The 72089-nt window shown below is 43.0% G+C and overlaps 2 protein-coding genes across 2 annotated transcripts in view; both read right to left on the minus strand.

Moving 5' to 3' along the window:
- Positions 1 to 11977: 11977 nt before the first annotated feature.
- On the minus strand, positions 11978 to 31414 carry WNT16 (Wnt family member 16). The gene is made up of 4 exons (XM_044276977.1): positions 31088 to 31414; positions 26372 to 26658; positions 22292 to 22578; positions 11978 to 14904 (listed from the first exon to the last, which is right to left on the minus strand). The coding sequence occupies exons 1-4, from the start codon at positions 31177 to 31179 to the stop codon at positions 14440 to 14442; spliced, it is 1131 nt and encodes a 376-aa protein (XP_044132912.1). The 5' UTR covers positions 31180 to 31414; the 3' UTR covers positions 11978 to 14439.
- Positions 31415 to 49557: 18143 nt separating this feature from the next.
- The window catches only part of CPED1 (cadherin like and PC-esterase domain containing 1), a 475576-nt gene continuing 453044 nt past the window's right edge, over positions 49558 to 72089 (minus strand). The window contains exons 24-25 of the mRNA XM_044277190.1: positions 67109 to 67255; positions 49558 to 50343 (exon numbers count right to left, since the gene is read on the minus strand). Of these exons, the coding sequence (XP_044133125.1) occupies positions 50164 to 50343; positions 67109 to 67255 (327 nt within the window). The 3' untranslated portion in view covers positions 49558 to 50163. The remainder of the gene's footprint in view (positions 50344 to 67108; positions 67256 to 72089) is intronic.

Raw genomic sequence — 72089 nt, forward strand, 5'->3', positions numbered from 1 at the left:
TTAAGGGGGCGGGTTATTGTGGAAATCACTATTAAAGAGATGGGGTACTGTGGAGGTCACTTTTTACGGTTTTCACCTTAGGGGCTAGGTCATGTGATATTTTTACAGAGCGGGTTCTTACGGACGTGGCAATACCTAATACAGGTTATGTATACTTTTTTTTATTTAACACAATAAAAGCATTTTAGAAAAAAATGAATAAAAATATTTTAGTGTCTCCATAGTCTGAGAGCCATATTTTTTTGTGCAATGGTCTCATGTAGGGGCTCATTTTCTGCGGAATGAAGTGACGGTTTGATTGGCAAACATACAACATTTTTTATCACTTTTATTACCTTTTTTGGAAAGTGAGGGCAAAATTTCAATTTCATCATAGTTTTTCTTTTTTTTATGGCGTTCACCGTGCGGGGAAAGTAACAAGACCCTTTCATAAATCAGGTTGTTACGGATGCGGTGATATCAAACATGTGTAGTGTATTACAATTATTTTTATTCAGTAATAAATGTGTGGCTATAAGAAGAAATTCGTTTTTCTTATTTTTACTTTTTCCCCCCTTTTTTTACTTTTTTGACCCAGATCCACTTGGTTCTTGAAGATCCAGTGGGTCTGATGCCTCTTTAATACACTACAGTACACTATACACTCACCTAAAGAATTATTAGGAACACCTGTTCTATTTCTCATTCATGCGATTATCTAGTCAACCAATCACATGGCAGTTGCTTCAATGCATGTAGGATTGTGGTCCTGGTCAAGACAATCTCCTGAACTCCAAGCTGAATGTCAGAATGGGAAAGAAAGGTGATTTAAGCAATTTTGAGCGTGGCATGGTTGTTGGTGCCAGACGGGCCGGTCTGAGTATTTCACAATCTGCTCAGTTACTGGGATTTTCACGCACAACCATTTCTAGGGTTTACAAAGAATGCTGTGAAAAGGGAAAAAACATCCAGTATGCGGCAGTCCTGTGGGCGAAAATGCCTTGTTGATGCTAGAGGTCAGAGGAGAATGGGCCGACTGATTCAAGCTGATAGAAGAGCAACGTTGACTGAAATATCCACTCGTTACAACCGAGGTATGCAGCAAAGCATTTGTGAAGCCACAACACGCACAACCTTGAGGCGGATGGGCTACAACAGCAGAAGACCCCACCGGGTACCACTCATCTCCACTACAAATAGGAAAAAAAAGGCTACAATTTGCACGAGCTCACCAAAATTGGACTGTTGAAGACTGGAAAAATGTTGTCTGGTCTGATGGGTCTCGATTTCTGTTGAGACATTCAAATGGTAGAGTCCAAATTTGGCATAAACAGAATGAGAACATGTATCCATCATGCCTTGTTACCACTGTGCAGGCTGGTGGTGGTGGTGTAATGGTGTGGGGGATGTTTTCTGGGCACACTTTAGGCCCCTTAGTGCCAATTGGCCATCGTTTAAATGCCACGGGCTACCTGAGCATTGTTTCTGACCATGTCCATCCCTTCATGACCACCATGTACCCATCCTCTGATGGCTACTTCCAGCAGGATAATGCACCATGTCACAAAGCTCAAATCATTTCAAATTTGTTTCTTGAACATGACAATGAGTTCACTGTACTAAAATGGCCCCCACAGTCACCAGATCTCAACCCAATAGAGCATCTTTGGGACAGGGGCGGACTGGGCCGGGGGGCAGGGGGGCAATTGCCCCCCGGGCCTCCCTGGCTTGCTGTCCCGGCCGGCCGGCCGGCCGGGCCGGAATAAACATCCGCTTTATGCCAGGGAGACGGGGAGCAGGGGAGCAGGGGAGCAGTGGAGGCGTGTTGCGGCAGCCTATCGGACAGGCCGCCGGACCGGCGCAGGCGGCGCGATGACGTCATCGGCGCGATGACGTCATCGCGCCACCTGCGCCGGTCCTGCGGCCTAACTGAGCCGCTGCCGTAAAGTGATTGCAGTATGCAGTGTGTGCTGGCGCCTGGCTGGAGGCGGGACCGGAGTAGTCCAGAGAAGCAGGGAGGTAAGTATGTCTGACTGACATTTTTTTTATTTTTATTTATTTCTGTCCCTATCTGGCTACTACTGGGCTGGCACTTTATGAGGGGGGTGGGGGGCCGGGGGGCACAATCTGGCTAGTGGTGGCTACTCCTGGCACATTATAGGGGGGCCCCCCCTAATCTGGCTACTACTGCCAGTAGTAGCCAGATTAGGGGGGGGCCCCCCTATAATGTGCCAGGAGTAGCCACCACTAGCCAGATTGTGCCCCCCTGCCCCCCACCCCCCTCATATAGTGCCAGCCCAGTAGTCTACTGGGCTGGCACTTTATGAGGGGGGTGGGGGGCAGGGGGGCACGGGGGCACAATCTGGCTAGTGGTGGCTACTCCTGGCACATTATAGGGGGGCCCCCCCTAATCTGGCTACTACTGGGCTGGCACTTTATGAGGGGGGGCAGGGGGGCACAATCTGGCTAGTGGCTACTCCTGGCACATTATAGGGGGGCCCCCCCTAATCTGGCTACTACTGGGCTGGCACTTTATGAGGGGGGTGGGGGGCAGGGGGGCACGGGGGCACAATCTGGCTAGTGGTGGCTACTCCTGGCACATTATAGGGGGGCCCCCCCTAATCTGGCTACTGGGCTGGCACTTTATGAGGGGGGTGGGGGGGGCAGGGGGGCACAATCTGGCTACTCCTGGCAAATTATAGAGGGGCCCCTATCTGGCTACTCCTGGCACATTAGTGGGGGGGCCCTATCTGGCTACTGGCACATTAGTGGGCGGCCTATGGCTACTGGCAGATTATAGGGGGGGCCTATGGCTACTGGCACATTATGGGGGACCTATGGCTACTGGCACATTATGGGGGACCTATGGCTACTGGCACATTATAGGGGGGGCTATGGCTACTGGCACATTATAGGGGGGGCTATGGCTACTGGCAGATTATAGGGGGGCTATGGCTACTGGCAGATTATAGGGGGGCTATGGCTACTGGCACATTATGGGGGACCTATGGCTACTGGCAGATTACAGGGGGGGCTATGGCTACTGGCAGATTATAGGGGGGGGCTATGGCTACTGGCAGATTATAGGGGGGGCTATGGCTACTGGCAGATTATAGGGGGGGCTATGGCTACTGGCACATTATGGGGGACCTATGGCTACTGGCAGATTACAGGGGGGGCTATGGCTACTGGCAGATTACAGGGGGGGCTATGGCTACTGGCAGATTATAGGGGGGGCTATGGCTACTGGCAGATTATAGGGGGGGCTATGGCTACTGGCAGATTATAGGGGGGGCTATGGCTACTGGCAGATTATAGGGGGGCTATGGCTACTGGCAGATTATAGGGGACCTATGGCTACTGGCACATTATGGGGGGGCATATGGCTACTGGCACATTATAGGGGGGCCCTATGTGGCTACTGGCACATTATAGGGGGGCCCTATGTGGCTACTGGCACATTATAGGGGGGCCCTATCTGGCTACTGGCACATTATAGGGGGCACTATGGGGACATTAGCTCAACTGGGGATATTACAAGGGGGTATTTTGTGCACTGTCTATTATAAGGAGAATTATTTCTACTGGGGGGGTGGGGCATTATGGTGGGCTTTATTACTCCCCCATGGTATGACCCCCTCGTAGCAGCACCAGCCTCTCCCTGCTCTGCTATCCCTCTGCCCCTTCTCCAAATCCTTATTATGAAATCTTTCTCATTAGGATAAAACACAACATCAGCTCCGCCGAGCCCCCGGCCAAAGCGTGGAAGTGGCGTCCGAGATCCCCAAGGGTCAAGTAACTGTAAGTTTTCAAATGAAATATGTTTATGTTATACACATATAGCCTACACTGTGCCACACAATATACAGTTTCTCCTGCAAAAGTCATCAAGTGTCATGGGGGGGGACACAGAGCAGCGCCCAGCGGGGAGGAGAGAATACACGGATGCAACACTGTATCAGCCAGAAAATGACACTTTCGGCATTATACCAAAAATGCAATTTTCGGCTGATGTGTTTCGGCGGCCGATATATCGGAGCATGCCTAGTTTATTTTGTTTTACTGTGTTCTAATTTACATGGCTGACGAAAGTGGGGGGGGGGGGCGGGGGGCGGGCTCAGTGGGCCTCTGGGTGTTACTTGCCCCCTGGGCCAAAAGTTGCCAGTCAGCCCCTGCTTTGGGATGTGGTGGAACGGGAGCTTCGTGCTCTGGATGTGCATCCCTCAAATCTCCATCAACTGCAAGATGCTATCCTATCAATATGGGCCAACATTTCTAAAGAATGCTATCAGCACCTTGTTGAATCAATGCCACGTAGAATTAAGGCAGTTCTGAAGGCAAAAGGAGGTCCAACACCGTATTAGTATGGTGTTCCTAATAATTCTTTAGGTGAGTGTATAGTGTACTGTAGTGTATTGTGACTTCACACTAAGGGTACTTTTACACTTGCAGCAGAGGATTCCGGCAGGCAGTTCAGTCGCCGTAACTGCCTGCTAGATCCGGCAATCCGGACGCAAACGGATGCATTTGTGAGACGGATCCAGATCCGTCTGACGAATGCATTGCAATACCGGATCCGTCTTTCCGGTTGTCATCCGGAAAAAACTGATCCGGTATTTTTTTTTTTCACATTTTTAAAGGTCTGCGCATGCCGGGACACTTAGTATCGGATCCGGCATTAAAACATTTCAATGGAAATTAATGCCGGTGTTCTGTCAGAAAACCTTACCTCGTGAGATTCCCTCCGTGCAAGCGCAGTACCACGGCATGGGTAAGGTAAAATTACAGTGAGCGTTGACTCATGGACGCGCTCAAGGAAACCGCTCTCAGGGGTAAGGAGATCTAACAGTCTTTTTTCTTGTTAAATCTCCTTACTTTCACACTGCACACGCGGATCTGTGTAGTGAGGGTAAAGAGATTTTACAATCCACGCGTGCGCAGTGTGAGGGTAAGGAGGTTTAACAAGACAAAAGACCGTCAGATTTCCTCACCACTGAGTGTGCGCGCACGGTTGGGCGAACACGCGGTGTCCATGCGCGCATCCACGAGTCAACGCTCACTGTAAATTTACCTTACCTATGCCCTGGTACTGCGCTTGCGTGGAGGCGCACACCCTTGGCACACCCCCGGAAGTCATGTGGGTAAGGGAATCTGACGAGGTAAGGTTTTCTGACAGAACACCGGATCCGGCATTCCGGCAAGTGTTCAGGATTTTTGGCAGGGACAGAACTGATGCATACTAAACGGAATGCTCTCCATTCAGAATGCATTAGGATAAAACTGATCCTTTTTTTCTGGTATTGAGCCCCTGTGACGAAACTCAATACCGGAAAAGAAAAACGCTATTGTGAAAGTACCCTTAGCCTGATCAGGCTGCTGACTTTAACAGAGGCCTGAACCAGCTTAGCTATACAATGCCAAGCCAGAAGCCTGTGAAGGCGTTCTGTTGCCATGGTAACCATCGGACGCTGCCACAACAGAGCAGCGGCTGATGGGGGAGGGGGCTCCCTCCCTGTTAACCCCTTCCATACAGCGGTCCATAGGCATGGAAGGGGTTAAACGTCTGACATCGGTGCCAGCACTGATGTCGTGCGTTTGAAGCAGAGTGTCAGCTGTGTGCTGACACTCTGCGAAACCGCTCTGGCCATCCTGAAAATGGGGGAAGTGGGGGGCGGGGATCACGAGCGGTGGTTTGCGCGCCCGCTCAGCCATCCATAAAATGAGGAGGGGGCACATCAGGGGGTACATTAAGGGCTGCAGGGGGGGGGGGGGGGGTATTATATGTACACTTTAGAAGGTTCTGATCCTGGGATCAGAACCTGTCAGCCGGCATTAGGATTGTCTGATTGGCTAGTCTGTACAGACTAGCCAATATGAGCGATTGCTGGCCCGAACCGCCCTCATGTAACAGCCAGGGTCTCAGCGCTGTCACCATGTCTTTAGAGTTTAATGCCATGTCAAATAGCACTAGGGTTAAGGGAGCAGGGTACAGTGGAGGTTACTGTCATAATAGCCTACATATGGCCTACATAACGGATCCATCCCGAGAGGACTTCTGCATAACGGAAACGGGACGGACCCGTTTTGCAGCCCATAGACTTCTATTATAACGGAATGAATAACGGAATGCCTCTAAAGGCATTCCATCATAGAATTGCGTTATGGTCCGTGGTAACGGAATCCATAAATCAATTCTGCTTTTACCACCAAACAAAGCGTGAATGAATTTCAAAATATGAAATTCGCTCATCTCTAACTGTTATAGTGGATAGTGTTGACACACACAAACATTAAATAAAATGTTTATTATAGTCTATTATATTTCTCTGTCATTGATAGCTATTCATTGCAGCTGCCACAAAGCAACACACTGCTGAGCTATCTATGCTGACAAAAAAACTAAATACATGAGCGGTCGGCTTTCATAATAAGACTACTTTCACACTAGCGTTTTTGCTGGATCCCACAGGGTTCACAAAAACGCTTCAGTTACTGATAATACAACCATCTGCATCCGTTATGAACGGATCCGGTTGTATTATCTGTAACATTGCCAAGACAGATCCGTCATGAACTCCTATGAAAGTTAATGGGGGACGGATCAGTTTTCTATTGTGGCAGATTGTGTCAGAGAAAACGTATCCTTCCCCATTGACTTGCATTGGGGGTCATGCCGGATCCGTCTTGCTCCGCATCCCAGGATGAAAAGCAAACTCCAACATGTTGCGGTTTGCTTTCTGGTATGGGAAGGCAACTAAACGTAATGGAATGCATTATGGAGCGTTCCGTTCTGTTCAGTTCAGTTCAGTTTTGTCCCCATTGACAATGAATGGGGAGAAAACTGAACTGACTTTTTTTCCGGTATTGAGCCCCTATGACTATCTCACTACCGGAACACTAAAACGCTAGTGTGAAAGTAGCCTAACCCCTACCTGTTGTACACGTCCTACATTTGTAGCAAAGTCATATGCATTAGTTCATGTTTGAAGGTTTGCAGAACCACAGATTACATAGAGGAAGGTATAAAATATGCAAAAAGAGTGACTAAAAGAAAAATCATGATATAGAGTAATAAGAATTTATTTTAGAACCTGCACTAGCATACATGATATATTTGCTCCATGCTTTATGTTTGGAGAAATGATGTTATCTTTCTCACACACAGCAGGGGGCAGTATGGGATAAAATAACGCTCTAGTAACTAAGAGCTGACTTTCCGAATGTCACAAGGGGAAATATTTTCATGCTCCTTTTAAACGTGTATCACTTACCTATGTTTGAGAGATGTTAAGTCCCAAAATATTTCTACCATGGCAATACTTGACTTGTAAAAACAAATGCAAACAAAAGGTGGCAGATGATAAAAATTATCCAACTGTATTTTTTATGGAATTTTAACTTACGTACGGCCTGGAAAACACAACCAGTGTCTGGAACTGCATAGGTATAATGTGCTCTTAAGTATGTCCTAAAAACCTTCCCGGTTAAAGGTCAGAACCGATAGGTGATGCAGTCATGTGAAGTCAGGGTCTGCATGGATATGATGTCACAAGAATGATGAACAGTTATAAAGGATAATTGAGGTTCACCTCCTGAGAATGCTCATAATAAAGGTTTTCACACCTGATGAACATTCACATATTATAGCTGCGGCACTCACTTGAGCATAGATGCATAGTTAATACAGTTAAAAAAGGTATAAGTCCATCAAGTTCAACAAAGGATAGGTGGGGATGCATGTAGTATGTTATTCAAGTAGCTTTCTTCCTGGCATTCTCCTCGTCCCTGGCTGCCCAGCATCAATGTGACCTCTTGTTGATGTCATGCAATGTATAGACACACCACCAATTCACTAAGAACTGGAGTGGCTTATAGTTTGGAGTAGGACCTCATGGTCATTCTTACCAGAAGAGCAACAAACAGCGGGTTTGTGTGGGTCTTTAAAATGAGACTACACCTAGTTGCTGTCCTCTCTGGAAGAAGCTTCTTAAGATATACTACAGGGAAGCCCACAAACAAGTAGCCTCCAGCGATAGTACAGTATGCGAAGATGAACAAGCAAGGGAATTTTTCTTTTAATTGCCCCAAAAAAGATCACAAAAGAGCTGAAAGTGGTCCCTGTCCACGTCTCTGCATCTTTGAGTATGTTGGATTATGTTGGCTGATACGGTTTGTGATGTTGCGGATAGGGTTTGTGATTTTTTCCTTGAGTTCATCCAGGGGATGTGGATTGTTAGCGTACGCTTTCTGGTTTAAATTTCCCTACAAATGAAAATGCATGTGGACAAGTTTGGGGAACGTGGTGGCCATAACCCCTTGTTCACAGTTTGCTCCTCCGTAAAAAGTTCATGAACTCGTGCCAGTGAGTTCCCTAAGGTGTGGCATGTTGTCCCATCTTATTGGAAAAAGCAGGACATTTTTTCTTCTGGGGTTAGCTGGTTGTAAAACTGTTCAAAGATGTCCAGGTAAATTGCAGTATTCACAGTTGATTTGAAGAAAATTGGGCCTACTATTCGTGTTCCTGACACTGCACAGCAATTTCCTGGTCGTGAAATGGTGTTTCGGAAGTCAAATGAGGATTTTCGGCAGGCCAGTACCTCGTATGCTGGGAATTTACGTGACCTGATAAATGAAACCAAGCTTTGTCTGTCATGAAGTACAGCAATGGGTCAGCAATGAAAGTCACCAACAAGTCCAGTAATTTCCGCGTTTAGCTTTGTCAGACTCTTTTGGTTCCACGTTATTTGGTGCGGTTTCAGGTTCAGAGATTTGAGCACTCGCTGACATGTTGTTTATTATACAAGAAATAGCTGAGACAGTCTGAGTTGATTTTTGGAGGCTACTTGCCAACCTATACTCTGCATAGGTCATTAGTATGTGATCGGTGGGGGTCCGACACCTGGAACTCCCACCCATCAGCTGTTTGAGAAGGCACCGGCCTTCTCCTTGCTCACTTATGGTTTCATGGGCATCATCAAAGGATTGGAGCAAAATACTACAAAATTTTCATAACTTTTCACGAAGATTACATATATTACATGTTTTAAATTACATCTATATGTTAAAATAATGACTTTAGGCTTATTCACAACAATTAGTAAGGATTTTTTATTTTTCTGTAGCTTCAGGCATGGATTTAGTAAGCCATACCTCTGCACTCAGGCTGGAATTGTATGCAGTTTTTGTGGCAGTTCTTTGGCACACCTGGGGATAGGTACCTGGAGGGGGTGGGCAGGGAGGCCGCGTTAATTTTTCCGCACGGTCCCACAAGCGAACGTGGATCTGGCGGCAAGGGACCTGAACAAGGGAATGCTGGTATACAAGTTATCCACGTACAAGTGGTAACCGTTATCCAGCAGTGGGTAAATAAAGTCCCACACGAGTTTCCCGCGAACACCCAGAGTGGGGGGACATTCTGGGGGTTGAATACGGGAATCTCGCCCCTCGTACACACGAAATTTGTAAGTGTACCCTGAGGTACTCTCACAAATTTTGTATAGCTTCACGCTATACCTCGCCTGCTTTGTGGGAATATATTGGTGGAAACTGAGTCTCCCCTTGAACGCAGCGAGAGACTCATCAACCGCGACCTCCCTTCCAGGTACGTAGGCCTCCATGAATTTGGCCCCAAAGTGATCGATGACCGGCCGTATCTTATACAGACGGTCATAGGCAGGATCACCTCGGGGGGGACATGCTGCATTATCGGAATAATGCAGACATTTCCGGATGGCCTCAAATCGGGGACTTGTCATGACCATACTGTACAGTGGGGTCTGGTATAGGACGTCCCCACTCCAGTATTGCCTGACACTGGGTTTTTGGACTAGACCCATATGCAGCACGAGGCCCCAAAATGTCCTCATCTCGGCTGCACTGACCGGCGTCCAGCCACCGGGTCTAGCCAAAAATGAGCCTGGGTTTTGAGCGACAAACTGTTGGGCGTACAGATTCGTCTTCTCCACCATCAGATTCACCAGTGGGTTACTGAAAAAAAAAAAACCTAAAATAGTCAATTTCAGTAAACCCCACTGTGGGAATCTGGATTCCAGGATTGCCAGCAAAATCCGGAATCTCAGGCTCAAAGTCCACTGGGGGACACCAACTAAGTTCAAGTGGCAGGGGGGGTCTGGGGTCTGAAAGATGGAACAAAGAAAGTTTAGGGTAAAATCTCATTATTATTTTTTTTTTCTTAACTAACTTTTCCCTTCTTTCCCTCCCTAATGGTGCCTCTCCCTCACTGACCCTAACCTACCTGGATGGCGATGGGTGCAGGAGGGTGATGGATGGCGATTAGGGGGACACAGGAGCTGGTGCTGGACGATGCTGCCGGGTGCTCGTGCAGAACAGGAAGAGGAGGGGAGAGAGGAGCGCAGGAAGTTTGAATCTCGCGCCTCTCTCCCCTGCACCAATCAGCACACTGGACAGCGGCGTTCAGCATCAGGGCCAGCACCGCCTCTTCAAATCTTCGTACTGCGATTGGTGGTGTATAATCACGCCACCAATAGCAGTCTTTTTCCGATTCATCGGGTCACCGGAGACCCGAATGGACCGGAAAAGCAGAAAACCGCAGGTCTGAACTGACCTGCGGCTTTATGCGATCGCCGATACGGGGGGTCAAATGACCCCCCCCCTGCGTTGTTACGGGATGCCAGCTGAATGATTTCAGCCGGCATCCCATTCCGATTAACTCCTGCGGCGCCGGAATCGCGAATTATAGCCAGGACGTACCGATACGTCATGGGTCCTTAAGGACTCGGGAAACATGCCGTACCGGTACGTCATGCGTCCCTAAGGGGTTAAAACAAGGCTGCCATGCTATACAGCCTGAGTTGCAGCAGGTTTTAACAAGATCACTATACAGCCTGAGTAACAGCAGATTAAATCAGTCCCCCTTCAGACAGTTATGGTCTCTTTACTGGTTGGCCTCCTCGATAATGTGGCCCCGTAGATTCAAAAGTAAACATGCAAATTGGGGGAAGTAATGCCCTGGGCCTCTACTGAACTATCATAAGCTAATAAAAGATGTCATTCTTCTGTAGGGCAGAACGTCTCCTAAAGAAGTGAAATAATGTGAGCACATATGACTTTACAATACAGTGCTTCAGTTCTACTGGGTCTGATTTGTGAATAGACACACAGGCTCACAATTACCTAACCTGCCTGCAGCTAACATCTAGATAAAAAGTGAGCATTTGGTGCAACTACCTTGGGTTTCTATACTATTTTCCGGCTTGCATCAAGGGAGTGGGGCTCAAAATGTGCCATCTTGCGTCAAAACTGCACCACAATTCTGGCATAAAATTATTTGTCAAAGTAAATCAACCAATAGTTGGTATAGAGCTAGAGAGGTGTCTATCCCTGCACTAAATTTATCATCCAGTCTGAGCCACGTTGATAAACCTGTCTAAGCTTACACCATCTATAGGATTAGCCAACTTTGTGCCATAGGGAGACATTTATCGCAATTCATAGTCACAAATTAGTATTACCAAAGTCATGGTTTGTGACAAGTTTGCAGGTTTTTAGCTTTCTCCTACACCCATGCCTGTTTTCGAAAAGGAGGACGGGCCATGGGTGGGAGGTGGTCTACTGCGGCTGGGACTTCCATGATCTGACTCAGAATGTTTAGAAGAAAAATACTCTAGGTCCTGGCCGGAATAGATCAATCCTGATGATACGGTACGTTGCGGAACAAAGACACTACGGAGTGCTTCTGTGGGTTTTCTGTCCGTGCACTACTTTTTTGTGGTGAGGACTGTCAGATGTGCAGTACGGGCCTGGCAGCCATACCTTTGTTTGCATGAGCGCTTCTTAATAATTGTGGTGTATCTCATGCATGTACAAGACACATTACACAACGCTGGTCTTAATAAATCTCCCCCATATTCCCTTAGAATACTGAATAAAAAATGAAAATAACACAACTTTTTTTTCACAAAAACATTTAATGGAAATGTAAAAAAAATACACATCAACTATAGAATCAGTTATAATAAAAGTTATATGTTTTTTGCAATATATAAAAACCTATGTAATGATGATTATCCTTGTTTTAGTGCTTTTTTGGACGAACGGGGTTGAAAGGGCACATTTTTGATGCTCTTAATTTCAAAACATAGATATAGCTACCTTATAAGCATTCCGACTCCTAGCCAGTGCGAGAACTGTATAATTTAAATATTTACAAAATGTACACGTTTAAGTAGTATAAAAACCCTAATATATACCCTATAGGATGTATATTCACATGTTGACTGTACAAAATATTATTTATTAAAATAGAACATTTAATTTATATATACAAAATGGCTTGTATTGTTTATTGGATTTGTTATTTGTTTTAAAAATTGTAATATTCTTTTCAGTCAATATTGTACTTCATTTTGTGAAGAATCAATGTGGAAAACTAGGGACAGTTCTACAATAAGTTACATCATGCAAGTGGGTGCATGACGTTATGTTATGTTTTCAATTATTTTTTATACTGGACAGTGGATAAGAAGTCCAGTGCCAGCAACATAGGAGATGGTACAGTGGTGTTAGCTATAAGGGTTTCAGCCATTGCAGATGTAACTGGGCTCTGAAGTCAGGGGCTCCCCTCACCACACTAATGTTGATTCTGCAGAGCACTCCTGAATCCCTGTGCCTGATCATAGAGAGAACTGTGCAGGAGAAGTCATAGCTGCACAGTTTTCTCTATCACCTCCCTGCACTTATCTCTATGATCAGTCTAAGAAGGAAATAGAAAGTAATAGCCAGGTCAATGCTTGAGTCTGGAGAGGCAAATAACCACTGCATCCCAGGAATGTAGCATTAACCTTTTCTCTGCCCGCCACCAGGAATATTAACATTAACTTTAAACCTCTAATCATTACATTTACCCTTTCACTGCCCTAGACCAACAGGGAAACTGGAATTAATCCTTTTACTGCTCTACACCACCAGCTATACTGACATTAACCCCTTCACTGTCCTAGACACCAATGGTCCCTACAGCACTGCCTTCAACCACCAAGTATCTTTACTTTAATTTTTGTATTTCCCAAGACCAACAGGGATGCTGAAAGTACTCCGTCACTGTTCTAGGACACCAAGTATACCTAGACCACTAGGGATATCGATTTTTTTTTTCACTGCATTAGATATGCATGCTACTATTTGCCTGGAAACTATATGGGCCTTTATAGCTGGATACTTCATATTTAAGTACTAAGGCACTATATGTTACTGGTTACTGAATATGATGTGGTTCTCTATTGTCCAGCTTAGAGGGAGCAGTTCCCAGGCCCCTCAATGCCCTGATCACAAATCTTGCCAGTGATGGTAAATGTGGGGTCCATGAGCCTTTAGCTTCGCCCCTGTGGGGGATGTGCAGCAACCAATAGGTTTATCTATGCAGAAATGGGGACCTATAGACACTGCTGCTTATTGTGTTCCAGCTTACTGTATCATAATGTGTTGGAGCACATGAACACTGCATTGGTGCACGGAAAGAAACTATTATTTGTAGTATTTTTATGTTGTCATTTTATGGCACCGTTATTTATAGTTAATACTATTGCAAACAAAAGGTGCAGCACATTGACTGAATGAAGGCTTTTATATTCCCAGTGCCTAGGGAAGCATGTCCTGTAAATCTGGCCCTGTGTATACTAAAAGTAATCTAATATACACCCGTGCCCATGTACAGTCGGCATCCTTGCTGCTCAGGTACCAACAGCAAAGCCCCTGCGCTTGTGACGCTACTTGGGGCAATGGCGCTGTCTTGAGACTGACAGGGACAGATGAGATGTCTGGTCCTGTCAATCGAGGGAGAGAGGAAAGCCTCTTGAGCAGCAGGGCCAGCCCCTCACCGCTCAAGCAAACTTATTTGTATAAATCGATTCATACGTCTCTATTTGGGAGGATTTCCCAATGTATACCTCTGACGGAAGACTCCCATGTTTGTATAGAGTAAAGCTAAAATGTCATATACCAGCCCAATGGTGTCCATTGAGTGAATGGATACATTTGATAAGTGGGCTGGGAGCTTTCCCGTGGCATATACTCAACATATGCATCCATGCACTGTGGGCATAGCACTCATGCCAAGTTATGGCTCATTTTAAACTAATAATATGAATAGAAATCTTTAATTATCTGGAATATAATGGGCCCTATTTAGGAAACTAATACTTACCAGATCTCCACACCATGTCTGTGCTAGTTTTCCTAAAAGAATCTGATAGTCTCTTCCAGCTCTCTACAGTAAATACTGGTTTCTGTAGTATTTAAGATATCTGAGTTTTAATTAGCCATCTTCAGATCTCCTAGTTAATGGTGTCATACATATCTTGCAACCCACTCCCTATCAAACCAACCTAGAACCAGTATCATTTGTTTGGCATAGATGACCATACAGATAATAATTAATTTATTCTAACTATATTAGGTCATTATATTTTTTCATTTTACTCCTCACTTACAAGTATGAACATCCGTCATACTTTCACAGCGCCTGCAGCGTACATAGCAGCACCACACAAATTTGCACTCGCATCTCTCCACATGTCTGACTACATGTGTGTTATACCCCCTCCCGCAGCACAGTAGATTACAGCTGTCTGGTCCCTCAGAGGTACGGTTGCATTCTCGACCATGGGTCCCAGATATTCCAAGTTTTTGATCTTCTACACAATAATTAGGGGATCTGTTGGTGTAAACTAGGTCCTCTTTCCTGATGGGTATTTTCCGATGATTCTTCTCTTTCCTGCGGACCTTCCGTTTCATCTTATCTGATATCTGGATGCTGTTTTCATATTTGTCCTTTATGTAACTTCCAATCTTTTCAAATGAAGACATAGATTTCCAACATGTTTTCACAGCACAGGAACCGGAGACTCCATGACAGCGACAGTCGACTGTCATCAGCTTAGCCACTGCCTAATGAAACAGATCCACAAGCATCAGAAGCAAATTCAAGTTCTATGAAGTCAGAACAATACATTTTTAAATCCTTAATCATTAGTGTTGACTACAGGAGAGGCAACTGTATGATGTATCGTTTGGTGGGGGTCCCTGCTATTAGCTGTTAACTTCTATCCAATAAATAGGGGATAGCTTGTAAACGAAATACCCCTTTTAGTAATTAAGGGAATGGGGTGACTCTCTGTACCAAGCCAGGTTACCAAACGTAGTCAGTTTGGAAAATAAGACGGTTTAGGGGAAATCTAATTGCAATGTACATATACATGAATAGGCATTAGAGATCCTTCATGATCTTCATGATGGTCTTTTTATTCCTAGGCCTGCACCCATGACAAGGAGTATCCTCTACATCTAGAAGAGAAATGGTCACCATCCTCAGACAAGGATTCTTTACTGTCAGAAAAATGAGATGCCTTACTTGAATGTTAAAATATTGCAGATCACCACGCAACAACAAAAATAAACTTTTCGTCTGCTACTGGGCAAAAACCATTTGTCCTATACTAAATTGAGTGTGCGGATTACAAATCCGAAGTCAGAATTGTTGTAACGCATCACGAAATTTAGCATTGCATAAGTATGCCTAAATAAATTAAGCACTTGGAAAGCGTTGAATAATTTTTAACAGAACTAGTTTTACTCCAGCAATTTCCTGATCTACATCATGCGTAGTAAACAGTGTATGAAAATGTAAGGGAATAACAACATTTCTAAAAGTCTAGTTTTTCAGTTTAAAAGTCTTACTTGAGCAAGGCCCAGTACTGTTAAAAGTGCTTCAGGCATCTGGTTTTGCGTTTGTGAATGGTCATATTTTCCCATTTGAAAAACCAGCAGTAGTTCCCCATCATATTGGGATTCCAGCGACCTTGATACCTGTTCTCCATTGTAGAAATATCTTTATGGAACCGCTCTCCATGTTCGTCACTTACATGTCCCACATTGGGTGGGAAAAAGTCAAGATGGGAATGTAACATATGCACTTTCAATGACATTCGGCAGCCAAGATGTTCATATGCTGTAGGCATGTTGTCTACTAATTCAGCATAGTTTGCTACTAGCACAAATGCATTCTTGCGCTAATCATAAGTAGTGTATTTGCCACATATGCATCAGGAATTGTCTGGATCATTAACACATTTGTGTTTATCCATCTTAAAGGGAACCTGTCACCAGTTTTATGGTGTCCTAACTAAGGGCAACATAAATAATGACTGATTCTCTTAGCAAAATGCTGGGTCACTATCTTTAATTGACCCAGTCAATCTGCCAACATCTTGTATTGAAAAGCTCCATCTGATAATGATGAGTCATGAATATTCATGAGCTCCTAACTCTCCCTGCCCACCTGCTGCTGAGTGACAGTTTGTTTCCATAGGAATCAGCAGCAGGTGGGCAGGGGAGTGGCTATATCTCTGAATTAAATATACGCTGGACTCAATGACATCACGCTGGACTCCAATCAGCTCATTAGCATGCGGCATCTTTGTGTGTATATTATGAGGTAACCATCTGTCACACCAGTAAGTGAATACATCTAAGGCACTTTTTAGTAGTTAATGATTGTATATAATTAGTTAGATTATAATCAAATATCCACATGACAGGTTCCCTTTAAGTTTAAAAACTGATAGCACTATAACAGATCACTTTATCAAAATCTGTCCAGCTTGCCTTATATACTTACTGCTGACATCAGCCTGATTGCTTCCGGACAGATCTGGACATGTCCATTGGAATATCTCCAATATAATGCATTAACCCCTTCTACCCTAGGCTAGTTTTTACCTTCCTGCCCAGGGCATTTTTTGCAAATCTGACGTGTCACTTTATGGGGTAATAACTTTGGAACGCTTTTATTTATCCAAGCCATTCTGAGATTGTTTTCTCGTGACACATTGTACTTCATGAGAGTCATAAATTTGAGTCAATATATTTCACCTTTATCTATGAAAAAATCCCAAATTTACCAAAAATTTCTATTTCTCTTCTTTTAAAACAGAAAGTGATACCTCATAAAATATTTATTACTTAACATTTCCCATAAGAGCAGGTTGTTACAGACGCAGCGATACCTAATATGTATACTTTTTTTATTTATTTCACTTTATTTCACACAATAATTGCATTTCTTAAACCAAAAAAATGATGTTTAAGTGTCTCCATGTTCTGAGAGCTATAGTTTTTGTTTTGTTTTTTGGGCTATTATGTAGGAGCTTTTTTTTTGCGGGATGAGGTGACGGTTTTATTGGTACCATTTTGGGGGGCATAAGCCTTTTTGACCGCTTGGTGTTGCACTTTTTGTGATGTAAGGTGACAAAAATGGCTTTTTTTAAACACTTTTTTTATTTTTTTACAGTGTTTATCGGACGGGAAAAATTATGTGATATATTTATACAGATGCGGCGATACCTAATATGTGTGTATTTTATTTTTATTTCTATTTCTATTTTTGTATATAAAATCAGGGGAAAGGGGTGTTTTTTTTTTCTTTGTTTTTTTACTTGAAATGTTATTTTTTTAATTAAAAACTCTTTTTTTTTTTTTTGCTTTTTTTTAACTTTATTTTGTCCCACTCTGGGACTTTACTTTTGGGGGTCTGATCCCCTCTGCAATGCATTACAATACATCTGTATTGTAATGCATTGCCTGTTAGTGTATTACACTGATTCATACACTAACAGGTTGCCTAGGAGACCCAGCCTGAGGCTGGATCTCCTGGGCACCCGTAGAAGACAGTTCCTGATGCCGTTCAGAGGCTGCCCAATGCCTTGCACGGCCTTCTATGGGTGCGCAGCTTCAGGCTGGGTCTCCTAGGCACCTGTTAGTGTATATCACCCATCGGGTTCCCACCACAGCAGCGCGGGGACCCGATGGGCTCCCTCAGCCACCGCAAATCCCTTCTATGACGCGGTCAGCGCTGATCGCGGCATAGAAGGGATTAATCCGCCGGCATCGGCTCGTATAGCGATGCCAGCAGATACAGCATGGGCCCAGCTACCAGGGGCTGCCGGGCCCCTGCAGTGATCAGAAGAGCACCGCTCTGGTGCCCGCCAGATCACCATGACGTATTAGTACATCAAAATACAGGAACACACCTGCCGTCATGAAGTACTATTACGTCATATGTCGGGAAAGGGTTAATATAACTGAATAGGCTTTGCATGTATAACTTAAAATCTAGACGTGTCAGGCAAATTCCGAGTTTATATTTGGAATCAGCATGCTCATTTTAGTATAAATCACGTGTTTTTATCTCAGTAGCAAAATCATTGTTGCGCGGTGTATGGGTGGAATTCATCATGAGGGTAATAATTGAAGTCAGTTTTCCTTGAATCTGCGTTGGCATACTTTGCATCAAATTTATCAAATGACACACATTTCTTAATTTTGGTGCATTTTTAAACCAAACACTTCTGTCTAAAAATGCTACTTCATTTTTCTGCATCAACCCCTACTTGAGTGGCTATTGGACTTTTTTTTGCTACTTAAAAAAAAAAAAAAAAGCCCTAGTCATAAATTTGGAATGAAACTCATTAACATAGCTAACCATGGACACTTTTCCAAACTGGAGTTAGTGGTGGAAAATGGAAAAAGTTGGAAGGAATTTTTCTCCCTTAATATGGGGCAATTGGCATCTGCTTTATAGTGTTTTTTTTTTTTTTTAACCTTTCTCTGGTTCATCACTGTAGGATTTTACAGTGGTGCTTGAAAGTTTGTGAACCCTTCAGAATTTTCAATATTTCTGCATAAAAATCAGATTTTAGTACAATTAGATAAAGATAATCAAATCAAGCAAATTAGTCAAAAATATTAACCTTGGTTATTTATTTATTGAGGAAAATGATCCAATATCATATGTCTGAAAGTGGCAAAAGGATTAGCAGATAATTTGAAGGTTACAGTTAGGTGTTTTCAATCAATGGCATGATCAATCGGGAGTTGTTGATGCTCGTCAGGTTGGAAAGGTTACCTTCTCTCAAGAGTCTAGACTCTGTCAATCCAGGGCCAGTTTGTGTTCAAATGGAAGAAATTCAAGATCATTATTACCTAAGATAACCACTTTCACACATTAGCTATTGTTAATATTCATCATAAGTCTACCATCAGGAGAACACTGAACAAAACTCTCTGATATCCAAAAAGAACATTGTTGCCCATCTCCAGTTTGCTAAAGATCTCCTAGAGAAGCCAGAAGGCTATTGAGCAATAATTGCTGGACGGATGAGACCAAAATAGAACTTTTTGGTATAAATGAGAGGTTTTATATTTGTAGAAAGAAAAAAAAAAACTTCATTCCAGCATAAAAAGCTCCTTCCACCTGTGAAACACAATGGTAGTAGTATCATGGTTTAGCCCTGTTTTGCTTCATCAGGGCCAGGATGGCTTGCCATCATTGATGGAACAACCATCATGTCAAATTTGTGGTCAGAAAATCATGGATCCACAAAATATAGATGCAAACCATGTTGCATCCGCATTTTTGGGGGACTTATTGATTTCTATAGGTCTGTGGTTCACATTTTGCAGACAAGTATAGGACATGTACCTTTTTTGTGGAAGGGACATATGAAAGTGGAAAGCACACTAATCATCCATGTGCTTTCCATATCCATATGTCCATTTCGAAAAAAAAACTGACAACATCCCCAAAATGGGGACTACAGACCAACTGAAAACAATGGGTTTGCAAATAAAATGCGGATGACACACAGACTCTGTATTTTGCGGATCTGCGATTTGTGGACCGAAAAACATATGGTGTGTGCATTGGGCCTAATTCAGCAACTTCCAAAGGAAAATGTTAGAACAGATCTGTCTGTGACTGAATCTTGAGGGAACGTGGTTATGCAGAAAGACAGTGACCCTAAGCACATAAGTTGTTCTACCAAAGAATGGTAAAGAAGAACTAAAGTTAAAGTTTTGGAATGCCAAGTGAAAGTCCTGACCTTAATCCAACAGAAGTTAAAGCTATTTTGTATGGAAGAATAGACTAAAATTGCTCCAAGCCAATGCACAGGACTAATCAACAATTATTGGAAATGTTTAGTTGCAGTTATTTCTGCACAAGGGGGGGGGGGGGGGGGGTCACACAAGATACGGAAAGCAAAGGTTCACATACTTTTCCCACTCACAGACTTCTGATATTGGATCATTTTCCTCAATAAGTAAATGACCAAGTCTAGTATTTTTGACTCATCTACTTTTAGGTCTTGTGTAACAATCTGATTTAGTTTTAGGTTAAATTTATACAGAAATACTGAAAATTCTGAAGGGTTCACAAACTTTCGAGCACCACTGTAGGTTGGACTTGATGCATCCATGTCTTTTTTCAACCTTGCCAACTTTAGGAGACATTTATTATGGCTGGTGTTTTACACATCAGCCGTAATAGTTATCTGTCAGACCAATTTTGCACCATTATCTTCAGACTTCTCTAGACTTCCTAGAAAGCAAGACCTGTCCACAAATAAAATAATGTCTGTACCTGTCTTAATGGGATCCGGTCACCTTGATTTCATATATTACACTAACTGCATTGCAGTACACTTTTGCATCATGTAAAACATATCTTGCTTTCTCTTTTATAGTGCTTGCATCCCGCAGTAAGGGTATGACCCCACAGTGTGGATGACTGCATGGGACCAAACCACGGCCACCAATGGCTGGAACAATTGTTGCAAACTAGTCCAGCCATTGGTTGCTGCTTGTGATCTGGTCTCATGCGGCCAGCCACACCATAGGGTCACTCCCTAAAAGAGCTTTGATTGATATGGCAGATAGCAAGTGCTCATCAAAGTGCCCAACAGCTAGCCCTAACCAATCTCAGCTCCTTCCCATCTCCTGCCAACATCACTGTACTCCACATCCAAATCTTATACGGGCACAGACTTTTGTCTAACCAGCATTTGCAGATTATAATGCATACTTTTTAACCTGCGCACTACAGGACCACCAGAAGATGAGGACAGTATGTATTGTAATTTTTAGGTAGGGTGGTAGTCTGTACCTGTGTGAGATTTGGTTGCAGACAACAGGAGCTGGGATATGTTAGGAGTGGTGGGCCTTGGCTCTTTGAAAAATTGAAAATGTTCACCGGGCACTTGGTGCCTCATGTACAGATCAATCACAGTTTTTTATCTGCAGGATGCAGACACCTACAAAGGAATGAAAGGTATTTTTACACATAGTGTTCATTGGTATTAGTTTAATATAGGAAACTGAGGTGACAGACTCCCTTTAAAGGCTATGTACACCAGTATTTTTATGATTGCATTTTACTCATTTTGGGGTAAAAATAATTTTTTCCCATTGGTCTTTATTAAAAGTATTGAGCCGTTCTATCACAAAAGGTTAACAGTTTGTGATCATCTAATAATCCTTATCTCTAATTTACTGAGAGGTCATTAATACTTATTTAAGCCACTTTATTATCAGTAAGATAATAACCGAGCTATAATAAGTATTTATAAGGTCAGTGTCACGCTTCGGTGTGGGAGGGAAACACCACATTGAGCATAGGAGGGAAGGGGGGAACAGGGAATCAGGCCTGAGAACTAGGGAAGGAAGATGAACACCTCCTAGTGAGAACCCTAAATAAAATCCTGACTGACTACCAGTATGGTAGGTGAGTTCATACGCAGGAATACCTAGAGTCCTATCAAGCCCTATAGGACCCTGGTACTAATGGCAGGGACGAGACTACCTGTTCCTCCAAAAGTAAGGACGAACAGGAGTCTCCTTCAGGCCTAATACAATCAATAGGGAAATGCAACACACAGAACCAAAACAAAATACAAAAGGGAAGGGAATAACTTAACTTCAAAGGAGCAATGGAAACACCAGGAACTCAGCCGAGATCCAACTATCCAAAGGTCCAAACAGAAGCTATAAACCACACATCAATGTGGGAGAAACAACTATAAATAGAGAAGGTTAAATGACCCTAATAGCCACACCCGGGGAAAGAAGGTGGGACAAGAACCAGAAACAACACAGACGTCATTTGATCCAAACAGAAAACATGTCAGATCAAACTACGTGTTGCCAGTCTCGCCGATCTCCTACCACCTGTCGCGGGAATGTCTGTGACAGTCAGAGAGCAGAGATAAGAAGGTTCCATATTTGTAATAAAGACCAATTTAAAAATGATTTTAGCTCAAAATGAATACAATACAATAATAAAACAAATTGCCCCAAAGGTGTACATAGCCGTTAAGGATCAATAGTTTTGTTAGTTTATTTTAATGCTCTGCATACAATGATTTAAAAATTTTCCTGAACATCCCACTCAACATCTTGCTTTTATAGTCTAATCTTCACATGAGTGATTCATTCTACTCACCAGCCTCCCAGCTTCATTATTATGTAAGTGCATTGCACTAAGAATATCTGACTCTTTTCCAGTTATGTTTCTGAAAGGGGCATCAAGGAATTTCCTGCTGAACCACATTCCGTACTGAAGATTATCTGAGCAGCCTCCCCAGTGCCATCCTTCACTGGCTGAGCCACCATTCTGAAGGCTTGTATCACATGAACATTCGGTCATATTACCAGCACTGCAGGACCTGGTTATGGAGTGTAGAAGACCTGCTGCTGTCACTGCGGAGATGAATGCTGTTTCTTTGGTCCCTGAAATAGAAAAGTAGGCAATAAATGAACTACTGCTCTCAGCACAACATAAATGCATAAAAGTATGTGGCAGACCTGTGTGGGACTTAAAGGGGTTATCCCATGATTATTGTAGAAAGAAGAAAAAGACATCATAAATAGTGTTGGGCACGAATAATTACATCACGAATATTAATCGTGAATATCGGCACTTTGAGAATTCGCAAATATTTAGAATATAGTGACATATATTCGTAATTTCGAATATTCAAGATTTTTTTTTCATCAGTACCCTCCCTTCTTGCTTGTGGGCCAATGAGAAGGCTGCAATGTCTTTGTCAGAGCTTAGCAACATCCCTAGCAACCAATAGGAAAGTTGCCTCCCCCTTACTATATAGGAACCTCCCCACCAGCCATTTTCTACAGTTTTTTAAAGCTCTGAGAGAGACAGCAGTGTCATTGCTGAGCTCTGTGCTTTCCACACTACATTAGATAGATAGTTAGATAGCTTATATATATAATACAGATAGTTAGTGGGAGATAGTCAGTGTAGGTTATATCCTGATACATTGTAGCTGTTGCAGTGCAGTGTGTTAGGTAGTGTGATAGGTTCTGCTGTCCCACATACATGCTGACCTGCTAAAATATTGCGCCAAAATATTTGCATCATTAGTGCCGATTAGCGCAATCGTGAATATATTGGAGCACTCTAACTGCCTATAAAGACATTTTTAATGTTCTGCCAACGCCAGTCTCTGGAAACTTCTAGCAGCTTGGACAATGTAGCAAAAGTGTGCCACGCCTGTATTTCGCGCGCATTACGCAAACATTACATTGCTGATTTTTCTCAATCAAGAAAATTAACATGAATTCACGAATATATGACGAATATTCGCCCAAATATTTGTGAAATATCACAAATTCGAATATAGCCCCTGCCACTCATCACTAAAAGTACAACGCGGTTTCTTTCTAACAAAGCTAGAACCAGCCCTGTACCTCATACGGATCCAGAGATCTCCCCATTCATTGCTCCAATTGGTCTGCTAGATTTGGTTCATGCTAGCAGCTGAAAGGGTGTGTCCTCTGTCCTAGTGCATACGTTTAGTCCCTGGAGACCAATTATAAGCAGTTGTACATAGCATGTATGGTCCTCCATACCATCTGTCATTTGGGGACAGAAGCATAGAAGCATTTGAGATCTTTAGGTGAACTTGTGAATAATTTCTACAGACGTGACCGCTCTTTTTTTTTTTGGTATCAACCTACAAATGTTACTGTTCCATATAAAACTGCCAACCCAATGGTTGATGTAATGCCTACAGTCAGAGTTCATAATCTCTCCATTAGCATTTCTGATGTGGATATAAAATCCATCACGTTTAAAGCTAACAAGTCCAGAAAGTCTCATGCGAGATCTTGTGACTTCTCCATATGAATTATTTCATTTAGAAAGGTTCTCAGTCCTCCAGAGTCTTGAGTGTTTGCCTTTTGCTGCAATTAGATCACACTGCGGTTTCCTCAAGTGAAGCCGTATTTTTATTGGAAAATGTACTCTTTTTAACCACACGCAGGAATCTTTTAACAGTTCCCAGGGTAGCCACGGCAGATTAGTGTTGTTTTAACAAATATGAAAGAAAGTGGCTGCGAAATGATATGTCAAATCTTTTTAGACCTTTCCAGTTGATGCAGGGAACGATATCTCTATTCTGTCTACGTAGCTTCTTATGTATCTCTACTAAATTGAGAATAAGCTTTGTATTACTGCAAACTTTTTGAGTGACTATTGCGTGGCTGGATTTTTCTACAGTTTTTCTATTTTTTTTTTTTTCATTTTAATCGATAATTAAGAAAAATTACTTTTAAGTTTTATAGTGTGTGTAATTGGGGAATGAATTCAGCAAAATTGCCAATTGATGTACATGAGTATTATGCATCCCCAACACACTATAGCAGCAGGGATGGCCAACCTGAGGCTCTCCAGCTGTTGCAAAACTACAACTCCCAGCATGCCCACACTACCTACAGCGATCAGCCTACAGCAGGGCATGGTAGGAGTTGTAGTTTTACAACAGCTGGAGAGCCGCAGGTTGGCCATCCCTGCACTATAGGGTCTCTGTTTTTGCTCTTGCTTTCTCCATTCAGTTGTAAGATGTTTAAACCATGACCTGACCTGAGTATAGACTACATACAGTGCAAGGTGGCCTGCTTCCTTTGACACAACAATGGAGATTTCAGAAAACCATATGTGTCCCTTTACCAGTAGTGAGAACAGACCCATTACCAAATTTTAAAGGAAGTCTGTTGGCAGATTTGACACACATGCACTTTTAAAGGAGTTGTCCCACAAAAAAAAAAGCTAGAGTTTTCAAACAAGCACCTGAATACCTTTGTTATGGATGTATTGGGTTATTTAATAGGATGTATCTATATACTGCCAACTGCTGTTTGTTCTTTTCCTTGTCTCTCTATCCACCTTGCTGAGGTGGACACACATGTTCAGTTCCATCCTTCATCTGAAGCCAGCCATATCTTTTGTTATAGGGTGTGAAAGCTGTAGCAGGAAGGACACATTTCGTGATAAAGGACACACCGTGAGCAATTGGAACAATGACTGGGAAACTGTGGATCCATCTGAGGTACAAGGCTGGTTTTAGCTTTGTTAAAAAAAAAAAAAAGTCATGTACCATATGATGTATGCCTGATTTAAATTTTTTGCAATAATGATGGCAAACCCCTTTAACACCTAGTAAAGAGGTGGCGGGGAAACAAGTTCAAACATTTCGTATTTGCTATGATAAGCCAAGCATACAGTGCCTGGGAAAGAGATCCACTGGGTGCTCTGTCATATCTGAGGTGTCCTACGTTATCATCAGCAACCCCTCCTAAACCCCACCCTCTTCTCCTGATTGATGTCTCCCGATTCTTCAAACATCCTTACCTGGAGAGGTCAATAAATAATGGATGTGTTTGGGAGGGGTTCCCCAATAATCCAAGGCACTTCATCGAAGGTTCAACAACAATCGAGTAGTGGACTCTTCACTAATATATGATGCTTGACTGAATAAAACATTGCTTTATGGCTCATACACACGACTGTAAGCTGTCTGCGCCCGTGTTGCAGACCACAATTTGACTTGAATGGGTCCTCGATCCACAATATATGGCAAAAGATAGGACATGTCCTATCTTTTACAGTGCAGAGGTGCTTCTGTGGGCTTTTGATCCGTGCCTCCGCTCCGCACCGCTCTGTATCTTGCGGATTGCAGACCCATTTAAGTCAATGGGTTTGAATACAGGCATGGACGACCTACAGGACTCACTCGGCCATTACAATTTGCAGTCCGCAGCAGGGGCACGGACGGCCTATGGTTGTGTGAATGAGCCCTTATGATAGCAAATATTTGGATGTTGGAACTCATGTTAAAGAGGACCAGTCACATCCTCCTAGAACTAAAACTGGCCACATATCTTTCGCACAGGCATTTTTTTTTTTCTTGGCCCACAGTTGGTGCCATTAGTTTCAGCTCCAGATGCTAGTGACATGTCAGGTCCACCATTCTGTGTCACCTCACCTATGTGTGGGACAAGAAGAAAAAAGTGCTGGAACCCACGATGAGGTGGATGTTAAGGTATACAGCCATATCTAGTTTAGTCAAATCTACTGACCCTTTACTAGTCAGTGATTTGTAAAATGTTTCAACCCTACTTAGGTAACATATAATTGACTTTTAGACAAAAAAAGTGAAATGAACTGTGGACCATAAAATTTGTAGATGAAAATTTCAGGCAATGTAATGGTGCAGAAACTTACCACTGCTCAGTTCATAGCCAAAGATTGAATGAGCTGATGCTAATGAAGATGACAAGAATGAGAGTGAAAATGATGGGCTAGACGTGTACATAGCTGGTGAAATCGAGCAGTTCCACCTTTCATGTTTGAATTGGTTTCTGCACTCCTGAATTCCCAGCCTGGCTCCCTCACGAATGCTGGATAGCAAATATGGCTTCTTTTTACACATATCCTTTTGCCGTATATTTAAGGGAAGGTTGGAGCAACCTAACTTCTCTGGGACCCCAAAAGATGTGACACCAAGCCACCTGCAATTAGAAATGTTACACACTTACTTAGTTTCACACATATTTCATTTATTCCATGAAATGCATTTAAAATAAATTCTTCTCAGACAGCAGGGAAGGCAGATCTGGGTGTACTTGGGGCTCACTGCTGTTTTGTAGCACTGGGGCCATGAGTTGAATACACCCAGGTCAACATCTGCCTGAAGTTTTTACGTTCTCACCACGGTCACATTAATTTCTTATTTTTTCTCATCTCTAATAACAAACACTTGGATTTCTATAAATTTGGTCGCTGAAATAGACAAATTACATTGTGGACTTCATTGGGTACAGGACTGATACTGGTGGGTGCGGCACTGTGGCATATGTTGGCACATATCATTTGCTTACCTAGCTTTTATTTTAAGAACTATCTTTTATTATACTGAAATTGCCATAAACAACTGTTAATAAGTTTGATATTTGCACCAACTGACTAATTTTTCAGAGCTCCTTTTGAAAATGAAAGGTGGAATCTGATTGGTTGATGTGGGCAAATAAGTCAATTTCACATCACGTTTCATGCCTCCGTTTGACATATACGTTAGGAAAAAAAAAAGAATACAAAAACGCAGCACACCACGTTCTTGCATCTTGCACAGTCCGGTAAATAAAACATATACGTTTTCTATTTTTTACAATGGAACTCTATAGTGAACGGATGCCACTGTATGGCATCAGTCTGAGGCATCTGTTTAACTTATATGTTTTTTGTATATGTTAAAAGGATGGGAAAAATGTGATGTGAACCCAGCCTATGTCTCTGTACCATAGTAATAAAACCAAAGGAGAGGGAGTGGTAGTAGATAATCACAACGGCCTGCTTTAATATGTTTACAGCTCAAATAGGATCCCACTGCTGTTGGCAATAATTATCCATACCAGAAGTCATATAAATGTCAGCTATCAGGAACAGTCCTTCAAAACACTATGTCCTGCCTGTTACAATGAGATATTCCTACTCGTATCTGACTCTTCGAGTACCAATGTATAGTCACACTGAGCGCTGTATGCATGTACATCGTGGGCAGAACCTGTTGCACTGGGTACCTGTTGTCCAACTTTGCCCAGATATAATGGAGGAGCAGAGCAGGATCTCTATGGAGAGTGATTATCTCATGTAAGACAAGTCCTACAGTATGTAGACATCTCAAGTGCCTGCTCTCCAGTGGCAATGGTTCAACATCAACAGGTCGTTGAGTGCACAAAATGCCCAAATGTGCCTCACCTGGAGGATATTCCCTTACTCCATTGTTCCATGCTGAATGAAGATTTTATCCTAAGTAAATTATTTTCCAATAGCAATTGATTTATAAAAAGTCCTTTTCAATCACATGCTCCCTATTTCCTATCTACTGTGCTCTTTGTTGGGGTCTATGGCCTACTTCAGGGGTACAAGTAAGAGGGGGATAGGCTGATGGGACGTCTGCCCCCTGTACCAGATATCAGGGAGGGGGTGCCAACAAGCCACTCTGCATTGACCAGGGCAGAGTATAGACACAAAGTTAGGACAGGGAATATTTGTCCGCGTAAAGGAAAGCCTTATCCCTATTAAAATATTAAAATTCAATTACAAAACATTTGTTTTCCATTTTTTAAGGATAGATGGATGTTGGAGGTTAGATTATACTTAATTACTGTGATATTATTTGATTGAAATCTTGTCAAGTACCCAGCACCTTGGTGTGTGCATTTTACATGATATTATACACCTGAAACCAGCAGGGTGCCTAGAGTTTTAGCATTTTCTTCAAGTTGCAAAACTCCCCTATTTGTGGTATATCATTTCCAAAAGGTCCCTGTCCTCTTTATGGCACTGACCTAATGACACTGCATTCTTAGCACAGTCTCTCTGGATTTTAACAACTTGTCTTGTGCACTTTTCAGGCATAGCTACTGCATTTACCAGACCTGTCTGGGTTAAGTCTGCTTCAATCCATTTCTGTAAATCCAGCCTTGAATTCTAAACAATGGGGAAGCAGTATTTTGGATACTCTATATTTGCTTGAAAAGTTGGCATGGTTATGTTAATTAAGTGAATGCCAGTTCTATAAACTGCAATTTTTTTTTAAAGTCACTAAAAAGGTGCCATCATAGTCCAGTACAGAGTGGAATATAATAAATGGAGTAACATCTCTAGAGAGAAGTGTTCTTCATGAAGATCTGGCAAATGTATCAAAAACGTACAGTGGTTGATATTTTTGGCGCATGTTACAAAGGTACAGACTTTTTTTTTTATATCTATGTACTCTTGGTTTGTTTTGTACTATGTCACACGTATGAGACATTTTCAATGCTACTTCTGCAGTGAATGACTGGAACGGCCTGGACGAAAATTCTTGTTCCCCAAGAAAGCACAAGATAAAATAACCACCAAAAAGCATATATACTGCTATGTTTGCCTATGGTGTTCAGATTTGCCTTCATAGTCCATTAGCTTTCAGCATCAAAAGGCTGTAATGAAGTTACAGTATGATGAATGGAAAGAGGTCCTGTGAGTAGCGTCTGGAAGTCCACTCTGCCGCATGGCACTGAGAAACAAACTGGAACTTTCCAGCTTCTATAGAACCACAAATCATCAAACTCACTGAGATTTAAGGCTTAATAATTGCTGTACGCTTATGTAGATCAGCTATGACCTAGTATGACACTGAATTCTTCACATCATATTAGAAGACTAATTAAAATTTCATAAGAAATGGCAAAGAAAAAAAAGTCAATGATTTTTAGTAAACCAGTGGCCAAAAAATTGTAATCAATATTTTTCTAAATATCTTGAGAATGGGCAATTTCTACTAATACAAAGTGGGCATAGCTACCAAACACTGAATTTCTACTTTTTCTATTAAAATGACAAAAATGTGTGAAATAGCTAGAAAATTATTACATGACTACACAGCATGTAAGTGGTTACTTCTCATTTCTTCTGTTACAGATTTTCTGTGAGGAACAGATTGAATTTCATGAACCTTTTCACAGCAATTTTATAACACATTTAACATTATATCTAAATTCATTGAAACCTAGAGGCCATACACTTTACCTTAACCAAATGTATTAAAAATAATACATTTCTCTTTATTCTTCCAACACCTATTTTCCTTCTCTAGAAGTATCCAAGATCTCCAGAATTTCTCAAAGTCCAGAATTAATGGCTGAGCTCTACTTAACAAATATAGCCCTGAATTCTTCAGACCTTAGTGATAACATGCGGACAATTTACTAACGAGCAGTAAGAATGTGCCATGATATTTATGACTTATACCTTCCACTGACTACAAACTATGGGGGAAGAAAATCCACTGTGACCAACAAAGTGATGGGGATATGTATAGCCTTGCTTGGCACATCTTAAAAATTCAGCATCAAAAGGGAGAACAAAGGAACAAATGGAAACAGTCCACATGAGCTAACAAATGCTGAAAGAATCTAGAGGCTTAGCAAATACATAAAAGACATGATCCAGATAAGGTATCACACCATCACATAGTAATCTAGTTAATCCAGAATCAAAAGACATGCAACAAATGACTGGGAGACAGCTGGGCGGTGAAATTTATACCCCATTGGTACTGGTACAGTACATGACTGCAGTTTCTTTACTACTGTAGTACCACAGTAAGTGTCAAACATCATGCTATATATAGAGAGAGAAAAGGTTCATATATTATAACAATAGCTATATACAGCTTATTATATATTATATTATAACGTGTCTTGTAATTTGGAGTTTTATGTTAACATTTTCCTAAACTGTTGATATATGAAAAATAGAAGAAATTTACCCAGTACACAAAAAAGACAAAAAACAGAACAAATCTATGCAAAGGAATACAATATTTTAACATAAACATTAACATAAAATAGGTACATTGATATACCAGATATGAGGTTGTGTGAACACATCATATATTGCAGATGTATGTATGTATACAGATTTAGGAATAAAGCAGATTATCAGGCACCCGAACCCCAGAGGATCGGCTTGGTATTTCGACAGACTGAACTTGCCATGAATCTTGATTTCAATGTGTTTATCATATTTCAGAGCCGCCTGTAAACACATTTGAGAAGTGTCATTTTGTTTGCAGAATCCAGATGTGCATGGAAGAGAAGGTCCTTATTGTTTGGGAGTAGGAACTTGTGATTGGGAATGCTGTGTATTAGTTTATTCTGCTTAATAGCAGGAAAGCTGATGTGTAAACAGTGAGCTACAGTATGGAGGAGACCACAGCAAGGAGGACCTGGCAGCAGTAATTGTGTATTTAGCAGCATGGTGTATGCAGATGTGCAACACTTCATTCCAGGCACAACTCATAGAAAGAGAAGCAAAGGAGAGCATCAATGTGCAATAAGGAACATTACTGAACACAAGCATGGTAGAAATAGAGGAAAAGCAAAAAATACCTACATCCAGTTTCCTTGTGAGCATGGGAACATAGCCATGAATATAGTCAGGAGGACACATACATGACATAGTCCAACTGAAGTCGCCTTCTCCATCTCCTGCACATTTATTCCTCAAACTTCAGTATTAGTTGGCAAATTAATTCAGATATGTCTTCAGTGTATCTGACTCTTCTACGCAATCATTCCTGGATGTAATAATATCTGGATGTCAGATGTTCTTGGGATCTGATGCTCACATGAATGGAGACAAGGAGGACCAGTCCTTCTGCTTTAGGTGAGATCTTTCTCTTTCATTATATGTACTTTTGCCATTCCCCCAGTACAGTGTGTTTCGTTACAATGGAATTCCTGTTGTGATTGGCCAGAAGTCTAAGGAATAACAATGCATCCATAGGGATAACTCCTATTGGCCAGCAAGTCCAGGAGTTGTGGTGGGAGGGTGTATAGGTCCTACTGCAGAATGACAGCTTCACTAAACAGAGCTTTGTTCTGCTGCTCTGCAAACAGAGGTTACAAACTGAATGAACAATACACAAAGATTATACATCTCACTTTATCAGGATTCTGTGGATTCAGATCCTCTATCACAAGAAGGAATCCGTTCTTACAAGGTTTCTGTTAATCGGAATATTACAAGACAGTGATTAATGCCAAAGCAGAAGAAAATGTGTCTGCCCATAACCCCATTTATAAAAGAATGCAATGGTTCACATTCCTAATTAGAACAAGATCCACTTCTAAAGCTGATGAGATCAGAAATCTGCTGACATTAACAAAACAGAAGAAGAAGAAGAATTCTAGCAATACCATGATTACATGTGATAGCTGTAAATTGTGTCCTTGTCTACAATTTCTATACACATATGATTGGGGCCACCGTTGACTGGGAGACAGAATTCATATGACAAAAGAAATGTGAGATGACCATCAGTTTGCAAATCTGTTTCCCCTAGTCTTTCTACCAGGATGGAATCTGTATCTCTGTATAAATGCATCTGGGCGGGCAAAAAAATAAATAAATGACGTAAAAACTGGAGAATAAAAAAGAAAATTGTTTTTTAAAGAACAATGTGGAAATTTAGAAAGTGCCTGAGATTTCACCTTTACATTATTTAATCCATATGCAAAAGAGTTGTTAAAGAGTTTCTCTGGGAATGATTTAAAATGGCTGCAAGCAACAGGTCCCAGAATGTGAGCGGGGCTGGTTGCCAACACTGCAAAGTTCCCTAGGGCGGTTTGGGGCAGGGCCATAGTACACACTATACTTTCGCACTTGCATATATTACATAGTAATCAGTTTTCCTGTTGGGCTGCTCAGCCATGATGGCATATCATAGGTAGCTTCACATCATTACCATCTATTGTAGAGCAGTGTAGTAAGGCCCTGCTCCCTCAGCCCTGGAGGCAGCTCTGCAACTGGAGGCAACCAGTCTTGTTTACATTCTAGGACAGATTGCTGGTGGCCATTTTAAATAATTCCTGGAGAATCCCTTTAAGTTCAATGGAGGTGGTCCAAGCAACCTTTGTATCCATTCTCTTTCTTCTTCTTCCAGCCTCACCCTCTTTTTCCTGATTGACAGGGCCAGGTTCCTGCATTGTCATCTTACCTGGCCCTGTTGATCAAGGAGAAGGAGTAAATCCTGTATTAAATTGGCAGAGGGTTGGCCAGATCATCGCTAACAAGTATTCGTAGGAACACCCAGCGATGATCTGCCTATGTAAATGAGTTTGGCACAGAAACATCTTAGGTTCCTCACTTTTCTATAATCCCCCCCCTCGTGCCCCAACATTGTCATCCTGCTGCTACCCCCAATACCCCCAATACTGCACCTGCTGTGCTCCCCAATGCCCCCACATACTATACTGTAGAAGAAATAGTGCAATACAGATATTCCCCCAATAGTAAAATGCTCTTAGACTGCCCTTGTGCCCCTACAGTACCCACCAATATCAACTCCATTAGATGCAATGTCCTCCATATTATGCCCAATAATAAGTCCCCCAATAGTAATGCCCCCATAGGGCCCCTAGTAGAAATAAAGCATCCTATAGTACCCCCAGCAGTAACCAAGCCCCTCTATAAGGCACCCCTTTAGAATCCCTGGTAGTAATAAGGCTGAACTATAGGGTACCCTTATAGAGCCCATTGTAGTACGAAAGCCTATATAATGTCCCAAGTAGTTAGAATGCCCCTATAGTGGCCCCCATATTTATACGTCTCCCTGTAGTAGCCCCATAATTTATAAAGCCCCAATGCAGTGCCCCCTATAGTTATGACTCCCTATAGTGCACCCTGTATTATAATGCCCCCTATAGTAGTACCAGTACGTATAATGCACCCCCTGTAGTGCCCATACTTATAATGCCACCTTGAGTGCTCTGGCCTGTATTATAATGCCCCCATTTAGTGTCCCCTGTAGTGCTCCAGCCTGTATTATAATTTCCCCTGTAGTGGTCTGGCCTGTAATATAATGCCTCACCAATATAGTGCCCCCTGTAGTATAATGCCCACTCTCTGTAGTAATAGTATGTATAATGCTCTCACCCCCTGTAGTGCCCTCTGTATTACAATGCCCCCTGTAGTATATTGTCCCCCTGTAGTTCTAACATTTATTATGCTCTCATCCCTCATAGCAGAATGCCCCATGTAGCAGTAGCATATATAACCCCCCCCCCCCATAGTAAATATAATGCTCTCCCTCATGGTCTGTCGTCCTGTAGTATAATATCCCCATATATATAAAATGTTCTCCCTCCCCTGTATTCTCCCTGTAGTACTGTAGTATAATGCCCCCATACATATATATAATTCTCTCACGCCCTGCAGTATAATGCATCTGTATATATAATGTTTCACCCCATATTCCCCCTTTAGTATAATGTCCCCCTGTAGTGGTACAGATGTAGCAGAGTTAACACTCAAACTCTTAACTCAAATTTCTTACCTCAGCGTGATATTCCATAACAAAAGCCGTTGAAATACAACTGATGGTGCCGTCTTAACACAACTAATTAACATGTTTAGTTAAGCATGTGTGTTAACTCTACTACATCTGCGGAACAACACCCAGCTAGTTTATAGCCCCTCCCACCAGCTAAATACATAGACACTCCCCTATCACTGCCCCTAACACCAACCAGCTAGTTTATAGCTCCTCCCACTAGCTAATTACATAGATTTTTGCCCCTGTTGATGCTGTGACACGCCCATGGACATAACATCACTGGAAATAAGAAAAAGCTGCAAGGACATGGTCATGTGACCTCAGCCTAGAGTGGAATATATGAGCGATAAAAGTATAAGAAATACATTACAAAATTATAGCTACCTTCATAAATGATTAGTTTAAAGGATGCTGCAAAACGGAAAAGCCTTTAAAGGGGTTTTCTTATTTCCCCATTACTAAGGCAAGATGAGACTAAGCTCTAACCACCAGGTGGCCAGGAAACAGTGGAGTGGGCAGGTGCTCTGATGTCTCTGTAGCTCCTATTGTGGTGCATGAGAGCTACGGAAACAGCGTAGCACAGCAAGCTCCAGTATGTTGGTTCCCTAAGGCCCCTTTCACACGGGCGTTGCGCATTGGGACTGGATGCGTTCAGAGAAAATGGTGCGATTTTGACACTAAAACAAGTCAGTTTTCACTGCGGCATGTTTGGTACCCAGACCCGAACCCGAACTTCTTCACAGAAGTTCAAGTTTGGGTTCAAGGTTGTGTAGATTGTATTATTTCCAACATGGTTATAAGGGAAAACAATAGCATTCTGAATACAGAATGCATAGTAAAATAGGGCTGGAGGGGGTTAAATTTTTATTTTTTATTTAACTCACCTTAATCCACTTGTTCGCGCAGCCGGCATCTCTTCTGTCTTCTTCTTTGAGGAATAGGACCTTTGATGACGTCACTACGCTCATAACATGGTCCGTCACATGATCTTTTACCATGGTGATGGATCATGTGACGGACCATGTGATGAGCGTAGTGACGTCATTAAAGGTCCTATTCCTCAAAGAAGAAGACAGAAGAGATGCCGGCTGCGTGAACAAGTGGATTAAGGTGAGTTAAATTTATTTTTATTTTTTTAACCCCTCCAGCCCTATTGTACTATGCATTCTGTATTGAGAATGCTATTATTTTTCTTTATAACCATGTTATAAGGGGAAATAATACAATCTACACAACACCTAACCCAAACCTGAACTTCTGAGAAGAAGTTCGGGTCTGGGTACCACATTCAGTGTTTTATCATGCGCATGAAAAACACATTGTGCCCGCGCGATAAAAACTGAACAACTGAACGCAATCGCAGCCAAAACTGACTGCAATTGGGTACCTACTCGCGCGGGTTTGCCGCAACGCATCCGGACCTTATCCAGACACGCTCGTGTGAAAGAGGCCTTAGACTTCGCATTGATTTACGCTGTATGGTGAATGTGCTGCAGGGATAGATGGTTTTGCCAAACGTTACACCACCTATTGTTTAGGTTAGTTCCCTGACACCACAACCTCCGAAACTGTTCAAATAGTATGAATGCCACAGAAATAGGGTAGTGAGACTTCATGGGTGTGGGCACTAGCCCAAAGACATCCTAAACCTCGAAACAGCTGAAGCATCAGTTCCTTTTCCTGCAACCAGGCAGTGTAGATGATGATGGAGCCACCTGCACCACCAACTCCACTATCAGGACTCTTTCACATATACTTTATTATCCAGTGTCTTGAAGACTTGTAAAAAAAAAAAAACTTTATGCATTTCAAATGTTATGCATCATATTTTGTATGTGTTTTTCGTGTCATCTTTCTGTTTTGTAACATTTTGTTATGCATTTTCCCACCATTTTGTATGTCCTACAGAGAAGCCTGAGGGAAAAGTACCATACTTAGTGCAAGCTGAGTTTTGAAAGAAAAAAAAAATGGCACTGACACGAAAATTATAGCAAAAATGGCAAAAACAAAAGATTTACATATGTAGCAATATTTTGCTGTAGAATAAAGTAACATCTGACTGCAACAAATACATTAAACTGCTGTGTGTAAATTCAACCTAAGACCTTAGGGCTCATTCAGACGGCCGTATGCTATCCGCAAAAATGCGGATCCGTTTTTTTGCTGATTAGATGATGACCTATTCACTTCTATGGGGCCCTTTTCTATTCCAAGGTTCCGCAAAATAAATGAAACATGTCCTATACTTGTCCGTGAAAATCAGGACATGGCCCTATTGAAGTCTATGGGTCAGCAAAAATACTGAATGCTATCCGTTTTTTTGCGGATCCGTTTTTTTGCGGATCCGCAAAAAAACGGATAGCATTCAGTATTTTTGCGGACAGCATACGGCCGTCTGAATGAGCCCTTATTCACACGTCTGTGTCCATGAAGACATCGGTGATAAGATGGTCAGTGGTTCATCTGTGAAGATGTCTGTGAAGAATCTGTGGTTGGTCCTTGTGTCTGGTTTTTGCCCAATGCCTAGTAGGGCCAGGGGTGCACCACCAATGAGGCCTCAGGCAGCACCAGGTAGGGGCAAGAGGGGGGCAGCGGAAGGGCCATGGGCAATGAGCGCTTTCATTGTGGCAAAGTGGTTAGGTTAAGAAATAAGCATTGGGGGGGGAGTCGTTTCAGTTTTCGCCTCAGGCAGCAGAAAGGCTAGTTTCACCCCTGAGTAGGGTAGTGTGATTCCTGTAGGTGACAGCTGTATGTTGTTAAAGGGGTTGTCCCATGAAAAATAATATACCAGTTTTCAAACCAGCACCAGGATCTTAATACTTTTGTAATTGCATGTAATTAAAAAAATTAGCATAGCCACTGACTTATTTAATAAAATGTATCTGTATAGCGCCACTTGCTGTTTGTTCTTTTTCTTATTTATTTGACCTGCTCACTGAGAAGGCTGCACATGCTCAATAGGGAGAGCTGAGACACGCCCCCTGAGCTGCAGCAGATAAGACCCTCCCCTTGAGCTTTCAGCTTGATATAAATCTAGCAGAGCATTGAATGGGGAGATCTCTGGGTCCATGTGAGGTACAGGGATGGTTCTAGCTTTGTGAGAAAGAGGTTGTCATGTACTATGTGATGTTTGATTTTCATTACATTTTTTACATTAGTCTTGGGATAACCCCTTTAATGTTTTTATTAAAGGGGTTGTCTTGGATCAGAAAAAACATGTCTGCTGCCTTCCAGTTGGAGGACTCCTACAGTTATCTATGGGTTACATTATATCTGGTATTGCAGCCCAGCTGCACTGAAGTGAATAGTGCTAAGCCACAATACCATACAACCTGCACATTAGTCTGGCCCTTTCTGTGGGAAAGCAGCCAGTTTTTCCAATCCTGGACGATTCTTTTATAGACGTAGTTCAGTTTCAGCAAATAAACATTATTCTTTGTTGTGATAGCATATATAGTTTTTCACTATACTTTTGCTGTAACACTAGGTATTATAGCTTAGTCTTCTCTTGGACATTGGTATTATAGCTTAGTCTTCTCTTGGACATTGGTATTATAGCTTAGTCTTCTCTTGGACATTGGTATTATAGCTTAGTCTTCTCTTGGACATTGGTATTATAGCTTAGTCTTCTCTTGGACATTCGTATTATAGCTTAGTCTTCTTTTGGACATTCGTATTAAAGCTTGGTCTTCTCCTGGGGATTGGTATAATGGTTTAGTCTTCTCTTGGACATTGGTATTATAGCTTAGTCTTCTCTTGGACATTGGTATTATAGCTTAGTCTTCTCTTGGACATTAGTATTATAGCCTGGTCTTCTCCTGGGGATTGGTATAATGATTTAGTCTTCTCTGGGACATTGGTATTATAGCCCAGTCTTCTCCAGGGCATTCGTAGTATAGCTTAGTGTCTATAGCTGGTAAGCTGCCCATTCCAGTACTATATGGTCCTGTAATTGTGTTGCCCTCTATAGAGAGATTATCTGTAAGCTCCATGTGCAAACAGATCTCACACTAATCTTCTGAAGACCATTTCAAGTGCTTCTGATCATAGACACAAGTTTTCCTCCTCATCCTACAATTAGCTACTTGAATAAAATGCAGAACACATTGAAAGGGTTTAGATAAGTGAAAGCAGATGATAAACATTCACCAAAGGCTATATAATGTCCCCTGGCTATTTAGCAAATGATTTTCAACTTCTTGTCTTCATAGGCCTATCAGGAGCTGCCTAAAAATGACATTTTCCAACTATAAGGAGAACAATAATGAAATGGAAAATTATATCAGATTGTAGAAAATATATCAAAAATTACAAAACCTAGTTTCCCAGTTACCATATTGCGAAAAGGACATCCTCTTTAATAACACCATCACTTGATAGTACAACTGCTGTGGTTGGTATTGCGGCCAGGGACCTAGCTGAAATCTGGGGATTCAGACCCCAGACTGGTGGTGCTCCGACTCCTGGCATGACCACCAATCAGATGTTTGAAAAGAATGTGGCACTTGCGTGCTGCGTCCACTTCAGTGGTTACCTGCAGACCTTCTGGATTGAAGGTAATTACAGCCTTCTAAGTGAATGTGGAAGAAGCTGAAATTACACTGCACCGCTGCTACAGTCTAGATGGTGTGCAGGTAACCATTGAACAAGATGCAGCACTCATGTGAGCGGCGGGGCCTCTTCAAGATACTGGTCATCGGGGAAGCCAGGAGTCGGACTTTTACCAATCTGATATTGATACCTATATTATGACATTACACAACCCCTTTAATGCTTGCACTCCCATAACTCAAACCAAAGGTAGGAAATAATATGATTTTATTAGTGTATATGTTCAATGTGAAAAGTGTACTAGCTCAAAGGGGTTGTACACCTCTGGGGACCTTTTTTGCAGATCCCCCAGTGTGGCTAGATCCGCAGTAGAAATCATACCTGATCCCCGCCATGGAGTTCCAGCTCCAAAACGTCTCCTTCCAGATCTCGGGTGTCCCTGCATCAACATCCAGTTTGATGTGGTTCTCATGGCGCTGCAGCCAATGACTGACCCACCATGTGAGCTTGATAAAGACCACAAGGTCGAAATGTTGCTGTGTTAGTTGCAATAAAATAAGAGAAGATTAAGAAATATTGGAGTGCTGTGGCTTTATATCATTATCTGACCCACCATGGTGATGTGCCACCTATACGTAATGTCACTGGGTCGTATGACCAATGGGTGATACAATACCCCGTTGTGGCCAGTCATTGGCTGCTGCAGCCACATAACCCACATCAAACAGGATGCTGATGTAGGGAGAGCTATGAGGCCCAAGGAGGAGTGATGGAGCCGGAACCCAGTGGATCCCGCCGCAGGTCCAACTGATGGAAGGTCTTCAGAAAATGTCCCCAGGGGGGAACAAAACAAACCCTTTAATTCTATTCCCAACAGATTAAGGCTACTTTCACACTAGCGCTTCTATTTTCTAGTATTGAGATCCGTCATAGGGTTTCAATACCGCTTCAGTTTTGTCCCCATTCATTGTCAATGGGGACAAAACGTAACTGAACAGAAAGGAATGCTCTAAAATGCATTATTTTCCGTTTGGTTGCGTTCTCATACCGGAGAGCAAACTGCAGCATGCTGCGGTTTTCTTTCCGTCATGGAATGCGGAGCAAGACAGATCCGTCATGACCCACAATGCAAGTCAATGGGGACGTTTAACTCTGACACAATAGAAAACGGATCCGTCCTCTATTGACTTTCAATGGAGTTCATGACGGATCCGTCTTGACTATGTTAAAGATAATGTAACGGGATCCGTTCAGATGCAAATTGCGGATCCGCAAAACATGGATGCCGCCCGTGTGCCTTCCGCAATTTGCGGAACGGAACAGACGGCCCATTATAGAAATGTCTATTCCGGTCCGCAAAACTGACAAGAATAGCACATGAGTTATCATTTTTGCGGGGCCACTGAATGGAGCAACGGATGCGGACAGCACACGGAGTGCTGTCCGCATCTTTTGCAATCCCATTGAAGTGAATGGGTCCACACCCGAGCCGCAACAAATGTGGCTCAGATGCGGGACCAAACCACGGTCGTGTGAATGAGCTCTTAAATGGATCTGTCCCCATTGAGCTTGCTGTGGTTTGCTCTCCGGTCTGGGAACGCAACCAAATGGAATGGAATGCATTCTGGTGTATTCTGTTCTGCTCAGTTATGTTTTGTCCCCATTGACAATGAATGGGGACAAAATGGAAGCGTTTTTTTTTTCCGGTATTGAGACCCTATGACGGATCTCAATACCGGAAAATAGAAACGCTAGTGTGAAAGTAGCCTAACCCCTTTAGGCCTCTTTCACACGAGGGTGATGGATTGGCTCTAGATGCGTTCAGAGTGAGTTCAGGGAACCTCCACCATTTTGCAAGCAAGTTCAGTCAGTTTTGTCTGCGTTCAGTTGTTCAGTTTTTTCTACGCGGGTGCAATGCGTTTTGATGAGTTTTTCACACGCGTGATAAAAAACTGTAGTCTTACAAACAAGATCTCTTAGCATCCATCAGTGAAAAACGCATTGCATCCAAACTTCTGTGCGGATACAATGCGTTTTTCACTGAAGCCTCATTCACTTCTATGGGGCCAAGGCTGCATGAAAAATGCAGAATATAGAACATGCTGCGTTTTCACACGAAGCAGAACTGATGCGTGAAAAAAAAGCTCATGTACAGTCGTGGCCAAAAGTTTTGAGAATGACACAAATATTAGTTTTCACAAAGTTTGCTGCTAAACTGCTTTTAGATCTTTGTTTCAGTTGTTTCAGTGATGTAGTGAAATATAATTACCCGCACTTCATACGTTTCAAAGGCTTTTAGCGACAATTACATGACATTTATGCAGAGTCAGTATTTGCAGTGTTGGCCCTTCTTTTTGTGGACCTCTGCAATTTGACTGGGCATGCTCTAAATCAACTTCTGGGCCAATTCCTGACTGATAGCAACCCATTCTTTCATAATCACTTCTTGGAGTTTGTCAGAATTAGTGGGTTATTGTTTGTCCACCCGCCTCTTGAGGATTGACCACAAGTTCTCAATGGGATTAAGATCTGGGGAGTTTCCAGGCCATGGACCCAAAATGTCAACGTTTTGGTCCCCGAGCCACTTAGTTTGCACTTTTGCCTTATGGCACGGTGCTCCATCGTGCTGGAAAATGCATTGTTCTTTACCAAACTGTTGTTGGATTGTTGGAAGAGGTTGCTGTTGGAGGGTGTTTTGGTACCATTCTTTATTCATGGCTGTGTTTTTGGGCAAAATTGTGAGTGAGCCCACTCCCTTGGATGAGAAGCAACCTCACACATGAATGGTCTCAGGATGCTTTACTGTTGGCATGACACAGGACTGATGGTAGCGCTCACCTTTTCTTCTCCGGACAAGCCTTTTTCCTGATGCCCCAAACAATTGGAAAGAGAATCAGAGAATATGACTTTGCCCCAGTCCTCAGCAGTTCATTCACCACACTTTCTGCAGAAGATCAATCTGTCCCTGATGTTTTTTTTGGAGAGAAGTGGCTTCTTTGCTGCCCTTCTTGACACCAGGCCATCTTCCAAAAGTCTTCGCCTCCTTGTGCGTGCAGATGCGCTTACACCTGCCTGCTGCCATTCCTGAGCAAGCTCTGCACTGGTGGCACTCCGATCCCGCAGCTGAATCCTCTTTAGGAGACGATCCTGGTGCTTGCTGGACTTTCTTGGATGCCCTGAAGCCTTCTTAACAAGAATTGAATCTCTTTCCTTGAAGTTCTTAATGATCCTATAAATTGTTGATTGAGGTGCAATCTTAGTAGCCACAATATCCTTGCCTGTGAAGCCATTTTTATGCAATGCAATAATGCCTGCACGCGTTTCTTTGCAGGTCACCATGGTTAACAATGGAAGAACAATGATTTCAAGCATCACGCTCCTTTTAACAGGTCAAGTCTGCTATTTTAACCCAATCAGCCTGACATAATGATCTCCAGCCTTGTGCTCGTCAACATTCTCACCTGAGTTAACAAGACGATTACTGAAATGATCTCAGCAGGTCCTTTAATGAGAGCAATGAAATGCAGTGGAAAGTTTTTTTGGGGGATTAAAGAGGACCTTGCACTAGAATAAAACATCTAAACTAACTATACAGACATGGAGAGCGGCGCCCAGGGATCTCCCTGCACTTACTGTTATACCTGGGCGCCGCTCTGTTCTCCCGGTATAGCCTCCGGTATCTTCATAGTTAGGCTCCACCCAGGGGAACTTGCCGACGTCTCCTTCTCCCATGCTGTAGTGCTGGCCAATCGCAGAGCTCAGCTCATAGCGATTGGCCAGCGCTATAGCATGGGAGAATGAGACGCCGGCAGGTTCCCCTGGGTGGAGCCTAACATATGAAGATACCGGAGGCTATACCGGGAGAACGGAGCGGCGCCCAGGTATAACAGTAAGTGCAGGGAGATCCCTGGGCGCCGCTCTCCATGTCTGTATAGTTAGTTTAGATGTTTTATTCTAGTGAAAGGTCCTCTTTAAGTTAATTTTCATGGCAAAGAAGGACTATGCAATTCATCTGATCACTCTTCATAACATTCTGGAGTATATGCAATTTGCTATTATAAAAACTTAAGCAGCAACTTTTCCAATTTCTAATATTTATGTAATTCTCAAATTTTTGGCCACGACTGTACACAGACACATTGAAATGAATAGATCAGGATTCAGTGCGGGTGCTACTTCACGCATCGCACTCGCGCGGAAAACTCGCTGGTGTGAAAGGGGCCTTAAAGTATGTATTCCTAATTTGTTTGGACAGGATTCTTTTCTTCCCATAAATGGCCTATTTAGTTTTTTTTTACTATTTTTGGGACAGAGTAAACCTGCTTGTGTGAATGTGCCCTAGAGAAAAGCTCATTAGATGACTTGCTAATCAATTTCTTTAGTAGAATTTTTTTGCTGCCTTTAGGGTATAACCAAATGGTGCGGTCGTTTCACAGTTGCAGCTCGGCGGTCGAGTACCATTTCAGTCATATGGGCCGCAGCTGCATCTGATTAAACCAATTTGACTGAACTGATCAGAGAATTTGTTTTGTTAATGGCGGCACGGCACCTTCAATATTGCGCAGCCGTTAACAACGCAGACCCACTGAACAGTGCAGTCCCATTAGTTTAATTAGAGGCTGCATCACAATCACAACACGAGCGTGCCATTTGGTCATACCCTTATGTTCTGCTCATTGTAAGTCTACTTTCACACTGGTGTTTTGGCTTTCCGTTTGTGAGATCCGTTCAGGGCTCAAAATGCTGCTTGCAGCGTTTTACTGTCCGCCTGACGAAGCGGAGCCAAACGGATCCGTTCTGACACACAATATAAGTCAATGGGGACAGATCTGTTTTCTCTGACACAATCTGGCTTAATAGAAAATGGATCCGTCCCCCATTGACTTTCAATGGTCTTCATGACGGATCCGTCATGGCTATAGAAGACAAAATACAACCGGATCCGTTCATGACGCATGCATGCGGTTGTATTATTGTAATGGAAGTGTTTTTGCAGATCCTTGACGGATCCGTAGCCTAAGGCCTCATGCACACAACCGTTGTGTTCCGTTCCGCAAAATGGGGTTCCATTGTTCCGTGATCCGTTTCCGTTTTTGTTTCCCTGTGTCTTCCTTTATTTTTGGAGGACCACCAGACATAAAGGAATGTAAAAAAAAGTCTAAGACAGATTTGCCATACAAATGATAGGAATAAAACGGACGCGGATGACAATCTTGTGTGCCTCCGTGTTTTTTAGCGGTCCCATTGACTTGAATGGGTCCGCGAACCGTTTTCTGCGGAAATAATAGGACAGGTTATATTTTTTTGACGGACTGGAACCACGGATCACGGTCGCGGATGGCACTAACAGTGCACTATCCGCATTTTCAACGGCTCCATAAAAATGAACGGGTCCGCACCTGAAAAGCTAAAATAGGCAGAACGGATGCGGAAGCAAACAACGGTCGTGTGCAAGAGGCCTAAGTGCCAGCAATCAATGAGTAATCCATTCCCCTAAATTTAGAAATTTGGTGCAAACTTGCCTCACATCTAATGAGTACAAGCGATTTAAAACATCCATACATCAGTCTGGGAGTGGGATTTCTTGAAAATATTTTTTTATTTAAATTCATGAAATAAATATGTTTCTGGTGAGTGATGAAAGCTGCTAAAGAGAAGTCCTTCAGGGCATTCACAATATGAAAGTGAATACAATATTTTGGCAGCTGCAGAGGAATGCAATCAAAGCAGAATTGTGAGTACCATACATTTTACATAATTTATTAAATGTTGATGATACTGGCATCGCTACGTGTACCGTAAAAGAATAATTCAAAGGCGGCATCAATGACATAGAAATAGAGTTCTGGAAGAGGGCAGAAGCCTTCACACCTTGGTTACATACCATTAAAGGTCACAGATACTTGTCGAGGTCTGCAGGCGCTTAAGATCACTTATTGTAACATTTAAGGCAGGCAGCTGGCAGAATTTGATAAATCACTTCTTTAATCTTCATCTATGCGGCAGGGAAGATGTCAAACCTGAAAGCATGTAGCAGTCAAACTATTCCTTCCAAGTGTACTGCAGATGCCGCGGGGGCCTTTTATTCTGTTTCCAAAATGAAATAACCCTTTTAAATATATCTTTAAGTCAACTAATGCAGCTATTACTGCTAAATATGTCATTTTGCTGTGAGTGACTGTTGGGGCAAAGACACCGAGAGGAAAAAATGATATAGATGATAAATGACACACAGGTGAAACTGGAAAAATTTGAATATCGTGCAAAAGTCCATTTATTTCAATAATGCAAATTAAAAGGAATTGCATTAATGCGGCTTAAAATTAGAATTTTGTGAAAAGGTTCAATATTCTAGGCTCAAAGTGTCACACTCTAGTCAGCTAATTAATCCGTACCCCCTGAGCAAAATTGTGACTTTGGGGTTTCATAACCTGTAAGCCATTATCATCCAAATTATAACAAATAAAGGCTTGAAATATCTCACTTTGCATGTAATGAGTCTATCTCATATGTTAGTTTCACCTTTTAAGTTGCATTAGGCTACTTTCACACTAGCTTTATTCTTTTCCGGCATTGAGTTCCATCGTAGGGGCTCAATACCGGAAAAGAACTGATCAGTTTTATCCACATGCATTCTGAATGGAGAGCAATCCATTCAGGAAGCATCAGGATGTCTTCAGTTCAGTCTTTTTGACTGATCACTCTGCCGCAAGTGTGAAAGTAGTCTTACTGAGCCTTACTCCTCAGGAAGGAGTCGGAGTTAACTCTGAAACGCGTATGGCAAAGTCTTTTCATGGAAATAAGCAAGTAATTTCTTGAACATTTTAATCTCTGGAGCGCTCCAGCAAAAACGAACAGGCAAAGGGATCGGTGACTTCATAACCACGTGGGACGTCGATGCAGAGTCGAGCAGTACAAATCCAAGTAAGGCAGTGTGATCCGATAATTCTCTGATTGTGTCATGTCCTGCTCGGGCTACGTGCGGAGGTCTGCCAGATTAGAAGCACGTGTCTAGTCTTTTGTTTTGTTTTGGGAGTCGAGCTAGATCTGCCTCCCTTCAGGTGCACTGGGTGGGGTTGTTCCGTGCAGGTTATAGCTTCTGTCTGGCTCTGTGGAAGTAAGAAAGGAACGATTGGCTTTTCCTGCTCAGAAAAGATAAGTTGGTTATTGTTTTCTTGTTGTTTGCTGTCTAGGCTGTTAGAGAGACGCCTGTCCCCTCCAGGTTCTGAGGGAGCAGGCTGGCTCTATTCCCCTTCACCATCTTAGGGATTTTAGGGTATTTGCAGCCCAGGCACGAGGACACATTATTCCCACCTTAAGGGTCTGAATGTGGGCATAGCAGTATAGGGAGAGCTGGTAGGGAAGTGTCAGGAGGTGACCCTGATTCCCAGCTTCTTGCCTAGATACTTGTTTGTTTATTTTTCTGTGTATCTGATGTCCTGTCCGCCGTGACGGATTGAGAGAATCGGAATCATTATTTCTGTCAATTTACATATCCTCGGCTGGTGCTTGAAAAATCGGCACACCATCGATTTAATAGTTTACCGAAGATCCCTAGAGCCACTATAGAATTTATTCACGGGGAGAGCCAGCAAAGAGCCAGCGAAGTGCGAATTACGGTCTTCAGCTCTGCAACACGTGGGACGCCACAGTGTGTGCAGCGAAGTTGGTGAACTTGTACAGAACAGTGAGTACAATTACGCTTGGATGATAAGTAATAGGAGAATATTACGGACATATAACGATTCCACAATTATAGACTCCTTGTGCGCGATCATTCAATATCGCTAGGTCAATTGAGACCAACATGACTATGCATCGATAATTTATTTTCGTGTTTTCTTCCGAATAGAATAAGAGGACTATAACACTAGTGCAATTGTGTATTATCCAGCTTCTCATCAGCAGAAACTTGCCATTATTTATACTCTATCAAGATTGACATACTGTGTGACCATTTTTTCGCCATTGTAGACCTACACGCAATTATTAGTTGTTCATGGTTTTATATATTCAGAACTTGTTTTTATAATTAGAACTTTTAATATGTAATAAAATCCTATTTTATTTTATATTGTCTATCCCCATGTGTTACTTAATGTAGGTGTGCCCCTCTATTTTGTAGGTGTGCCCCTCTATTTATCACAGTAACTGTTTCACCACCAGAAAGGCACGGGCGAGTATTCCGCGCGGGTGCAATGCGTGACCCATTCATTCCTATGGGGCTGTGCACATGAGCTGTGATTTTCACGCATCACTTGTGCGTTGCGTGAAAATCGCAGCATGCTCTATATTCTGCATTTTTCACGCAACGCAGGCCCCATAGAATTGAATGGGTCCGCGTGAAAATTGCAAGCATCCGCAAGCAAGTGCGCATGCGGTGCGATTTTCACGCATGGTTGCTAGGTGACGATCGGGCTGGGGACCCGATCTGTATTATTTTCCCTTATAGCATGGTTATAAGAGAAAATAATAGCATTCTGAATATAGAATGCAAAGTAAAATAGTGATGGAGGGGTTAAAAATAAAAAAAAAATTTACTCACCAAGTCCACTTAATCGCGTAGTTGTGGATCTCTGTCTTCTTCTGTAATGTTGAGCTGCCGGCTAAGGACCTGTGGTGACGTCACATCACATGATCCAATCACATGGTCCCTCACCATGGTGATGAACCATGTGATTGGACCATAGTGATGTCACCACAGGTCTTTTGCCAGGTCCTGAAGATAGAACAGAGACTGGCAGCTATGGAGCAGGTAAGTTAATGTTTTTTTTTTTTTTTTTTTAACCCCTCCATCCCTAATTTACTTTGCATTCTGTATTAAGAATGTTATTATTTTCCCTTATAACCATGTTCAGTAATCATCACCGGCATAGGGGAGGATTTGGGGTGGGTGTGTTTCTATTGTCCCGTTGTTCTATTGTCCCATTGTGCCATTGTGTGTTTAAATGGTGATGTCTGTCCTGTTGTCTCCACATGTGTATTGGCGATTTCCCTTTGTCCTGAGAGATAATTGGATCGCTCCTCGGTTGTCTCCAGGACAGAGAGGAGGAAACCATGATGCATTGTGGGGATGTGTTGTATCTGTCCATTGTCGCAGTCTCCCTTCTGGTCCCCTAGGGGCGTGTCCGATTGGTTGCTGTACTTACATTGTATGTGTTGTAATATATTGATTGGTTGTATTTCAAAACCCTGTGGGCAGTACTATGTTTTTGGTTTGTGAATAAAAGAGGCTGTACGTGAAGTACAGTCAGTCCCTGTTTTAACCCTCAAGGTGAAGTGTCGTCTCATTCATGGGGGAGGATTTATGGTATGCTGTTCCAGTTTGACTGCTAGGAGTGTAAACCTATTCGTATGGTTTCCTATTCCACTGTCTACAGCATTCATATGTTTGAAGAGGATTTATCTGCTTCTTCGGTTCGGTGATGGTGGTGTCTGCCAGAGTGCTTGGAGACCTCAGGAAACGCTAGCAGCATCCAGCAACGGAGGTACTCAGTTGGGGTGCCAGGTGATCCGTTACACACTGCACAACCCCTTTTAGGTCCACCAAAGAGGGAGCCAGTCTTACAGTTTGAATTTTATTTCTGGCTCAATGGAAGGGTGTCCTGATCGGGGGATCTCATACTATGACATCCATATGCCCTAACAGGCATGTCCACTAGATAAGCTACAAATTTCAGTTCAGAGGAGGTCCAATAAGCAGGATCCCCATTGATCTTGAGATTATGGGAGTTACAGTAACATCTGAACATACTGACTTCTGCGGCTCCAATAGATTATAATAGAGAGTGACTATGGACGCTCAGCTATTTATCTGCTCGAAATGGGGACCAGACACCCATATCCTCCATATCAGTGAATTAATCATGATGTCTAGATCTAGTATAGCTGAACATGAATGCTTCTTTACTAGCTAGAACTGATTATTCCAAAACATGAATCTGGACTCCCACAAATCTCTCACCAGCTGCACACTGTTATTTACAAGGCAATTACCCAATGAAGTACACAAAGTAGCTTTGTTTTTTATTGTAAAATTCTGGTTAATTACAGGCTAAAGGGGTATTTTACATCTATCTAATCAGGAAACGTCAGCCTCCAGGATCCAGTTACACAATTAGCACACATTTTGTACCACCTCGTAAAGTGAAAATATAGACTCCTGTACTGTACACACTTCTGGAATACTCTATATGTACAGACATTACACAGATACATTACCTGTTATGATGATGTATCGCTTACACTTTCTTTTTTATGTTTCCTCCACCATAACTTTATAGTTCTTTTTAGATGTCATGTGCCTTTCTAAAGTTAGCAATACATCTTTCCTCAATAAGAGCTTTTAAATTTTTATAAAGAGGGGAACATTCATTGGAAAGGGGCATGCACCAAGTTATTTCCCAACATTTGTATTGTTCAATTGTCTTTGCATTGCTGAACATGGATCTTTCTTGAACAGTAGTAAAGTAATGCTAGTCATAGAATTTACCATTAAAGGGGGTCTGTCACCAGTTTTATGCTTCTATCTGAGGGCAAGATAAACTGATGACAGATTCCCTAACCAAAATGCTGTCCCTTACTTGAATTGACCCAGTTGCTTTGCTAAAATCTGACTGGGTAGCAACAGTGTTAACTCAACACTGGAATCCACTCATTACAGAATGTATACTATGGGGTCCTCATATTCTTGAGCAGTGAAGGTCAGTTCGCAGTGTTCGCCAGCGAATACATACGAGCTGCCATTTTTAGTAAGTTCAACTCACCGGTCCGGCGATGCACAGGTAAGCCCTTACCTGTGGCGGGAGCCGGTCTGAAACAAATGCAGTCACCGGGAGCAGGCAGTTCCGAGAACAGCCCGATAAAGGACCCCGGCGGCTGTTCTCAGAACTGCCTGCTCCTGGTGACTCTATTTGATTTCAGACTTGCTCCCAGCACAGGTGAGGGCTTACCTGTGCATAGCCAGACGGGTGAGTCTACCTTACTAAAGATGGCAGCCCGCATGTGTTCGCTGGCGAACACTGCAAACTGACCATCACTGTTCTTAAAGGTCCCAGTTTTCCCCCATATCTCTGCCGCTTATTGACAGCTCTCTTACCCCAGAAATCAGTGGCAGGAGAGGAGAGCCGAGAGCTCATGAGCGTGAGGAGCACCTAGCTAATGAGCGTGAGGAACACCTAGCTCATGAGTGTGAGGAACATCCTAGCTCATGCTCTGTATTGAGTCGACTCCAGTGCTCGGTCATGCTCAAGCTGTTCAATACACATTTTAACAAAATGGCTGGGTGAATTCAATAAAGTGACCCAGCATTTTGCTCAGGCCATCTGTTACCAATTTATGCTACCCTAATATAGCAGCATAAAACTGCTGACAGATTCCCTTTTATATTGTATTTTGAAGCATAAACATTCGACGGATGGAGCAGATTTCCATCAAACATAAGTAATAATTTTTAATCATGAGACCTCCTAACTGCAGAGGTTGGACGGAGAGTGATAGTGAAGACATCCAGGGGATGAGGTCTATCCAGTCTGTGATGGAAGTGTCCTGCAGAGGAAGGTTCATGCTTGTCCTTTCTTCATCATGTACACATTCTGCTGAGGAGGATTTCAGAATAAACCTGATTCACTGGACCTTGAACATGATACAGCGATTTTAAATATGACAAATTGCCATAAACATGGGGGAATATTTTGCCTCCAAATGTATAGTTCTTTAATAATTTGATTTTCTTTTCTTTTACATGCTTGGATTTCACAACCTAAAAGGAAATTAATAAATTAAGAAACATCAGAAAAGTCATCATTGATGTAATTAACCATTCTGTATCTGTCATCAGTAAACACCCAGCATGCCCTGACAACATATTGGTGTGAAGGAGGTAATGTGACAAGACAAATATATTTTCTTAAAAGTGCTTTCTGTCCTATTAGTTGTTTTATTTCCATGGATCTTTGGAACAAACACAATTTTATGGTTATATTGGCCGTATTCATCTGTGCTAGGGCAAGAAATTCCAATGATTGGAAATGTCTTCACTACTGTGTTTCTGGTAAATCCTTCCATGTCACGCATAAACCAGTCATAGTGTAAAATCAGTTACAGTCAGTAATCCATACCTGTACAATTCCCTATGAAGTATAGTAAGATTGCAGCAGATGCCAGGAATAGAATGGAACTTATCAACCTCTGTGCAGTGCACAAGTGGCATCAAAACATCAGAAACTTTTGTAAAAGTACAATTTTCCCAAATAATTGTGAATTTTTATTTTCATCACACTTGGCACTTCTCTAAAAAAAAGGGCTTGCCTACAGCGGGGGCGCACTAAATATTACCCTAACCATGCTTGTTGGTTTGCAAAAAATAAAATAAAAAATAATCCATGAGATCTGTTTCTTAAAGCTACAATTTAATAGTCCAAGACTACTTTGATTTCGTGAGTTTTTTTTTGGTGGGGAAGTTCTAATGCGAAGAATGACCAACTACAAATAAAATAGACATTGTTGAGAATAATTTAAGTACGTTCTTTAAGTCCAAAGACAATTCCTGTAAGTGAAGAATGAAATACTGCACAGTTGTACACATTACAGGAACCTATACCTGTACTGTGGCTTATTTAACCGTTAAACCATCTGGTCAGATACACCCTCATCATCTTCTGATGAAGCTGAAGTAATCCCAGAAGGCTAAACCCAGTACAGATGATGGCTGTTTAAAATGATTATGTATTACATGCCAATGCATTGTAAAGATGCTTGCTCTAGCCATCTTGGTAAAAGACGCAACTAACAAATGGCGGTATAATACTCGATTCTGCTGTAGCTTTATACCTTGTACCTCACATAGCTGAGCATTATGCCCTCTGTCCTTTCATAAAGTTGAAAAAATGTTGTGCAAGAGTTTAAAACATATTGGCAGAAGCACATGAACGCTGCAGCCAGTCACAGTACGGTACACCTGGATGGACTACCCGAGTATTGGTGCCAGAGCGGCAAGAGATTTAACTGCCAAGTTATTCTTAGTCTCAGGCAATCCTTTAAAGCTTGTTAATAAGGTTCATTCACACGTCCGCAAAATGGGTCCGCATCCGTTCCGCAATTTAGTTCATTCATTTTCAATGGGACCGCAAAAGATGCGGACAGCACACAGTGTGCTGTCCGCATCCGCACTTTCATTCCGCGGCTCTGCAAAATCCATGTTTTGCGGATCCGCAATTTGAGGACCGCAAAACAGTAGCAGACGTGTGAATGGACCCTAAAGGGAATGTGTCACCTATATATTTTTTTTCTGTCAGTTAAAACCAGATAGTGCCACATATCTGTTTTTGTAATATTTTTTTATTTTCTCATTGTACAGGGTGACCCACGAAAAATTAGCCCGTCTCCAGCGATGGTATGTCAAGAATGAGCAAGTGGATTGCTGTGTTTTAATGACCCACAAGTCAGAAAAGATGCTGTAAGTGGTCCCCGTTGACGTCTATGCAACTTTGGGCACGTTGGATGTGACAGACTCTCTGCCTTTTGAATTTCGCCACTATTCATTTGCCCGCCTATTTATTCATTGGATGCCCACTGTTCACTTTTCTATATGGCCCCTGTAATGTATTTGGCTTTAAAACCTTTTTTTTTCTGCCTGTGAGTGATTAAGTTAGCCCATTATGTTTGGTAATTGTATCACAGGCAGAGCCTAGTGTGTTTTGTTAATTGTGTTGGGTAATTGTATCTGACCTAATTATCTCCCAGGCAGAGGGGAGGGATTATGTGTTTCCATTGATCAGTGTGTTTGTCACGTAGTTCCCCATCAGGTCCAGATGAGAGGTCCCATTGCATGGGGACTTGCATATAAGGCCAAGTGTGGCACCAATAAAGGCAGTTCATCTTCACTCTCAATACTGAGTTATGTCTCTTATTAGGGAAAGCGCTATATCACAGTTCACTAGCTCTTGTAAGAGCTGTTCCTGCTTCCCTCACGGATAACCCTGGAGTTCCTGCAGCACCTCTCACCATTGGGAAAAGGACGTCTCTGGCGGTGAAACCCTTCTGCTACAAAGGGGTATCGCTACATCGGATTATATTGGCTCATACGGCTTGTGATGCTGCGGATAGTGTTTGTGAGGTTTTCCTTCAGTTCATCCGGGGGATGTGGATTGTTAGCGGACATGTCTGGGGAACGTCGTGGCCATAACCCCTTGCTCACAGTCAGTGTCAGACTGGGGTGCCTAGGATCCACCAGTTTAATTCATTACGGGGGTCCACCACACAGATACATGCAAATCTTACCTGCTCACACAGGGGCAAAACTTTACAAGATGATTGATCATGGGGGTCCCTTCAGCGACTTCAAGAAGGCGGGTTCATTTAAAATAAACTGTTATATAACCTACCCAGTTTTTTTTTAAATGAAAATAGCCTGGTTGAGATGCTGTATGCTGCCTATCTATATGTAGTGCAGTCACTCCACTGTGCCATGTGGCAGGTGTGCAGAGGGTGGGGGACTAGGAGCCTACCTTGCTTGGGGCCCACTGGGGATTCACCTGTACCCCTGCGGGCCAAGCTGGGCCTGGTCCTCTCCTGTCATACTTCCTCCCTGAATTGTCCTCCGATATCCCATAGTAATGGCCTGGACATGCTGGGAGTTGTAGTTCTTTCTTTCACTTTGCAGAATCCGTTCTAAAGATAAGTGCTGGACCCAGAGGTGGGAACTGCACCTATCAGACATTGGGGGCCTATTCAAGCGAAATCTCTGATGTGAGACAACCCCTTTAACATCTACAGACCGAGGAGGTGGGAAGAGGAAGCTGGTGGACAGACAGACAAACTGCAGTTTCTTAGCTCTTCTACACCTAGCTGGCAGTTTGGGGTCACAGTGGTTTTCAATTATGAGGGTACAGTGGCTGGCTGTTAAGGGGGCACAGTGGCTGGCAGGTGTGCAGGGCTATCTATCTCCCTTGGCTTCACTGTGGATAACACCTATGGGGTCAGTATTGCTGGGATTTCTAGGGGGGACTATGGCTGCCAGTTATGGAGACAGCAGATGAAACTTATGGGGGCATTGACTGGCACTTATATGGCATTGTCGGTCACTATCTCTAATGGGGACACTGTGGATAGCACAAGGGGCCCAGAATTGTAGGATCTGTAGGGGTAGTATGGCTGTTATGAGGGCAATCATAGACTCTTGAGTAAATGTATGAGTGGTCAGTCTGGCACTTATGGTAAAGGGGCACAACGAGGGCACTGGGACTGCGACTTGTGGTGTTACAGACATGTGAAAAAAATCTGTTCCAACATGCACCTTATGGCCTCATTTACCATGTTGCCCCTAGCGACCAATCAGAGCTCAGCTTTCATTTCTTTAACTGCTCTGGAAAAATGAAAGCTGCTTTCTGAATGGTTGCTATGGGCAATGAAGACAGTTATACCGGTAGATAGTGTTGATGAATAAGAACCCATTCCTCAACAGGGAGGTGCGACTATGTTATTATTTATTGTATGTAATCCCCAAATATTACATATATAACAGGCATTTATATATTCAGGCCATGCTGTGTTACAATGTAGACACAAAATGGGACGTGTCTAAATTTGCTACTTTCCGACACCATAAAACTGGCATAGAAGATTGATCCATTCTCCCCACAGCGTTTACCTGAACAGTCGTTGACCCTCGGCGTTACCCGTGACTGTAGCAATGCTCTACTAACTTGGTTATTTCATAATGAATTTAATTTTAAGAGATATTCCCATCTTGGACTGTTATGGCAAATCCATAGGATGGGGCCCCCGAAGTGTACAGACAGCATGTTGCGCATGCGTGACCACCCTTCATTCACTGCTATGGAACTTCAGAAAATAGCTGAGTCCCATAGTGGTGAATGGAGAGGTGGCCACGCTTCTGCTGCTTCTTTATTCGCTGCTATGGGACTTCCAAAAACAGCCGAGTGTGCTCGCTATTTTGGGAATTTCAATAGCAAATAACGAAAAGGATGCTGCACATGTGCAATTCACTCTCCGTTTAATTTGGACTCCTGTTCTGGAGATATGAGTGGGTCCCAGAGGTTGGACCCCCACTTATAGGACATTTATGGCACATCCTATCAATATATGCCGTATATGTCTCAGATGGGAATACCCCTTTAAACTCCTCCCTGAGTAAATCATGCATACACCCATGAAAAGTACGCAAATTAAAGAAACTGAATAAAGACACAGAACATGTTAATTTGGGAATAAATGGCCAAATTGTTTATTTTAAATATAAAAAAAAGGCAAAACCCCCGACTCACGGAGAGTCACCCTCCAGCACTCAGGAAAGGAAAACCCCCTGTGGAGGAAACCTCTAGGGAACCATGGCTGGAGGGCTGCCCTTCCCTTGGGCTTAGAGGGTAATGCCTCTATGTGACTGCCACATAAACAATATGCGGGGGGGGGGGGGGGGGTTGGGGTGCAGCAGCCGGGCTGATCTTGTTGGCTAAGCGGATGTCCCTTTACTCCCATTGGGCGATGGGCTTCCGGCTAGAACCTCCAAATTTCGTCAAGGTGTGGGTGGGCAGGGATAGTCAAGCTCAAGGTCCTCAGGCCATCAAGTACGGCACCAAATATGGCCGCTCACTCGCTTTTTACAAGAGTTTATCTCTTATGACACACATGCTTGTGATGTCACAGGTGTCTATGACTAATGTTTGTGGCAGTATTCAGAAGGGTTAACCCTTTAGTGACTGTCAATGTGCCTTACTGCAGGGGACATTAACCCCTTCCTGACCGCACTTTGTCAATGTACTCCAGTTTGGATAAACACCATATATTTATGGTCCCCTGACGATCACAGGGTTTCCTCCTTCGCGGGGGAATGTTTGTTCTGTAACACACAGCCACTGGTCCAGGTGCCAACACCGAGTGTCCTCTTATTTAACCCCTTCCAGACCGCACAATGTAAATGAACAGACTAAAAGCATGGTCCATTCAGTTTTATATGTGGCCCTCAGGGGTGGATTGGCCATAGACCTTACAGGGAAATTTCCCAGTGGGCCAATGCCAAGGGGGCCGCCCAAGCCCTCCTCATGACTGCCAGCAAGGTATATAAAGATCTGGTGCTCTCAGCATTAAAGGATATGACCTCTGGTAATATTATTTAAATGGACCGCCTCTTCACCAAATTAGCGGCTCTGCACTGGCGTTATATTACTGCATCACTCTGATGGTGAGTGTGTAGTGATGAAGACATACAAGACGCCAGCCTGTGATGTTCTTAGGGCTGACTACATGTATTCAGTAAAACAAACGCTGCAAGCGTCTGATGGCGTGCGTGCAGCAAGGTAGAGCCTCCGCCACTATGAGGGCTATTGATGGTGTGAAGCATACACGCTGCGCTTTAAAAGTGCCAATTCAGGAACAAATCGCAACAATAAGTAGAAACATATTAATGGCATCCAATACACTAGTCCTGCATATCCATATCTACTAGCACACAAATACAATGTGTGATAGGACATGAAAGGCACTGGTGACATCGAGAACTGCCACAGTCTTGTTGCAGGAATTGTATATCTTCATCACTACACACTCACCATCAGAGTGATGTAGTAATATAACACCCTCTATGATAGGTTGCTATTTGCTCCTGAGGAAATACCGATCAACATCGGCAGGGAAACGCGTTGAGCAATATAGAGCGCCTTTCCATGTTCAGTTTTAACAGAGTAACACCCGTGCAGAGCCGCTAATTTAGTGGAGAGGCGGTCCATTTAAATAATATTACCAGGGGTCATATCCTTTACTCCGGAATCTACAGAGGAGATTGGAGTTTTTTAAAGGATAGACCACACATGTACTGGTTTGGACTTAACCACCCCACTATCCCTGTGGGCTTTATGTAGCTCCCACATACTTCAAGGGAGACGTTTTTATGGTGGTGTGAGCTGTGGAGATAGTATATATATATCCATTTTCTATACTCTGACTCGCACCACCAGCCTGATTGTTAGATTTGGTGGAGAACCAATTTTTAATAAAATGTTCTTAACGTACATTATTCAGGCAGTTAATAGTTTGTACTTTAAGTACGCTAATAGGTTACCAAGAAGTAGCAGTCCCAGCATGTCCAGGCAGATATTATAGAACATCAGAGGATATTTCAGAGAGGAGGTATAGGAGTAGACGACTACAACTCCCAGCATGTCCAGGGCCAGGCTGCCGTTATGCGATACCAGAGGACATATATGATGTCTGTCCTCTGTTGCCTGTCTTCTTGTGTCCGATGTGTAAAGGGGTTTGAACGGAGCCCAGCATGAATCGAATGTCCAGACTGAGTCAAGGAGAGAAGACAGCAAGAGGCAGTTGAGGGGAAGATGACAGTTGGGAGGAGGGAAGCCATAGCTTGGCCCTGACAAGACAGCCCTGATCCACATGCCCTGCCACATCTTGGCAGCATGAGTTGTCAGAAACTACAACCGAGATTTGTAACTATAGGGCCGTGTGCCTCAGTGAATGATTGGCACCATCAAGCTGTTTACCTGGTAGACTGTTCAGTTGCCCATAGTAACCACCAAGCTTATATGTAACAATGTAACCATCAGGCTTTGCTCCCAATGGTGACTGTAACCGCTAAACACTGCACCTCCTGCTTGAGTAAAGTCAAGATGCAATTGTCTGTCTCATGGCTGTGCCGTCCTCAATTGGGGTCCCAGGATAGGATCAAGTGTCACCAGGGGCAGATTTGGAACTTAAAGTGGCCCTGGAAAAAAACCTAAAAGTGACCCCATATTGTAGGTTGGTCCAAACTGACAGAAGTAGGTGGGCTAGTAATACTGTAGTGCTGAACAAAATACTGCCCCAGCAGCACCAAATACCACAGTGCAGCACCAAATACTGACACCTGCTCCACAGTATAAAACTGTATCATCATCCTGAGGACGACAATAAAGTTGAACTCAGGAGGGACCTGCTGCCGCTGGCCAGGTGCATAAGTGCCTAATGCTCCTACATTAATTACGGTAATACTGAGAGCATCAGATCTGTATATACCCTTGCTGGCAGTCATGAGGAGGGCTTGGGCGGCCCCCTTGGCATTGGCCCACTGGGAAATTTCCCTGTAAGGTCTATGGCCAATCCGCTCCTGAGGGTCACATATATAACTGAATGGACCATGCTTTTAGTCTGTTCATTTACATTGTGCGGTCTAGAAGGAGTTAAATAAGAGGGTGTTTATCCAAACTGGAGTACATTGACAAAGTGCAGTCAGGAAGGGGTTAATGGCCCCTGCAGTAAGGCACATTGACAGTCACTAAAGGGTTAACCCTTCAGAATACTGCCACAAACATTAGTCATAGACACCTGTGACATCACAAGCATGTGTGTCATAAGAGAAAAACCCTTGTAAAAAGCGAGTGAGCAGCCATATTTGGTGCCGTACTTGATGGCCTGAGGACCTTGAGCTTGACTATCCCTGCCCACCGCACCTTGACGAAATTTGGAGGTTCTAGCAGGAAGCCCATCGCCCAATGGGAGTAAAGGGACATCTGCTTAGCCAACGAGATCAGCCCGGCTGCTACACCCCCCCCCCCCGCATATTATTTATGTGGCAGTCACATAGTGGCATTACCCTCTAAGCCCAAGGGAACGGCAGCCCTCCAGCCATGGTTCCCTAGAGGTTTCCTCCACAGGGGGTTTTCCTTTCCTGAGTGCTGGAGGGTGACTCTCCGTGAGTCGGGGGTTTTGCCATTTTTTTATATTTAAAATAAACAATTTGGCCATTTATCCCCAAATTAACGTGTTCTGCGTTCTTTTCATGGGTGTATGCATGATTTTCTCAGGGAGGAGGTTAAAGGGGTATTCCTATCTGAGACATATACGGCATATTTATTTATTTTATGCACTTATATAGCACTCCTATATTCCACAGCAGTTTACAGACATTAGTGTCCAACTGTCCCCAATGGGGTTCACAATCTAAGTTCCCTATCAGTATGTCTTTGGAGTGTGGGAGGAAACCGGAGTACCCAGAGGAAACCCACACAAACATGGGGAGAATATACAAACTCCATGCAGATGTTGCCCTTGGTTGGATTCAAACCTAGGACCCCAGAGCTGCAAGGCACCAGTGCTAACCACTGAGCCACGTGGTGCATATATTGATAGGATGTGCCATAAATGTCCTATAAGTGGGGGTCTAACCTCTGGGACCCACTCATATCTCCAGAACAGGAGTCCAAATTAAACAGAGAGCGAATTGCACATGCGCAGCATCCTTTTCACTATTTGCTATAGAAATTCCAAATATAGCGAGCACACTCGGCTGTTTGGGAAGTCCCATAGCAGCGAATAGAGAAGAAGCAGCAGAAGCGTGGCCACCTCTCCATTCACCACTATGGGACTCAGCTATTTTCTGAAGTTCCATAGCAGTGAATGAAGGGTGGCCACGCATGCGCAACATGCTGTCTGTACACTTCGGGGGCCCCATCCTATGGATTTGCCATAAATGTCCAAGATGGGAATATCTCTTAAAATGAAATTCATTATGAAATAACCAAGTTAGTAGAGCATTGCTACAGTCACGGGTAACGCCGAGGGTCAACTACTGTTCAGGTGAACGCTGTGGGGCGAATGGATCAATCTTCTATGCCAGTTTTATGGTGTCGGAAAGTAGCAAATTTAGACACATGTCCCATTTTGTGTCTACATTGGAAAACAGCCTGGCCTGAATATATAAATGTATGTTATATATGTAATATTTCGGGATTACATACAATAAATAATAACATAGTCGCACCTCCCTGTTGAGGAATGGGTTCTTATTCATCAACGCTATCTACCGGTAAGACTGTCTTCATTGCCCATAGCAACCATTCAGAGAGCAGCTTTCATTTTTCCAGAGCAGTTAAAGAAATGAAAGCTGAGCTCTGATTGGTCGCTAGGGGCAACAAGGACAGTCCTTGGTAAATGAGGCCATAAGATGTATGTTTTTTTTTTTCACATGTCTGTATTATCACAGTACAACAATAACACCACAAGTCACAGTCCCAGTGCCCTCATTGTGCCCCTTTATCATAAGTGCCAATCAATGCCCTTATAAGTTTCATCTGCTGTCTCCGTAACTGGCAGCCATAGTTCCCCAAGAAATCCCAGCAATATTGACCCCATAGGTGTTATCCACAGAGATGCCAGGGTTGATAGCCCCAGTGCCTCCACAAAGGCAACCACAGTGCTAACATAAGAGACAGCCATTGACAGTGCCATATTAGTGCCAGTCAAAGCCCCAAAACATCTCTACCACTGCCTCCATAATTTGCCGGGTGGTGCCAGCCACCCCTCCCTACAGATGCCACAGTTCCTCCTAACAGATAAATGTCCTATAAAACTCAGCCAAAGCCCTCTATAAGTTTCCACTATATCCATAGTTGTGCCATAAGTGACAGCCATAGTGCCCTACAAGTGCCATTTCCTCCTCTTTAGAAACCTTGTAAGTTGTAGTCCTCTCCTCCTATACTCCTCTTATTTGTTCTCTATATCCCATAATAACAGAATGGACATGCTGGGTGTTGTAGTCCTCTGTCACAGTTCGCTCCTCCATAAACAGTTCATAAACCCATACCGGTGAGTTCCATGGTGTGGCATATTGCCCCATCTTGCTGGAAAAAGCAGGGCATTTTTTGGGGTTGTTTGTAATACTGTTCAAAGATGTCCAGGTAAATTGCTGTATTCACAGATGATTTGAAGAAAATTGGGCCTACAATTCGTGCCTAATAGTAAATCTGTCAAGAAAACCAAAAACTGGCACCTATTATTAGGCTTAGTGGCCAAGTGTGAAATTTGCTTTGTATTTCTTTATATTTTTTTATAGTGACATAAAAAATAACATCCCCATAAATTCTTTAAAATATGTTTAACATAAAACCTTGATTTAAATAATAGGACATTTTCTACTGTGGTTGCAGCTGCACAAAAAGTTGATTGTCAACAGATGAAGAAACTGACAGACTCCATGGGCAGAAGGCTTACGGCAGTTAGTGAAAAGAAGGGGGGCTACATTGATGACTGATTTTGTGGGAAATGTCAGAAATGTTTAATTGTAAATTCTGAGTTGTTTGTTTATTATTATCATTTTAACAGATGAAAATAAAGAAATGAGATGGAACATTTCCCTTTTTCATGTAGTTACATAATACCGTAATTCTACACACTAATAGTCGCCCAATAATTATGCACACATAGATATTCTCTTAAGAAAGCCAAAACCTCACTTTTACTTTCTTAAATATTCAGGTCTGAGGTTTATTAACACTTTAAATTGGCCAACAGCATTGTAGTTGTTCAATAATTAAATGAATCCTTCAAAAATACAACGTGGCTAATAATTGTGCACACAGTGTAGAGAGATTGGAAAAGCAGCGTGTGGAAAATCAGAGTGCCAGGCAGAAAGTGCCCCCCATACATAGTGCCAGTCTGAGAATGCCACCTTTTAAAGTACAGAAAGTACACCCATATGCAATGCTAGGCAGTGAGAATCCCCATTAAAGGGGTTGTCCGGGTTCAGAGCTGAACCCGGACATACCCTTATTTTCACCCCGGCAGCCCCCCTGAGCCTGGCATCGGAGCATCTCATGCTCCGATGCGCTCCCGTGCCCTGCGCTAGATCGCGCAGGGCACAGGCTCTTGTGTTTACAATAACACACTGCCGGGCGGTAACTTCCGCCCAGCAGTGTGTTCGGTGACGTCACCGGCTCTGAGGGGCGGACTTTAGCTCTGCCCTAGCCGTTTTACTGGCTAGGGCAGAGCCAAATCCCGCCCATCAGTGCCGGTGACGTCACCGGGGTTCCTGTCAGCCCCATAGAGAGCCCCGGTACGTCACCGGAACTCAGAAAAATGCCTTTGCCCTGCGCGATTTAGCGCAGGGCAAAGGAGAGCATCGGAGCATGAACTGCTCCGATGCTCATGTCAGGGGGGCTGCCGGGGTGAAAATGGAGGGATGTCCAGGTTCAGCTCTGAACCTGGACAACTCCTTTAACAGTATCAGAGCGGCTCATGACCAGTATAAACCCCTCCTCTGCATGCTGGAGGACCTCCATTTCTTCAGAGATCTACATCATTCCATTCAGTCTTCCAGACTTTTGATTTTGCAGGAAACATCCCTGTCCTGACAAAGTGACAAAAGTCTATAGGAGCTAATTCACATGGCACTTTGCAAGGTCAAGATCAGCCGCGTATTCAGTGACAAAAGCGTGATTTTTCAGTTTGAATGCTGCGTAATACCCGCCTGCGGACATGTCCAGTCACAACTATATACCTAGGCAGATTCCGTGCTTTTTGGCATGGATTCCCGGAGTCACATTTTTTCTATAGACTTGTAGCAGTTCTTTCTTTCTCATCATGTTTCACTTCTGGCATCTTTAGATACAGATTTTTGAAGCTAGCATGAGTACATGTAGGCATGTTAACCCACTGTGTTTACACAATGCATCTTTTACAAAACCACTGAGATCGTCCTTATTTTTGAAGTCACGTATAGATCAACACTACACACATTCCTGCTACATCAGCAATAAGACAATTAGGCAGCTGTCACAGATGTATTGTCTTTGTGGAGAGCAGGTGACCTTAGTAAAGGGTGCACACCACAAATATGCTCAATGCCTTAGACTTCCTAAATCTGTTCTAGTGAGTATCTTCTGTAGAAAGCTTTGTTTGCACTGATCCTTGCTCTGTAATGACCTGCACACTGACACGTCCAGCAGAGACGGTTCACCTTTAGACGTTTTCTGACATGTCATAGAGTTATAGCAGAAGATGCCATCTGACTGGGCCTATGAGGTTCACTAGAGAATAGATATTTTTGGCACATATCATGAAGAGCATAAACAGCAAGCTACTTTGTGTCCATTAAATTCATGGGGCTAAACTATCTCTTCATATAGTCTCCACCTGTATGCATCTACTAGCTGCCTAGCTTTACAGTACAGGAAGAAGCATAACTTAAAGATCCTGGACCCCAGTGCCGCCCACCTAGCATGTGCTTTCTATAATACTGGTATCTTCTAATGTGCCAGAGGGGCCTTTGAGCCCACTTGGGCTCCTGGGCCTAGTAGTGACTGTTACCGGTACAAAGCCTAAGGTACTTCATTCTACTGATGTGTAATGAACTTCTAAAGTGGGAAACCCCTTTAAGGGGCATGTACATGAAGGCACTGGCATAACTATAGGGGTCGCAGCAGTTGCAGTTGCGACCAGGCCCCTAAGCCAGAGGGGCCCAGGCCAGTGGTACTGTACTTTTCCCTTCATAAGATGCACTCATCTTATAAAGGGAATACTAGTGAGCGCTTCCATAATGGAAACGCTTACTAGTCATTAGTATGCAGGAGGTGTGTGTGGGGGGTGAAGCGCCGTGAGTGCTGTACTTACCCCTCCTCCTGCTTGCTCTTCTCAGGGCCTGCGCTGCTGCATCCTGGCTGCCTGCAGCATCAGGAAGTACAGAGCGCACTATGACCTGACACTGCAGGAGGTCAGTTGACTGCAGCGTGGGCCCTGAGAAGAGAGCATGGAGGCCGATGGACCGGGAGAGTTGCAGCAGGAGAGGTAAGTTACTTTATTATTTTACAGTCTGATCTAGGTGTCTAATGGGGGGTCTGGAGGTCTGACTAGAGGTCTGGAGGTCTGACTGGGGGGTCTGACTGGGGGTCTGGAGAGGTCTAATAGGGGTCTGGAGGTCTGACTGGGGGTCTGAAGAGGTCTAATAGGGGGTCTGAAGAGGTCTATTGGGGGGTCTGGAGGTCTGACTGGGGGTCTGGGGAGGTCTAATGGGGGTATGGAGGTCTGATTGGGGGTTTGAAGGTCTAATGAGGGTCTGATTTGGGGTTCTGGAGGTTTAATGGGAGTCTGATTGGCGGTCTGGAGGTCTAATGGGGTCTGATTGGTGGTCTGGAAGACTAATAGGGGTCAGATATGGGGGTCTGAAGATCTTAATGGGGGTCAGATATGGGATTAGTGGGAGTCTGGAGGTCTGGTCTAAGGTATGATATGGGGGTCTGGTCTGAGGTCTGATATGGAGGTCTGGAGGTCCAATGGGGGTCTTATCTGAGGGTTGATATTGGGTCGGGGTCTTACATGGAGGTCTAATGGGGGTCTGATCTGAGGTCTAAAACTGGGGTCTTATATGGGGTCTCACATAGAGGTCTAAAGGGGGTCTGGTCTGAGATGGGGGGTTTCATATAGGGTTTTATATGGGTGTCTGATCTGAAAGGAAGGTGGTATATTTTTTGTACTCGCGCACAATATAAAGGGGTGTTTTTGTACTGACATCTGTGTGGTACCAGTATTTTCAGGGGGACTGTTTCTGCAGGATAGTATTGAGGGGCACAGTGGACACAGTATTGGCGGTATCATATGCCAAGGACGGATCTAAATTCCCCTCCAGGAGAGGGAAACAGAGAGGAAAAATAGCGCACAATAGGGTAGTATGTTCAACCAGATAATATTATCAAGTCAGGAATATCCAAACTCACCTTATAGAGTTGTGCTCCAGCAGGCACAACTCTACTGTAGACTTAATAGAAATAAGACCTTTATACCAGGACTGCAGCCGCAGATTGTGTAATCTCTTGGATAGGCTGTCCAGTCCCCCAAAATAAATTTGTAGTAAAAGAAAGAGGTTCTGCGTCGGCGGCCGACGCAGAACCTCTTTCTTTTACTACAGTATTGGCGGTGGCAGGATTGGCGGTGGCAGGATGGGGTGTTGAGAAGGTGAGGATGATGATGCAAAAGTAGGAAAGTAAGATGTCTGTTTGTTAAACTCTGAAGAGACGAGGCGCAGCTGAAAGAAGCCACCATGGCGGTCTGGTCTGGCATGAGAAGATGAGGAAAGAGAATGTCTACATCAGAGGAGATGTCACTGGATGGAAGAGGTACATATGTTGGGCTGTATGACCCTGCATGTTCTGTAGTGCTGTATGTAATGTTTTCCAAGTATGTCTTTAAAGCGGTTGTCAGTTTTTTTCTTTGTATAAGCGCTGACCTCTCTTCAAACAGCTGATCGGTGGGTAGGTCATCAGTAGTAAAAAGAGGACAGCCCCTTTAACAGTATGACTGGAGGGAAGGGGTTGGGTTGAGAGTTGAAATTTTTGCCTCGGGCAGCAGAAAAGCTAGGTGCACCAGCGCTGAGGGAAGGGGGGAACCCAAGCTGAACTTTTTCACCAGGGCCCATGAGCCTTTAGCTACGCCCCTGCACAAAGGCCCCTTTACATAGGCCAACAAGTGGAGCAATTATCACGATTTCCAGAAACACTTTCTTTTCAATAATTGCCCTGTATAAAGGTGCTGCAGATCACTCGATCAATGGAAAAACACTCATTCGTTGGGGGGAAAGCATCGTTGATGTGGACACCAAAATTATCGTTTCTGGGCAACAAACAGATCCTGGTGTGTAAATAGAAATCTACTGTCCAGAAGCATCGACTCTGTATGGTAACAAGAAATCACAGCAGCAATCGCTCATCCCCATACAGTGGAGATGTACTGTAAATGCAGCTCTCTCCTCCTCTGACAAGCAGGTATTTACACACCCAATAATTGTCTGTTGTGTCAGCCCACGTAAAAGGGAACACACTCAGAAATTCAAAGACCTTTTAAGTAAAAGCTGAAGGGTTGTTATGAGTTCATTCTAGGGATAAGTAGGGTTCCAAGATGATAGACTGGGGGCACAATGGGGCAAATATATATACTGGGCCAAAATGGGGAGTATTGCAAATATAAATATATATATATATATATATATATATATATATATATATATTTACAATGGTGGCACAATAGGGAGAAAATATATATACTGGGGCACTAAGAAGGCATTTTTTTATTGGTGGGCACTAAAAGGAAGTCACCACTGGGACCTGCACCTATATCAAGAACGGAGCAAGGAAAGTGGTGACTAGAGGACCCCGGGCCACCACCAAACGCTCTCCCCATAGAAGTGAATGGGGGCCCATCGCGCCTGCATGGCCACCACTCTGATTAATTTCTATGGGGTCTACGGAAATGGCTTGCCCACATGCATGGTGCACCCTCCAAGACTTTGCCGGCTGCGTTTACGAGATGAGGTCCAGAAGTGGGCCCTGCACCTATCAGACAATGGATGCATATCCTAGCGATATGCCCCCATTGTCTGAGATGGGAATACCCCTTTAAGGGGGGGATTATTTATATTGGGGAGCACTATGGGGGGCATTATATATATTAAGTGCACTTCAGAGGTTGAGATGGCAAAAAAAGCCTATGAAATTCATTTGTTTTAATGGTTGTCAAAAACAGATGCAAAAAGGCCGTTTAAAACAGACAGAAAACGGATGCACACACTGATGCAAAAATGGTCCTGAAAAACTGACAGTGTATCCATTTATAACGGCTGTCGTGTGAATGAACCCTAAGTTTTTGGTCTCCTATGAGATGTCACATACAGTAAATTGCATCCCCATGGTCAGACTATTTGAATTGTCATGATCCTATGCATATACAAAAATGCCAGACTCCAGAGCAGAAGGGCATTTTCATTTCCCAAAGGAGATAACAAACCAGCAGTCATCATTACTGAGACAATGTAAATCATACCATAATGCAGCACCAAGTATGCAGTAAATAATGAGATACGCAGACTGAACTGCTTCCCCTTGTCTGTAATTACATAGAGGCTATGCCACGAAGATGACCCCTTTTTACACTGAAACTGATTGCTACAGAACATGTTCTGGCATAGTGATTGGCTTTACACTTGCGTTTTAGTTTTCCGGTATTGAGATCCGTCATACGAAAAAAAACGCTTCAGTTTTGTCCCCATTCATTGTCAATGGGGATAAAACGGAAATAAACGGAATGCTCCAAAATACATTCTGTTCTGTTTAGTTGCGTTCCCATACCAGAGAGCAAACCGCAACATGTTGTAGTTTGCTTTCCGTCCTGGGATGCGGAGCATGACCCACAATGCAAGTCAATGGGGACAGATCAGTTTTCTCTGCCACAATCTGCCATAATAGAAAACCTATACATCCTCCATTGACATTCAATGGAGTTCATGATCGATCCATCTTGGGTATGTTAAAGATAATACAACCGGATCTGTTCCTAACGGATGCAGATGGTCGTATTATCAGTAACGGAAGCGTTTTTGCTGAACCCTGCCAGATCCAGCTAAAACGCTAGTGTGAAAGTAGCCTTACATGTTCATTTTAGAGTCACTGTGGGGGAATAGTAGTTTTAACATGTCAGCCTTTCAAAGGTTGGTTAGGGGTCTTGCAGCTGGGTCCTCCAGTGGTCTCAAGAGTGAGGTGATCCAATCTTCTATTGCTAGTATAGAGATGGTTATGACTGCGGGCTGCATCTACATGGAAATTATGGAAACTACTCCACCTTCACTCATCCAATAGGCCCCTTTGATGTGACCTAATCATATGTCAAATTGACATCTAGAACCAAGATGTTTTTTTCCATTGAATGATTTTTCCACAATAAAATACAACATTGTAAGAAGATATCAAAACGCTAAATACCTCATGAAAGTGACATCCACATTTCCCTTGCAGGAATTCTTTGTAGCGTCCCATAGTAATACTAAATGTGTCGACTACTTGATAGCCATATAGTTTAGCTGTCTTCAGGATCAGACTATTTTCATCAGATAAATGGCTCACCTGGACCTGCAAAAAGTCCAAAAGAATAAAATATATTGTATTTACCTGTTAGAGTCATTATATGATTAGAATGTGGAACAGAAAACTCCTCATTCCTTATAATATGAAATATCCACAGGCTAAGATACAACATTTGGGTATGTGCCAGTGATAGTGGATACAGAGATATTCATATTGTAGTTAAGGAAGAACTTCCATAGCTTTTTCCCCCCTCTAAACCTAAAGATATGTTTACAAGTACAGTATGTCAAAACGGCTCTTACTGTTGCTCCATCCCTGAGTCGCCTTTCTGGTTCCCTGTGCTGGTCTGCCATCTTTATCTGCCTTTTCTCTCTACTGTATTCTTGGCTTCCTTCCCATGTTACTGTCATCTTGCCTTCAAGTCCCAGAATACTTCTGTCCTAATGGGGAAGAGTGTAAATGAGGGTGGGCTCCTCCTGGCAGTCTATATTCTCATCGTCCTGACAGGACTTTATGATGTCACCCGGTCATGTGACCCCTGTTTTCAGACTTCCGAACATCAAAACACTTAGGCCTCTTTCAGATGAGAGAGTTGTACACTCCAGACTCGCTGCGTGAGTAGAACAGAGCACCCGTCCTGAACTCCCAGCACTGCCGGGGTCACATAGCATTATATTGATTTATGATGCTATGTAACGCTTACAGTTCTGGAATGTATTGGATAACACTGCCATAATGCTGTCAGTGTGATCTGTAAGGGATTAGGTAGCGGGGCTGTCGTCTCCTGGGTAGACAGGCACAGTTTAGCAGGCACACCGACGAAGTTACAGTCCACACGGCAGGAACTTCGTTTAACTGACCTCAGCCAGTTTTATTGTCAGGTTGAGGTACAGAACATAAAACATAGCAAACAAAAATCCTAAGCCTGTCCGGCTCTAACTATACAGCATGAACCCTCCCTGACCAAGTGCCGGCCTAATACCAAGCACCTACACAAAATAGCAAAGTCCATACCTCTTGTAGTGCTCTCACAGGCTCCATGCAGGTAACCTGTTCCCAGGCTGAGAGAGCTGTGTCTGCATTCTCAGCCTTATATCAGGCTAGCACACCTGAGGAGTAATTACCTGACAGCCCAAAAGCCGGACTGTCCGGATGGAGTGGGGCCCACCCTTCTCTCCCCACTCCAGCAACACAGGCCCTAAGAACAGGTTTTATGCAAACCCGAATTGCACAGACCTCTCCTGAACATTTCCCTGGTTGCTTTTAAATGACAGAAGTGAGAAATCTTGGGCACACATAGACCCCATCCACTACTTCTCCAGACACTCTGTCACATATCCTCCCCCCCTGTTTCAGACCCGGGGCTGGAACACATCTGGACATCAGACAATGTACACGGGACAAGGCATCTGCATTTCCCATTTGGGTCCCTGGCCTGTGCTTTACGGTAAACTGGTACTCTTGCAGGGCTAAGAACCATCTTGTTACCCTCCTATTTTTTTCCTTATTCTCACACATCCATTTTAAGGGAGCATGATCCGTGACCAATTCAAAGTGACGGCCAAGCAAATAGTAGCGGAGTGCTTCCAGGGCCCATTTAATAGCGACAACATCTATATTTTCCCTTTAGGTGCTGGGATAAGGTGTGTTGGGCTAACAACAAATTGATACTGATGTCCTTTAGGACTTATTCTTCCACCTATTTTTCCCTGCACCTACCAATTGCCTAAGACATAACTTTTAATTTTATTCCATTTAAAATATTTGATAGTGCACCGACATAACACTTGTGTTTTAAAATTTCCAGTGAACACTGGCCTTTATTTCTTACTTATTGTCTAGCCACAATATTGCCATTACAGGCTCCGCGTTTGCCTGTCTTTTTTCACAGCACTGTGTCTATAGTTAATTTATATACATATGCGCCAGTGAAGCCTGTGTTAAAATTAGAGCATCACGCTGCCCCCCGACATGTTTCGCCGTATACACGGCGTCCTCAGGGGTTCGGGCAGAGGTGTGAGCGTGTTCGCCTCGTTTGGGGCTTTTATGACCTAGGTTAGTGACGTATATCCTATGCGTTTACTTGGGGGCGTGGTATACACCTTTGCTACGTTGCTGATTGGATGGGTAGTGGGGCTCGGCTCGACGACGACATAGCCTCGCCCCCTGACGTCAGTTGTGTATAGTTTTCTTGCTCGCTATTGGTGCGGGTCATCATTCCGTGCCGCCCTTTTTGATGACGTAGGCGCTCTCACAGGTCCTGTGTCAAAGCGTATGTTTTCATACTTGCCTTGCGATAGGGGTTTTCAATGCGCATGCCCGTGGACTTAGCTCTAGCGATTGTCGTAGCTTATCCAATCCTTTGATGTTAGCTAGAGCCTTCTACCATCTTCATTAGTTATCAATCCACTATTTAACTTTATTCGCCACTGACAGAGTCTATTACACCACTGATGTCCCCTATGTCTTTTCCATATTAGTTCCTCCATTCACGGTTAGCTTCTCACTCCTTCGATTGAGTATATTTATTTTTTGGTGTATCTCCCCTCATTTTCGCATATGTTTTAATCTTCAGTATAGTGGGTGTTGGACTTATTTTTTCGGGTTGCTCAGTTTAATGAAGAGGATGGGGGGGGGGGGGGGGGGGGGGAATGGGAGAAGGCAGATACTGGTATGCCAGGACTATTATGATTTTTCCTTTATTTAGTTTACTTTATGATTATAGTACTTCTATGTCTGTGTATATCAACAGACCTAACATACTATCATCTATGCTATTCCTCGATTGGTTATACCTTGCATATATCTTGCCCTCTTCTCTGATTATTCTTTGCCCAACTCTTGATCTAATAGGGCTCAGAGAATGATCTTTTTTTGATTTCTTTTGTCTGTTTGATTTCATTTTTCTCTCTCCTCTCTTTCCCCTGAATTTATTTATCCCCAATTCCTACATCAAGAAGTAACTCGAATTCCCAAACTTTTTTCTTTTCTTCCCCCCCCCCTCCTATCAAACTGTTCTTCTGTTCTCTTTGTGTATTTCACTTACAAATATTTTTGTAACCCAGGTCTAACCTAACTTGAGGCTGCTCTTTCTATTATTGATATATCGTAAGTCCTACTCTGTGGTTTTTTCTTTTCTAATATTTTTTCTTTTGTTCTCGGGTAGGAGTACCATCTATAGGAAGGACGAGTACGTGAACCCTTCATTGAGGCCGTTTGGGGACAAGCTGTTTAGTAGGTATATCCATTTCGTTTCTTCTTGTTGAAGTTTTTTGTCTATGTCCCCTTTTCGTGGGCCTGTTTTCACCTTCATCACTCCCCAGACTTTTATGCTCGTATTGTTACCTTTATGTTTGTCTCTCATGTGTCTGGCCAGACTGGTGTCTTCTCCCGTATTTATACTACTCAGGTGTTTCGAAACTCTCCTTCTTAACTCCTGAATAGTCTTTCCAACATATAATTTTGGACAGTCGCATTTAATAATGTACACTACCCCCTTTGTCTTGCAATTGATGTAGTCTCTGATTTCGTAATTTTTTCCATCTACTGGATTGCTGAATATTTTCGTAGCTACCATCCTGCTACAGAAGATACAGTCCCCACATGGATAGGATCCATTGTGGGACAGCCAAGTTGTTTTTTTCCTAGTTCCATGAGGTTGGTAATGGCTGTGAACTAGTTTTTCTTTTAGATTCTGTCCTCTTCTGTATGTGATGGCGGGATATTTAGGTATCACTTGTTGTAGATCACCATCAGTTTGCAATATATGCCAATGTCGTTTTAAAATTTGTTGTATGGCTCTATGTTCAGTATCGTATGTTCCTATGCAACGTATAATTCTTTCCCCCTCTTTTGTTTTTTTGTCCGTCAATAGATCCAGCCTTTCAGTCTTCCTAGCTCTATTATAGGCCCGGTGCAGACACTTCTTGGAGTATCCTCTCTCATAAAAGCGTGAGTATAGAATTTCGCACTCTTTTTGAAAGGCTTCCTCGGTGGAGCAGTTCCGCCTGGCTCTGAGGTACTGCCCCACTGGGATTCCCCTTTTAAGGGGGTCAGGATGGAAACTTTGCCAGTGTAGCAAGTTATTTGTTGATGTTTCTTTTCGGTGTATCTCAGTTTGGATTCTGCCGTCAGGCTGCAGGTTAATCTTAAGATCCAGGAAATTCAATGTACTTTTATGTATCTCGGCTGTGAATCTCATGCCTACCTGATTGTGGTTAAGGTGGCATACAAGCTCATGAAATTGTGCTTCAGTGGCATCCCAAAAAATTAAAATATCGTCGATATATCGACCCCAAAATAATATGTGCTTTGTGTACTTTTCCATTGTGTCCGTGAAAACTATACGATCTTCCCACCACCCTAAAAATAAATTTGCATAACTTGGTGCACAAATCGTGCCCATAGCGGTGCCTGTGACCTGTAAATAATATTTTCCATTAAATAAAAAATAATTGTGCTCCAACAAAAATTTTAATAATGTGATTACGAAATTATTGTGCTCGTGATACTGTGTTCCCTTTGTATTTAGATAATATTGAATTGCTTGTATGCCCAGATGATGTTGGATACTTGTATACAGTGCCTCGACATCAAGGCTAGCTATTAATGTACATGAATTAACCTGGATTTCCTGCAGCCTGACGACAGCATCCTTAGTATCTTTGAGATACGATGGCAAAGTTTTGACGAATGGGGAAATGACCTGTTCAACATATTCGCTTATACTTTCGCATAGGCTTTGATTGCCTGAGACAATGGGTCTCCCTGGAATCGGTACTCGTTGTTTATGGATTTTTGGGATAGCGTAAAATGTTGCTCTTGTTGGTCTCGGCCTGTACATGACTTTGTATTCTTCCTTCGTTATTATATTACGATC

Source organism: Bufo gargarizans, chromosome 2, assembly GCF_014858855.1.
Source record: "Bufo gargarizans isolate SCDJY-AF-19 chromosome 2, ASM1485885v1, whole genome shotgun sequence".
Taxonomy (NCBI): Eukaryota; Metazoa; Chordata; class Amphibia; order Anura; family Bufonidae; genus Bufo; species Bufo gargarizans.

Excerpts from the sequence above, each read along its gene's own strand:
- WNT16 (XM_044276977.1), bottom strand. The coding sequence starts at position 31,179 with ATGGAGAAGGCGACTTCAGTTGGACTATGTCATGTATGTGTCCTCCTG. Across the intron at positions 22,579-26,371 it reads TGGCTATGAACTGAGCAGTG|GGACCAAAGAAACAGCATTC; the intron begins GTAAGTTTCTGC and ends TTTCTATTTCAG. Across the intron at positions 14,905-22,291 it reads ATAATGAAGCTGGGAGGCTG|GCAGTGGCTAAGCTGATGAC; the intron begins GTGAGTAGAATG and ends CTGTTTCATTAG.